Source organism: Silene latifolia, chromosome X (genome assembly GCF_048544455.1).
Source record: "Silene latifolia isolate original U9 population chromosome X, ASM4854445v1, whole genome shotgun sequence".
In the NCBI taxonomy this organism is placed as follows: domain Eukaryota; kingdom Viridiplantae; phylum Streptophyta; class Magnoliopsida; order Caryophyllales; family Caryophyllaceae; genus Silene; species Silene latifolia.
Window position 1 is genome coordinate 40,756,469 of NC_133537.1, and position 71,818 is coordinate 40,828,286.

Below are 71,818 nucleotides of genomic sequence, written 5' to 3' on the forward strand. Positions count from 1 at the left end.
ATTGCTGTAATAACGGGTGATGTTGTTATCTTCCTACATCAGTTGATTGTCCCCTAAAATGCTTATGCCTCTCATAATCTCATTGATGTCCTTGATGGCTTTTCTTCTCAGTATTAGAGGAATTTGTCAAATACGTTTGTACTTTGTACAACTTAACCTTTTGTTCTAAAACTTTCTTGTGGATTCCATGTACACTTAGCCAAATTGAACCGATCTAGTAAAGCTAGTCCGAGACACGAAATTGTATAATCCACAATCCAAATTGATCTAACTCAATCTGACTCAGATACGAACCAAACCAAACTGAACCTTGTTGAGAACATGATGTTGACCTAATCCAAAATAACATAAAAGTTTTCATTGTTTCAAACCTTCCTTAATTTAAAGGTTTTTTTGATAACTACTACCTTTATACTACACGGTTTTAAGAACTACTACCAAAATAATTTTCGTTTAAAAACTACTACCTGTAAGTTTGATTTTTTTTAAAAACACTACCAAATCTCATCCAAACCCAATAAAACACAATTTTAACCATTTATTTTTGAATTTCCATCTTAAGGTGTAAACTTTATCCCTTTAGCATTACCAATACTATCGTTTGCCAATCATTTTGGGGGAAAATCACTTCAAATTAGTTTCATCTAATTCACCTATCTAACGTAATTAAGGTAAAAAAGTTGCTTAAACTTCATCAAATTAACTAGTTTAAGGGATAAAATTAACAACTTAGGATGGAAATTCAAAAATAAATGGCTGAGATTGTGTTTTATTGAGTTTGGATGAGATTTGGTAGTGTTTTTAAAAAAATTCAAACTTATTGGTAGTAGTTTTTAAGCGAAAATTATTTTGGTAGTAGTTCTTAAAACATGGTAATACAAAGGTAGTAGTTATCAAAAAACCCTAATTTAAATGTTCTAAACCATTACTATTTAAGTGTTCCACTAGCCCAAAATTGACTCAACGCATACCCAAAAACGACCCGGTCCGAAGTAATTCAATCTGAGGTGAGCAAAACCTAGAACTGACAAACGAGGGAATCGAGTCGGGTGTGGGTTAAGTCATTTCACCTTTGCAAAAATTCGAGTTAGGTTTAGTTATTTTGGACTACGATAACTTTCGGGTGTGTTGTTATCAAGTTATTTAGGGATAATGGTCTTGATGGGGCATATTCTGCACCGCTGACCAAGTCAAGATATTGAGCAAGGTCAAAGATATCCACAGCAAGTCAACGACTTAGACAGCCTAGCCGTCGACCCGTCGGCCAGTCGGTCGCCACTGGTCTCGGCATGACAACCGCCGGTAAGGACACATACCGCGTACTCATATCCAAGACCCCTCGGTGAGTGAGTCACGGGGCCCGCCGGCCCGCCATAGGTCCCTCGGCCGAGGGGTAGATCAGTCTTTCCACCTGCTAGCCACTTGGCCACTTGGCCACTACGTGACAAAAGGTGAAAGCCTATAAATACTCCTCAACCTTCATTGAGGAAAGGATGGAACAAATACACAACTAAACCTAAATACACTATTCATCGGGTAATATCTTCCTTATCTCTCTACAATATACATTCAGCCAAGTAACAACTTATCCTTTAAGTTTACTGACTTGAGCGTCGGAGTGAGTACGCTTGGCACAAAGCCAAGCCCTCAGTTCGTTCATTGTTGCAGGAGAGGCCGAGAGGAACGATTAAGACCAAAGGTGAATCCAACTCAAGACATCATTCTACTAGCAACGGGTGGTAACTATACTTGCTCTGGAATTACACCCGGAACAATTGGCGCCGTCTGTGGGAATACGATACTAGAAGCTAGTCACATTCATTCCCAAACAAAAAAAAAAAAAAAACAACAAAAACCCACCCAAAAAGCTAAGATGTCAAAACAACAAGACGCAGTCGTGACCGACGAAACCGCATTCTACCACGATGATACTTTCAACAATTGCAGAGTCGTGCGGCCCTCCACCGCGGAGTAATCCAACCGGAGTTCGGGATGCCAATAATGCCGGACACGCCACGCCAGCCAACCAGAGTCACCATCATGGGACACGTGGTTGACATAGCAAAGCGAAAATGGTCTGGACCTAATTAGTAATACGCTTTGCTCACTGTCACGCCCGACAAGAGCGGCGGAAACCGCCCAGGAGACCGGGGCACAAAACGTGACTCGAGAAATTTGAACGAGCACTTTGGAGAAGCCGACCCAGCCAAGTCGCCGGGGGAGCCCAAAGTGGGCGTGGTAGACCTAAGTCCTTCCCGCACTCATGGGAGGACAGCGTCCCCGCAACACGAACGAGGCTTACCCCAAAGGAACCAGAGGAGTCCGACTCAGCAGAGTTGGAGAAGAAGTCCGAGTCGAAGAAGAAGTCCTTCCCGCTACGAGGAGAGGAGCCGGATTAGGAATGCGAGGAGCCGATCGCCGCGTGTCGTTCGACACATGGTCAGACAGCCCCTCAACGCCTACGTCCTAGAAGTCCAGGTGCCAACTAAGCTCAAGTTGCCACCCCTATCATACAAAGGAGATAGTGATCCAGCCGACCACGCTGAGGCTTTCGAGTCTTACATGTCGGTATGGGAGCAGCCCGATGAGGTGCAGTGCGAGTCTTCCCAACAACTTTGCATGGGATGGCTCAAAGTTGGTACAAAGGGCTTCCCGACGGCTCGGTATACTACTACGCCGACCTAAGAGACGCCTTTCTAGCCCAAAGACTCTTGCAACAAGAGAAGGGCCGTGGAGACATCGGACCTCTTAACTATCAAACAGGAGGGGGCGAGTCTCTACGAAGCTATGTGAAGAGGTTCGATGGAAAGGTCCAGCAGATTCGAGAAATTAATCCCGGCGGCGGCCTTCGCGGCGATGAAGGGCCTCCCAAGGAGAGACTTAAAAATGAGCTCATCAAGTGCGGAGGCCTGAGCTTGGATGCCGCCAGGAGGATGGCCGACCAGGCCATCAAGGTAGAAGACTATCACAAGACATGGGTAGGCCCCAGCGAGGCCGAGCCCTCCGAGAAGAAGAGCCACCGGGAGGACAACCCGGATGAAAGACGCCGTAGCAACAACGGGTCACGGTCCGATGAAAGACGCCGTGAGAATAATAGGTCACGGTCGGACAAATCGCCGGGAAACGAACTCGGCGGATGCGGGGAGCTCGGGAACGTATTACAAAAAACGGTACGATGATCACACCCCCCTAGTCGTATCGGCCGCCGAGGTCTTCGCGTTGAGCAAGAACGAGGGCCAGAAGTGGGAAAGACCCCCTAGGCCGAGGAGTGACGGTGACACGAGCCAGTACTGTGAGTACCACGGCCACACCGGTCACTTAACCAACGACTGCCGACATCTGAAGAATGCCATTGAGGAACTGATCCGAAAGGGGAGCCTCGGCAAATATGTTGCCGGGGGCCAAAAACCAGATGCCGGCGGGTCGCATAGCAAGTCCGTCTTTGAACGGATAGGAGTAATCCATGCTATCATCGAGGACAACGATAATGGTGGGTCCGCTCATGGGCACAAACGGCGCCTGAATGAACCGTGTCAGACTATCAACTTTGTGCCCAACACAGCCACCCCCGCTTCCAATATCCCCGATATGACCATTGGGAAGAAGGACTACGAGGGAGTCGTCGCTCTTCACAGCGACCCACTTACGGTCCATCTGGACATAGCCAACCACTTGGTGAAGAGGTGCCTGATTGACACAGGCGCCTACACAAACATTATGTACAGAGAATGCTTTCTCAGCCTCGGTCTGAGAGTCGAAGATTTGAGCCCCGCACCAACCCCATTTGTCTGACTTTTTCTGGGGTCGGCCTGGTACCCCTGGGGTCGGTCGGCTGCCGGTGAGGTTCGGCGAGGGCTGCGACCGGGAATATTATGTCCGAATTTATAGTTATCGACGGCACGTCCCGCCCACAACGTGCTCATAGGCCGGGTCACTTTGAGTGAAAGAAACCGACGCGTAATTTCCATCCGGGCCTTGACATTGATATACGTCTCGGACCGGGGGGAAGCACATAAGCTCGCCTCGAAGAACGAGAAGGAACCCGGCGTATGGGAGATACACACCAACGGCCCTTCCACGACGGATAGCTCGAAGGCCAGCATCGTTATTCTTAGCCCAAACGGAGACGTGTTCGAGCACGCCTTGAAGCTTACCTCCTTGACCTCAAACAACGAATCCAAGTACGAGGCAGTGATAACCGGAGTCAGGCTAGCCAGAACCGCCGGGCGGAGCATGTCGTGGTGAAAACAGATTCGCTCCTATTGACCAACCAGATCAAAGGAGAGCACAAGGCTCGGGACCATAGGACGACAAGGTATCTAGAGAGGGTGAGAGTCGTCGCTTCAAAATTAAAATCCTTCCGAGATACAAAGACACTCCTGTGTCCGAGAACGACCGAACCATCGCATGGTTGAAGGAGCAGAGACAGAGGAGGTGGAGATTGACCTGTGCGCACCGTGACCGTCGGTGTCATCCTAGAACCAAAATTCAGAGCCGAACTCCTGGACCTACTAAGGAAAAATAAGGACGTCTTCGCCTACTTAGCGGCCGAGATGCCAGGCGTGAGCCGGGAGGTAATTATTCACAAGCTGAACGTACTCCCCACCGCTCGCCCTGTCAAGCAAAGGATGAGGAACTCCTCAGTCGAGAAAGATGAGGCCATCAAAGCCGAGGTAGATAAACTACTTACGGCGGGCTTTATTATGCCTTGCACTTACCCTGAGTGGTTAGCCAATGTTGTGATGGTAAAGAAATCATCGGGGGCATGGAGAATGTGTGTAGACTTTACCCAACTTAATAAAGCATGCCCCAAAGATTGTTACCCTTTGCCTCGAATAGATAGCTTGATCGACGCCACGGCAGGATACACCATCCGAGCCCGCTAGACGCCTTCTCGGGGTATCACCAGGTATTCACGGTGAGGAAGACATGCCTAAATGCGCATTCATCACCGCTAACGGCACATACATGTACAAAATGATGTCGTTTGGTTTGAAAACGCGGCGCAACGTATACAAGGCTGGTGGACAAAGTGTTTCAAAATCAAAAAGGGCGAAACATTGAGGCCTACGTCGACGATGCTATTGTGAAAAGCAAGTCCGACAAGCGAGCACTGGCCGATTTACACGAAACATTTTGTTCACTAAGGAAATACAAGATGAAGCTCAACCCAATGAAATGCAACTTCGGTGTCGGGCGGGTAAATTCCTCGGTGTACTTGTCGGTGCCGGGGGCATTGATGCAAATCCAGACAAAATCCAAGCAATCCTAGACCTGCCGGAACCAAGGAATCGAAAAGAGGTTATGATGCTAACTAGGGAGAATGGCGGCTCTCGCCCGTTTCATCTCTCGGTCAGCCGACAAGAGCACCCCATTCTTCAAAGTGTTGAAGGGGAATAAAGACTTGGTGAGGAGAGGAACAGAGCACGGCTTTCGAGCAAATCGAAAGCTCACCTTCGAACTCTCCCAACTCTGTCGTGCCGACATTGGGGAGACGCTATACCTATACATAGCGATTACCTCGGCCACGGTCGGTCCGTGATCGTCGAGAAGAGGATAAGCAAAGCACCCAATCTACTTTGTCACCATACTGTTGTTACCGCCGAGAGAAATTACCCACTAATTGAAAAAGCGGCCTTCGCCGTCGTCGTTGCCACGAGGAAGTTAAAACCCTACTTCGACGCACACCCCGTGACGGTCCTAACCGATCAGCCATTAGAGAAAGCTTTGGAAAAATTCGAACAATCCGGCAAGCTCATCAAATGGGCGGTGGAACTCTCCGGCCGGCATTGAGACAAACCAAGGCCTTCGATAAAGGGGCAAGCACTTGCAGATTTCTTGGCCGAATGCACATATCAAGAAAAGCCAAACCCGGGCGTATGGGAGGTTTACACAAGCGGCTCCTCCACGACGAACAGCTCGGGAGCCGGCATCCTTATCATCAGCCCAAATGGGGACGAGTTTGAGTACGCCTTGAAATTCACCTTCTCGGCCTCGAACAACGAATCCGAATACGAGGCGGTGATAATCGGAGTCGAGCTAGCTAGGGCTCCGGAGCGAACACATTGTGTTGAAGACGGACTCACCTGTTGGTTACTAACCAAATCGGAGGGGAGTTTGAGGCTCGGGCGACGGAATGGTAAGGTACCTAGAGAGGGTAAAGGCCGACATAGCGAAATTGAAATCTTTCCAAATCCAATGCGTTCCCAGATCCGAGAACAACCGGACCGACGCTCTCTCCAAACTTGCCAGCTCAACCATCAAGAATGTCACCGAACCGTCTTTGGTATATATCGAGGAATGCGAAGAGCATCACCGAGACCGTCGGCATGGTGGGAAACATAGAGGCCGAGACAACGTGGATGACTCCGATAATGAAATACAAACTTACAGGTGAATTGCCGGAGGACCGCAATCCCTCGGCCAAAATAAAAAGGATCGCCGCGAGGTACTTGGTGTTCGAAGGGGAGGCGTACGGAAGATCCGTAATAAGACCACTCTTGAAGTGTGTCGGCCCGGTACCGACGAAAAAACCGATCTTGACAGAGATTCACGAAGGCATCTGTGGACACCACATGGGGGCAAGAACACTAGCCCACAAAGCTCTCCGCTGGCTACTTCGGCCCACCATGCTTCAAGATTCCGAACAAAGACCAAGAAGTGCACGAAGCGTCGGATGCATTACCCGGTGATACACGCACCCTCCGAGACCTACAACCGGTGCTTAGTCCCCTTCCTTTCGCACCGTGGGGGATGGACATGCTAGGGCCGTTCCCAACGGCCTCCGGAGGAAGGAAGTTCTTGATCGTCGCCGTTGATTACTTCACCAAATGGGTTGAAGGCTGTAGCGTACCAGCCGAAGACCACGGCGGCCGTCGAAAGGTAATGGGAAAATGTTATAACCCGCGGATTACCCCAAGTTATGGTATTTGACCACGGTAGGGAGTTTTGGAGCGACCGATAATGAACTCGGTTAGAAGAGCTTGACATCAAGTTTGCGTACTCCTCGTCCGCCACCCACAGAGCAAGGCGGCGGAGGCGGCCAACAAAACAATCCTAAACGGTTTGAAGAAGACAGTCGAAGACCTCAAGGGAAGGTGGGCCGATGAACTACCCGGTGTCTGTGGTCCCCGGACCACGGAGAAAGAAGCAACAGGTACACCCCCTTCCACTTAGTCTACGGTTCCGGCGATCCTACCAATTGAAGCGACGGTTCCAACATTCAGAACGGCTACCTTTAACCCAGTTGAAAACGAGGAAGGCCTGAGAGCTTCCTTAGACCTGGTCGAAGAAAGCCGAGATACAGCACGCCTCAACTTGGCAGTATATCAAAACCGGATGAAAAGAGCCTACAACCGAAGAGTCCACAAAAGGGACCTAAAAGTGGGAGACCTAGTCCTAAGAAAGTCGGCTGCCACCAACAAAGGAAATATTCATGGTAAGGGACGGCCAACCGGGAGGGTCCTACAAAGTGGTGGAAGAGATGAGGCCGGGCACATACGGGGGTGACGGACATGGAAGGTGTGCCTTTGATGAGCCATTGGAACACCGATAACTTAAGAAAATACTTTGTATAGCGGCGGAGGTGTCCAACCCCTTGTGGACACCCCAACGCACGTTCATGACAAGCAAATGAATCACCCAAGTTTTCCATCGAAGTGTTTGTCCTCTCCATAATTGCCACCAGGCGGTCACTAGAAGAATTGCTATCGAGCCATAACCCCGATTACCTCGGTCTTAGCCGAGAGCGACGGGGACACAATGACCGGTACGCTAGAAGAATTGCTATCGAGCCATAACCCCGATTACCTCGGTCTTAGCCGAGAGCGACGGGGACACAATGACCGGTACGCTAGAAGAATTGCTATCGAGCCATAACCCCGATTACCTCGGCCTTAGCCGAGAGCGACGGGACACAATGACCGTGCACGCTAGAAGAAATGCTTAAGACGTTACGGTTGAGATATGCATTCTAAGCGCTCGGCCATGCCGACGGTAAAAACGAAGGCACTCAATTAATAACGCAAGAAGATAAGTAAAGGATCGTGATCAAAGTCCCGGCCAAGCCGAGGACCGAACAGATAAAACTTTACTGAAAATAATTGCAAGAAGAGTACAGACGACGGCCGTCCCCACAAGGATAGCCTAAACTCTACCTACCAAAGCTTTACAAAAAGCAAGGAAACAAAAAAACAAAAGGTTACAGACTTGGGATTTGAAGCGCCAAAAGATGGCAGGGAGAGAAGGCTCAATAATTGGCCCCCGAACAGCTAAAGCTATCCGAGACGCCAGGTGAGTCTGGTGACGACCGCCCGTCTCCCTATGCTCTGTTCTTTGTCCTCCATCGCAGCAGCAGCAGCCTCGGTGGGCGGCTCGGAAGAGGGCTCGACATTCTCAAGTGCCTTTAGCGCGTCACCCTCCTTCACCTTGGCATCATAGGCCGCCTTGGCCTCGGCTATCTGAGCCGCCTTCGCCGCCTCCGCCTTCTCTGTAGCCGCTGCCTCCGCAGCATCAGCCATCTCGTCCAAAAGCTGCTCAAATTTATCCCACGGGAAAGAGCCCTCGGGGACGAGCTTTCTTATCGCCTCCCTGGTCGCCTCCTCGGCCTGGTCCCGGAATTGGGCGCACATTTTAGGGAGAAGATCATCTTGAAGCATTGCAATATCCTTCTCCTTTTGAGCGAGGGAGGCCTGCGCGTCCCTGAGCGCCTCCGCCTGGTTGTGGAACATATCCTTCCACTTTTCCCCCTTGGCAACCACGGCGTCATAACCATCCTTTTACCTGTCCCGCTCCCCCATCATCTTGGCAGTAGCGACGTCAGCTTCCTCAACCTTGGCCCTCTCGGCCGCTAGCAACCTCTCAATTTCTTCCACGCGCTTCTTGGCAGCAAAGAGATCCAGCTTAGCCTTCGCGGCTTCCCCCCTTGCGGCAGAGAGGTCAAGTTTAAGCTTTGCGATCAGTGGCGCAGCTTGGGCCATGGTTTTCTCCTGCTCCGTAATGTAGGAGCCGGCTTGTTGGGTCCACTTCGCCAGCCTCTTATACAGTTTCACACCCTCTGCCACAAGCTCGGAGGCAGAAATTTGCTGGGCTGAGGAGTCAACGACGACATTTCTGTCAACCGCCTTCTCAATAGCCTTCACAGGCTGCTTCCCCATTTGCCGTTCAGTGAGAGCGGCAGCCGCCGAAGGAGGATCTACAAAAAATTTACACAGAGCATCCATGTCACCATGCATTGACACATCGAGAAAGCCGGTCGTGCGGGATGTCCAACGAACCGACCAAATCCGAACCACAAGTTAGATCCGTACCGTCGGACCCTCTTCGTTCGAGGGCGGGCCGAGTCGATCTTCTCCCGCAACGGTGAAGCACGGCGGAGGCTCTTTTCTCTTCTTCGGAGGAGAAATGACCTTAGCAACGGTCACCGCCCCATCAGCGATTTCGATGACCTCCACAGCTCTGAACCACCGGGGTCGAAGAGGTAGGCCGGCCCGACGCCGCCGCCACTTGACGGACGCCGCTTTCTTTGTTCTCTTTGGCACGCCCCCGAGAACCCTTGCTTGGGCCGCCGCCGGATCGGCGACTTGACTCCTTATCCATGAGCTCGTTAGGAGCCGGTCTACGATCACTTTTTTTTTCAGCCGTAGGATCTTCGCTCAACGACCTTCCCGTCCTTATCAAGGCCTATCCTCTTCAAGGTACTCTCGGACAGATCCTGGCCAAACCGGTCTGCAAGAAACCAAACAAGAATTACATGAAAGAAATAAAGCATGGCTCTAAAAACAGGAGCATAACGTGCAAAGATGGGCCTCACACCGACCCCACTCACCCTGGCTGAGGGCCGGTATGAGGCCGATGTGGCAGAGCAGCTCATCCTGAAGAATAATCTGAGTCGGGGGCAGCCATCCCTTCTCAGCGTCAAACAGCTGCATCTCCCGCTTCTCATCCTCAGTAAGAGGGACCATCGAAGCATCCATCTTAACCTTACCCCGGGAGATACATTTATCGTATTCTTCCCGGTTCTCACACCGAAATTAAACAGGGTTCTGGAAAGACCGAGGCAAAGGGTAGTCCTCCGGCACTTGGACGTACACCCATCGCCGTTGCCAGTCTTTGCAAGAAGTAAGCTTGTTCACGGAGGCATAGCCTGGCTCCGTCTGCACGCTGTACCATCCCACTTTACCGGCGATCGACGGCCGAAGACTATGAAGTCGGCGGAACAAGTTGACTGAAGGAGTCTCCCCCTTAAAGAGACAGAGCCACACAAAGCCGACTACCGTCCTCATGGCCAACGGATGCAGTTGGGCCACGGCAACGTTCATAGCTTTGATAATGGCCGCGACGTGTTCATTCAAAGGAAACCGGAGCCCATATTCCAGGTGCCTGATGTACACGCCGGTGTGACCCGGTGGAGGGCAACAGACCGCCTGACCCTTCTTAGGGATAACAATCTTGTACCCCTCACCGAAGGAGAAATGGCCTCCGAAAAATGTTTCGCCGGAACAACTGGCGAACTTATGGGACCAAGCACGGTCAAGACCAGTCGTGCAGGGCTCGCCATGATCCGGGATAGACAGCCTCCTACCGTCAGAAGGAATCCCCTCATCCTCATCAGCGTCGTCATCCTCATCCTCCCGTCCCTCCAAAATTGGTGGATCGACTACGGGAGAAGGAGACCTAGGGCCCCCAAACCTTATCGGGATGGCATCTAGTATCCCCTCCCCATCAAGACGCGACGGGGAACCCCCCCGCCGCAGAAGTGCTAGTCCCGGCCTCAACAGAAGACATAATAGCAATAATTATTTAACAAAATAAGGAGTGAAGAAATTTGTTTGTTTACCTTGAAGAAAAACAATCGCCGGAGTAACAACTCTGACAAATCGAAGACAAAGAAGCCTTTGAAAGTTTAGAGAAGAAAATTTTGGAGAATGAAATTGGTGGCCAATTTCACAGGATAACTGCCCTATTTATAGGGAAAAGCCCATAAAGAAGGACCAATCGAATGACCCCATGAGGCGTCAACCAATCAAAGCATGCGGACACGTGTCGGGCATGCAATTACGGAATGTCAATCGTTGCAACAGTTAGACGTCAATCAATGCAATAAAGAACTAAGCGTCTTCAACACGCCTATTCATATCTCCTTGCCTATTCACCTTCCTCAACAAATTCCCAAGCATCACGTTTCTCCGCCGCCACATGGTCAACCAAGCTAAGTAGCGCGGCCGGGGCAATCAAAAACAACCGGCACACTCAATCTGGTCTCGGCCGGCGTCACTTTCTTTTCCACATCGGATGCCCTTTACACATCCATGTGGAGGGGGGATATGGTACGGCCTAAGAAAGACCAGGCCGAGGTAAAAGAAGCCGCCGCAGAAGAAGCCGATGCAGAAATTTTCCGCAAATTACTTACGCAGAATATACGCTCAAACGTACATCGGAGCTCATACCACGGCATAGACTACGCTGGGGGCAAATTGATGGGGCATATTCTGCACCGCTGACCAAGTCAAGATATTGAGCAAGGTCAAAGATATCCACAGCAAGTCAACGACTTAGACGACCTAGCCGTCTGACCCATCGGCCGGTCAGCCTGGGTCTCGGCATGACAACCGGCCAGCCGGGACACATACCCGCGTACTCATATCCAAGACCCCTCGGCGGTGAGTCAACAGGGCCCGCCGGCCTGCCATAGGTCCCTCGGCCGAGGGGTAGATCAGTCTTTCCACCTGCTAGCCACTTGGCCACTTGGCCACTACGTGACAAAAGGTGAAAGCCTATAAATACTCCTCAACCTTCATTGAGGAAAGGATGGAACAAATACACAACTAAACCTAAATACACTATTCATCGGGTAATATCTTCCTTATCTCTCTACAATATACATTCAGCCAAGTAACAACTTATCCTTTAAGTTTACTGACTTGAGCGTCGGAGTGAGTACGCTTGGCACAAAGCCAAGCCCTCAGTTCGTTCATTGTTGCAGGAGAGGCCGAGAGGAACGATTAAGACCAAAGGTGAATCCAACTCAAGACATCATTCTACTAGCAACGGGTGGTAACTATACTTGCTCTGGAATTACACCCGGAACAGGTCTATATGAGACAATAAACACACGGATCAGATCGAATAAGGTTGGATCAATTTGAGTTACGAGTCGGATTCGATTTGGTTGTTTGTGTGCGGGTTGGGTCATTTGGGTCGGGTATAAGGCTGGTCAACCATGCGGACCGGGCTCGGGCCGGGCAGATCGAAAGGGGGTGGGGGTCAGGTGAGCCCAGGCACAACTCGGATATGGGGTTGGATTGGGTCGAGCCTGGTAGAAGTGGACCTAAAACTGGCCCGAAGTAGGGTCAAGGGGCAGGCTGAAGGCGGGTGAGGGTAGGTGAATGCTAGACATGGGCACAACCCGAGCGTGTGTATGTGTGTGTGTGTGTGGGGGCGCCCAATGAAAAGTGGCCTGACTGGCGGACCGGTTACGGGTGAGCCGGCCCGACCCTTATCTCCGGTTCGTCTACCTCAAACACTCGGGTCGAATCGGATGAGGTTGGGTAGATTTGGGTTTGGGGTCAAATTCGGATTTTCTGTTTATATACATGTCAGATAAGTTTTCCCAGGTTGTCTACATCAACCCAAAATCACTTAACCACAACACATCAACTCACCTGAAATCCGAAATAACATAATCAACCCGACCTAAAACAAATGTGTAGCAGACTTGACATGACCAAACTATTAGTCTTTAATCATGTTCTAGTTACTATTTGCATGTTTGTCCTCTAGTTCCTTGAGTTCTTATCCCGTGTGTAACCCAATTGGATTAAAAAGAAAAATGAATTTATAGCCTAATCATTTCCATCTCCCAACTAACCCTAACTCATTAGCCAACAATTTATCAAAAGTGGAATTTAAGAGCGGAACTAGGCATCGGGGACCCATCGTTCCCTAGAAAGGAGACTATACTCACTAGTCATGACTATATGACTAATAGGAATAAATATAATAGTTGGGTCTTAACTATTATATTTATTCCTATTACGCCCCTTTTAATAGGAATAAATAGAAATTTGGGTCTCAACCATCACCTTAAGGTTTTGTTGAGATGGTTCATCTATCATGGTATCAGAGCCAGCGTGACCATAGGTCACGGGTTTGAATCCTGGCAACCTCAATAACTCCTCAATAACTCACGAAGTGGAATCTCAGCACATGATAACTCACGAAGTTTCAAGCCTATGGGCATTTGAGTGAGGGAGCATAATAGGAATAATTATAATAGTTGGGCCTCAACCATCACCTTAAGATTTTGGTTGAGATGGTTCATCTATCATGGTATCAGAGCCAGTGTGACCAAGATATCATGGTATGAGGGGGCTTAAGCACTAACCACTCTTCGAGCCCAATGGACACTTGAGTAATGGGGCATAATAGGAATAAACATAATAGTTGCGTCTCAACCATCACTTTAAGGTTTTGGTAAAGGTTTTGATTGATGGTAAGACAAGCATGTAAATAGTAACTAAAGATGATTAAAGACTAATGAAACAGTGATTGAATAAGAATTAAGTCTTAAGATGATAATTTTGATGACAAGTACCTAAAAGCTTCAAACTTTGAAGAATATAAACAAAATAAGAAACAAAAACAAGAAATAGAAATATGAATATGATTACCAACACAAGAGAATAGAAGGGAAATGATTAAGATTTGATAATAATAATAATAATACGTCATTATTGATTACAATGATGAAGATTGAATATTAAAATCAAAAGAAATGTTGTGTTTCTCTCTCTAAAACTCATATAACGAGGTATATCTTTCAAAATGAGGGTTTAAGGTATTTATATAGAGCCCAAAATGTAAGAAACTCGAGCGAATATAGCACATAACCTACCATGCAAAACTTAGACAAACGCGCGGTGGAGGCCACCTTGGCATGGCCAGTTTCGCACGGCTATGCTTTCTCTAAAGTAGAAATGCACGGTCAAACGAGGAAACGCGCGGTCAACTTCACTTTCACCCGGCGCCTTCAATTCCTTTTTGTTTTGAACTTTGCTAGGTTGTGAGTTGTGACGGGTCTTGGGTTATTCACTCGGCGCCTAGGCCTACCTGCAAACGCTATGTTGGTCTCGGTATGCCCCGGGACCGTTTATAAGCGCTCGGAAATACTACAAAATGCCAACATAGACCTGAGTGAAGTCCGTCTATGCAATTTAACACATCTTGAGCAATTAACATTCAAATGGCACGAAAAGTCGGGATAACTTAAGGGAATAGTTCACAAATAAAGGGTAATAATGGAGTTATCATGCACCCTAAACCCAAAAGGTATAACCCAAAGGTGATCCGAGACACGAAAATGCCCCAACCCGAAAAGACAAATTTAGATAAAATACTTTAAAATTAAGATCCGGAGTGACCTAGAAATAAGGATAGAGACTAAAAATTACTCTTGACTTCTTGAGGGTACTAAAAACTAGTGTAAATTAAGAAAACTCTCTTTTGAAAATTCTAACCTCCATCAATTATACGCGGGGCTTTCATCTATAATAAGTTGACAGTAAGCCCCAAAATTGTTTCATCTTTCAATCAATAGTATGACCCAACCCAAAGGGACTCGACCCAAGATGACTCGACTCAAAAGTGACCGGATAGACATGGACCCGGGAATGACTCGACTTGCAATGACCACCCAAACCCGGCCTCAATGACCCATTTACCCCCTGCTACATGACCAACACTAATTGACAAAAGTACCAGATGATAACAGAACACAAAGGACTAATCCCTGCAATACATGAAAGATGACGAACTATCATCAAGTCTTTAGGATAAGAAACTAACTAAACCAGCAACAAAAAAACAGACCTGAAAAAATGGCAATCTGCACTACCTTTACAACACCTCCAACATCCACCATTGTTAAGGCCAGTTCAAGCAGCACTCTTAAACACTCCAAACCCCATTGCCAAGCCTTCAAATCCTCTTTAAAACTCGAATCGAAAACCAAAACAGAAATGCAAAAGTCACTAAAATTGGGAATGATAGGAACACTAGCAGCCTCAATAGTAATGGGATTTTCTCCACTTGCAGATGCAACTAGAATTGAGTATTACGCGACGACGGCTGAACCCCCTTGTGAAATGAATGTAGTGCAATCTGGGTTAGGTTACTGTGACCTTGTTATTGGTTCTGGACCTCCTGCACCTTACAATGAGCTTATCAATGTCTCTGCTCCTTTTTTTTTTTTTTTCTCTTTTTTCTTTTCCTAATTTATTTTTTTGGTTGTTTTATTAATTGTGTTTTGTGTAACAGGTGCATTATACTGCAAGGTTTGCAGATGAAACTGTGTTTGATAGTAGTTATAAACGCGGTAGACCTCTCACTATGCGCATTGGCGTTGGTAAAGTATGTTCCGTTCTTTTACTAAGGCTTATCAGTTTTTAGTTGATCGGGTTTTGTAGTTAAATGATTTGTAGACGTAATTAACGCTTTAATAAAGGCGAATGATGGATGATACTTCAAGTGACAAGGTGAGGATTTTAAGGCCAAGGGCCTAGCATTGTAAGGTTCAAGGTTGACAAGTCTTGTAGTAGGCATTGGCGGAATCAGGAAATTACATTAAAACTAATCTCGTACTGGCAAACTTTTGATTAGAAATATTTGAGATTCGTGTGATCGGTAAGCTTATATTCCCATGATTTTCAGGTAATTAGGGGATTGGATCAAGGGATTTTCGGGGGTGACGGGGTGCCTCCAATGCAAGTTGGTATGCATTCAAAGACATCTTTCTAGTTGAAATATACCACCATTGGAGTTCTCGTGGTTTAAAATTTTGGATTAATGACCTTTGATGTCGGACTCGTTACACAGGTGGGAAACGTAAGCTCCGAATCCCTCCACTATTAGCATATGGACCTGAACCTGCTGGTTGCTTTTCAGGTAACTCTTACATTGCACTACTAAAACCCTTATTCATTTATGCAAATAGTGCATTACTGATTGCTGTGTGCAAATTTCGACGATTCATTTATGAGTCATCTGCTAACAACTTAATGTTCCAGCGTGATAATGCCGCGTATAGACTGATTGCTGTATGCAAATTTCGACGCATTCATTTATGCAAATAGTCATGGCCTCTCTTGGAGTCTAACAATACTACTGATTACTGACAGTTGCGCGTTTATTTGTGTAGGAGACTGCAATATACCAGCCAACGCCACTCTACTGTATGACATAAAATTTGAGGGCATTTACAGCGGAAATAGAAAGTAAAAAACAGATCTAGCTCATCACAATGTATAGATTTATAATCGTCCTCATCATTATAGCTAAACATGATGCGGGGTACTTTCTCCGCTACATGTAATTATGTAAATGAATGATCTTCATGCGAAGAACTCGGGTATACTTGAAAACACCCTGAGCTACTATATGAAGGAAACCACCTGAACTTGCATTCAGTCAGTTGGGTTTCAGAGAGACTAATCATATACGGAGTAGGAAATATACAGTGTAGTGAAATTGGTCGAGGACTTGCGAATTTTTTATCGCCATCTGTAGAAGAACTGAAGAAGATGGCAAGGTAATGTCAATTCAGGGCATTTATTTTTTATCTAGTTGTTTGCCGGAAACATTCAAATTCAGTCTTAAAGGACCACCCTCGCGATCACAATTTCACAATCTAGCTGGAATATTTTTGTGGCATGCAATTGCGAGATTTAGACGTACAGGCGTTGTTGTATTTCACCCAGCAATGCACTTTCCACAAGGGATTTCGTAAAAGACATGATTTATCGTTTTATTAGTATTTGATTTCGAATACTTGTAATCGCCACAACTAATATGAAACCTTGCGATGCTTACCAACAATTTTTTTCAATTTTGACATCATGTGTAATGAAGTCATTTCAAGCATGCATTATGTAAGAATATGACCTTCAGATTTTGCTCTCAAAGACTACCAAAGCGACTGTGGTCGAAACTTGCTAAAAATTGTCAGCATCGACTCGTAAGCGCACAGAACTTCTTCAGCCCGGTATTGCTGTGTCGAGATCTATTTTTGCCCATATGATAGTAATTTGATGCAAAATGTTCATCATCCAGGAAGCTAACATAATGAAGGAACAGTTCGGAACAATTATGATCAAAACGGTAGCCTTGAGATTATGCCGTCTTTGACCTTCTCGTGGGACTGAGATTTTGAGCAAGCAATGGAAGCATACATCTGAGCTTCATACATACATCAGTATCACAACATATCAAGTAGTATAAATCAGTTTGTCAGGATTGCTCAACATACAAGCTCGGTGATTATGCAATACAATTAATCATTGGTGTAAAGTGCTAGTATTGCAATACATAAGAAATTAAGAATATACGAGTGAGTCCTATACACACGTATACTATAAATAACTAAATAATGTGCATTATTATGCGACCAAAAATACAAATGTGATCATCGGAACTCTATACAGTTTCATGACATAATCCTATATAGAAAGGCAAAAGGTGCAAGGAATAGAAGCAAATAATTCACGCTTTGTTCCGAATTGTAACTCGATCTGAAATAAGTACACTACCAAAAAGTTAACCTTTGTCAATTATATACGTACCCAGAGATTCATCATTCAGCTTTGTTAGACCATTGAAATTCGATTTCTAAATTTCTGGAGGCACCACTCTTACTTTCAGGAACCAGCGTATACGTCCCATTAGCTGCTCCCAGCATCACGACTCGATCAATCTGGATAGTCACCTTACCAAATGAACTCTGCCAAATCAAAGAATGTTAAGAGATGAGAAATTTATTAAAAGAAAAACATATATGTGAACTTGGGTTGTGCAATCTATATCAGAAAGATAGCTCCTTATTACCTTTCCCACTTTGCTCTTATTCTTACAAGAAATTTGCAACTTCTGGCCTTTGGGAGGACTCTCAAAAGACCATGTAAAAATTTCATTCCACTCCGGATTAGGGCCAGTGGATACAACCTACAAAGACAAATATGCAAACAGCAAAGTGAAATTATCGAAGCAGTTAATGACAAAATAATGATCTATCTGTAGGCTGAGCATGCAGTTCAGATATTGTAAACCTGAGCCCCAAGGTAACGGGCTCTAGATAATTGCCTACTTGGATGATTGGTATATGGTTACATTTTTTAGACTCCCATTGACCCATTTCACTCTTTATCCTTTCCCTCCTTTCAGGACGATACACTTTGTTCTCAACGGTCCAGTGTCCACATCACCTGAAAATTTCCCTTAAACCCAATCTACTCTGTCCTACAAATTGCATTTTGACATACTCATTAGATTTGCGTTTTAAATTCCTCAGCAGAAATTCTAAAACAGTACCTTGTGAAACAACGAGCCGGTAGCTATTTAACAAGCCGGGATCTAATGGTTGGACACTTAGGCATGGAAAGAAAAGAAAAAAAAATCAACAAAAGGCACAGGCCGCTCAACCATCAGCGGCAACATCACTACTTCATTGCCTTAAAAGGATGGCAGTGTAAAAAGGTTGGATGAATGTAACATCCTAACCATGTGTGAATCAACACAGAGATTGTTCCCGGATGACCAAGAACAAAAATTGCGTCCAAAATGGTAGACATTAGCTGCATCATAATATCAGACGCAGAAAGTTAAAGTTAGTCATGTCGCGTTATTCTGTCATGTGACAGCCAAATAACAGTCGTTTGACTCCATGATATTCAGCAAACAGATATAGCAAAAAAAAAAAAAGTAGCAAACTTACCTTTGTTTGTTTGGGTGGAGTATTCCCTAATGTAAGCTTGCAATAGAGACTTGGGTTTCCTACTGATTGCCTCATATTGTTACCACGTTTAATTATAACAGTAAGAAACCCTGGCAAACACTGCAACAAAAACTCAGCCTTTTCTTGGAAACGAGGTGGACCCGAGTTGATCAAATATTGCAGCAAAGGAATTGCATCAGAAGCAGCTGATGATTGAGCACGAGATACTTCGGCAGGGCACGCAGACCAATATTGTCTCAAAAGGAACAGAGCATCTAAGGCAGCTTCCTGAGTTCCTTCTGACCCTTTTTTGAGAGAGGTCACAAGATGGGGTATACTTAGAGTAGTGGGATCAGATGCTCTTAAACGTGGGAAGTTGCCAAACAATGCGTTTAGGGACTTCAAGTACTCCTCGTTTACAGTTCCACTCGCCCACAAATCCTTTTCTATTGCAGCTGCAGGACAAATAAACTTATTGCTACTGAAACTTATATTTTGCATGGATTATAAACAAAAAAAAAGAGAAGAAAAACCTACTGTAAAATAATTGCTCGGGGTGGGGGGTGATTTTGTTCTATACACCTGTATTACGGGTCCACTAAGCAACTCGAACAGCCCAAACCCAAATTTTATTTACTTAATTCTGAGACCTGGAAGACCCAACACAACGACTAAGATGGACCAATAAGCAGTTGCGTAACCTGGAATCCGTGGAATAGTTTGGGAGTAAATTTTAACTGGGAGACAATTACTAGGGATGTTAATTACTTGGGTAATGAGTTCCTAGATAATAGGTTTGGCATATAAGGATAATGATTACTAAGGTAATCTTTTACTCAATTAATCATTACCCTTTCATGAGGGTAATAGATTACGGGGGTCAATAATTACTCTGATACCAAACATAGAAAAAACACAACATATTACTCTCGTGTTCATTTCCCCCCTTTTACCCTCAATCCAAGCAAGCCCTAAATTTTAAAAATTCCTGAATTCTGCTTAATCCCAGTTTCCTCGAATGCATGAGTTTCTATCCTTTTCATCATCTGTATCTCCAGACTAGCGTCAAAATTACTATCACAGAAAAATAAACCGTGTGCTATCTTAGATGACTACCAGCTAGCTATACACTATGTTTAGCAAAGCTTTTCGAAACAATTAAACTCATGACAGGCCAGTCCTACTAAACATACCACTACAAAAACTAACTTGGTAAAGGTTGAAGGCTACTGCTGTGGGAAGTGAGGGGCACGACCATGGTACTAAATCTCGGTTTGAGACTTGATCTTGGGATCATTTGTTGCAGCCTAAATCTCGATCATGGTGCCTTAAATGCGGCCAACACGAGTTCAAAATGCGGTTGTGGCACCCTTAATAACTCGATCGTTTCAGTCAACACCAGATTTAATACCATGGATTTAGATTTTAGACAACATAACAAGTACATAAAACCAAATGTACAAAAAAAAAAAAAGAACTCACCAGTTATAGCCCTCACAGTTTCACTTGAAGCATACTCTTGGATTGTATTGTTGGAAAATAAAAGCTTAACAAACATTGCTGCCTGAATCGAAGTTTCTTGATCGCTGGAACCAATCAGATCAAGTAAAACCTGAACTCCGCCAGCTTCAGCAACTGCTCTTTTGTTTGATCGGCTGCATGACACAAGATTCTGTAGAGCACAAATAGCCACAACTTTCATTTCCTCAGTGGGTTGGTCTTCCAGCAAATTCACCAAGGCCCGACAAGCTGAAACGGCATCAGCAGACCGAGCAAGAGCCTCATTCTGGAATAGATCACCCAAGGCAAGAGTCGCCAGTAACCTCGCTTGCTGACCTTGTGTTTGTGGGTCCAGAAGGTACTGAGACAATGGTAAGATAGCAGCCTTACAAGCTTTATATTCCCTGATTTTTCCATTATTTAATAACACTTCCAGCAATCTAGCTGAAGTATCCTCACATTGATGACATCTAAGGAGCTCCAAGAGAGCCTCAATTGCACCACTTTCAGCCATTGCTTCAGCACTGGTTGAATCATCACTTTCTAACACTAGAAGTGCATTCAATGCTCCAATTACGGTACTTTCGGAACCAGAATGGAGCAATCTTACTAGAACAGCAATGGGAACTTCCAAATAAAACTCAGAACTGAATTGCAGAATACAAGACAAAACAAATGCAGCAGATTCCCATAAAGCATGAGGAAGTGAAGGATCAGCTAGCAGTATCACCTTGGATAGCTCGATAACGCCACCCTCTTTTGCGATTTCATTCGGCCATATATGTGCAATGCTAAGAAGAGCTTTTATAGCTCTTTGCTGCAAAATGTGAATGCCTGATCCAAGAGCTCTTACAAGTGGACCAACCACTTGTTGAGTCAATGGATCCCTTTGCAGGTGTTCCTCTACCAACATATGGGATAACAGCTCAGCAGCCAGCTGTTGTACAGCTGGAACGTGAGAGTCTAGCAAAGGTATTAAAGGTTCAACAACAAGGTGAGAGGTTAAGGTATAGTCAGCACGGCACTGTGGGAGCTCTAAAATATTAACAAGAACCTGTAAGGCACTATGCTGTCCATCTGGTTCAAAGTCCGATCGTGATAGTATCAAGAATAGAGGCTCAACTACTTTGCCTGCTGATAAGCTTTTGGCAATAGTAGCATTATTTGTCAATATTCTAAGCAATTCTGCAAAAGTCGCAGAAAGAAATTCCGGCGCCTCAGGGAGTATATCAAGTATACTCTCAATTAACCCAGCTTTCACCATTTCCATCTTGCATGACGGTCTGTCTTTACCCAACTTCACCAAAGCTCGTGAGACAGCCTCATGGAGCAAGTAGTTCCTGCTGTAGAGTAGGCCTACTAGAGGAACAACAGCACCATGAGCAGAAACTAGTTCAGCCAACTGTTCATCATCCAAAAGTTTGTCCAGAGCACGGACAACAGAATGCTGAGCAGGGGTAAAATCAGAAACAAGAAGAGACACCAGTGGCTCAACACATCGAGCTGCAGCCAAAGTAGACCTAATCCTTGTATTAGAAAAAAGAACAGAACAGAGCTCAGCAGCATCTCCCTTAAGCTCCAGGGAACAATTTGATGAAAGGATCTTGCAAAGGACATCTACAGCATTCACTTCAACATCTTCTACGGCTACGGCTTTTGAAGGATTCTCACATAACAGCCTAACTAGTGCTGCAATTGCCGCATGCTGTTCTCTCTCCAACCCAGAATTCAAAACTTCCACCAAAGGCTTCACAGCATGACGTGCAGTTTCACCATTCCTCACATGGTCCGCGGAAAATAAGTTCTCCAAAGCTTTGGCTGCACTGTACCTCGCTCCTCTTCCACCTAAGCGTAAAACAGCTATGAGCTGAGTCACTGCACCAAATGCTGATTCATGCCTGCATATTTCGTCAGTATCAAACAGAATTCCCAATAGATCAGTAGCTGCTGTCTCAGTTGCTTCTTGAGGACTAAGTGAAAGATATTTAGTCAACGCCTCAAGTGCCCCTGATTCTACCATCACCATTTTATTTGAGGGACAGTCTTTTGCAAGTTGAGTGAGAAGCCCAAGTGCCAGAAAAGGTGCCCTTGGGCGATCTGGAATTGGTTTGAGAAGATCAACAAGGGCAGGTATTGCTTTTCGAGAAGTAGCTCCAACTCTAATGTCGTCAACTCTAAACAATTTTTCAAGAGTCACTTGATCAGGATAACTAACCAAAGAAAACTCTTCTGACAATTTCAAGAGATCATAAATATCTTCATCAGCACAGCCAAGCAAAGCAATAAGTCCACCAGCAGCACCTGAGTTTCCAACAGATAAAAGAGTACCACGGCTACCATGACAGACTAGGCTGGCCAACCCTTGTGCGGCAAAATATCTGTTACCTGGTTCCTCAGACCTGAGCAAATTTGCAAGAATTGGAATGGATTGTATAGTTGCATGTGCACGTATTATATCTCTATCTTGGAACAAAACCGCCAGCAGTAAAGCATAACACCATATGCTGCTATTTACAGTTTCAGTCTGCAACAATCATATAGAGCATACATCAAGAACTTTCCTCATAAAGCATTTAATCATCTATCGAGCCCATCCAAAGACCATGCAAGCACACAGGATACAGATCCATGATATCAAAACTTAATAAGTTTCTTCGTTCATTCAATTTATATTGTCCCCCTTCGACTTTGATAGTCAACTGTGGGCCCCAAATTTCCCATAATATACAATAGTTAACAATTTGCAGGAACAGCCTCTTTGTGTTGCTAACACAAGGGTAAGGCTGCATACATATTTGAAGGGTAGAAACATACTACCCCTACTTCCTTTCCTTACCACCCGACTCCTCCCAACTAAGCAACCAACTGTCGGACAGAGCAGAAAACAGAATAAAACAGCAGATTCTTCAACAAGTACAAACCAAGCATCATACAAGATACCTGAGTGTATACGGTAATTTTCTCAGTAACAACTTCAATTGCTCCCGCTTCCATGATCGCAATTTTGCTTTTATCATCACAAGAAGCAAGTACACATAGTAGCCACACAACAATATCTGCACCACGCATGATCCTTGAACTCATACTTGCAGCGATTTTCTTTGCCTCGTCCTGGCCCCAAGGGACGCATATGCTAACTGCCCCATCCTCAATAGTATCCTCATCATCCAATGCAGATTGAAAGCCAGTGAGCAAATCCACCGAAGCCTGAATGAGATATGTGCACAAATTCGAGTCATTCAAATCTTCCACCAATCTGTGATGGCTGACCCTGGCTGCACAAGAGAGGAGCGCCATACCTCCAATCTTAACACTGATGTCCCTTGAGCTGACAACTCTCCTAGAAATAGAAGCAATACAACCAGAAGAACTACATATTGTTTCCCCTAGTACTAATAGCTTGTCATGGCAAAGCCTTGACAGTATTTCAATAGCTTTATCTTGCAATGATGGTGCTGCATCAGCGATGCATGAAACGATTGGAGTTATGTGAGTTGAAGATTCTGCTAGTACTCCCCATGCCGGTCTGATATTCCCACTAGGAGCTGCTGACCTTGACAAATATGCAAGCGCATCTAAGGCTTCAAATGTGGCAAGGGAGCCATCATTTGCCAACTCCAAGAAAGATACTAGAGCAAGAACAGTACCAGCACGGTTCAAGCAGTCACTCAAAGCATCATCAATAATGCATCGATTTAAAAGACGAGCAATTGTAGTAGCTGCATGACATTTGCCAGAGAAAGTGCCCTCGCGCAAAACCCTTGTAGCAGGCAAAATCACATCTTCAGGTGAAGCTCTTTCTGAAATTCTATCATCTAACAAAATGTTAGCTACAGCACATGTTGCCTGCTCGGCAACTTCAAGATCAGCAGAACTTGAAAGGAAATTTAAACGAGGAAATGTGTCCTTAGCGATGGGACCCACCTCAGGATTTCCTGTTACTGAGAGAAAAATAGCAGCAAGACAACAAGAGGCAGCTACTAAGATCTTTTCTGATTCAGAGCTCAGCAGCATCGTGACTGACCAGAGAGTCTTTACCGCAATGCTGCTCTCACGCAGGTCTTTTCTGAGTTGAAATATCGCAGCAAGAGTGGAGGCAGACTTAGCTTGGGTTTCTGCCTTCGTGGAGCTCAATAATTTAACAATTGTCTCAACTGCATCATTTGCAGCACTACCTTCCTGCAGAATATCTTTAAGGGGTACTACAGCTAACATACTTTTCAATGCATCGAGAACGTAGATTTTAGATTCTGGAAGTTCACTGGTTAGAAGCGCAGTGAGTTGACTGATGGTAGAAGTATCTGATTTGTGAATCAAATGGTTCAATGTTTTTGCTGCAATATCCTTCCCATTTGGGCTCCCGTTCTTTAGTAACCACAAGAGAGACGGAACAGCATCAGCACTTTCAACGCACGCTCGTATATCTTCACTATGATTACAAAGGTTCCCCAAAATTGTTGCCGAGTCTTCTTTGGCTTTTTGAGAGCCTGTCTCCAGAATTTGGACCAATGGAGGTATTCCACCAGCTGCTGTTATAGCCCATTTACTCTCATCATTCTCATTTGACAAAAGCGAAAGCAAGGCAACGGCACATTCCTGCTGCTGCTCTGATGACAATCCAAGAAGTGAAATTAGCAACTGAATACCATCACGCTCTTGAAGTGCATGCCACAGACTGCCTTCATCATTACAAGTTTTCAAAAGAGAATTTATCAGCTCATCTTGAACATCATTAGGAGCCATTGTGATTAAACCAACCAGCAAGCGCTTTGCATCTGCATTTGTAAGCTTCCTTGAAAGTATAGAATTTCCATACAAGCTAGCAAGTGCCTCTATGGTTCTCTCTTGGATGAGAAAAGGCAGTTGAGGCTTAAACTGCTTTATCAATGTCTGTTCGACAGTTTGAGGATCTGAAGCTTTTGCTGACTCAGCTTCCTGATCGTACGTCATAAGAGCTGAAGCGAGAGCCCCTAAAGTGTCAGCAACCTGAGAAGGTGATGTACAAGATTCGAGGCTTTTCCCCAGGCTTGAGATGACAGAAGACAACCCACCAGATATGTTTGCTAGAGCACACATTGCATTTTCTTGCAAATCTTGTGCATGCTCACCTTGCATAAATTCTTTTGATGGAGCAATTGTAGCATTTATCAAAGCCGGTATGCCATTACAGTTAGTTATCTCCTTCCTTGCATCTTTGCACTGGGCAGAAAGGGATTTAAGAGCTCCAGCAGCTTCTGCCCTGACAGCTGCTTCATTACCAGGCCCTAACAACTTCAGAAGCTGTTTCACCACCTCACCACTTAAGACAGTAGGGCAGATAGATGCATCCTCCATGATCATACAAGCAAGGAGATAGCATACATTTGCTTGAGTACAAGGCTCTCCAGATTTTAGCAATTTTACAAGAATACCCACCCCTCCAGCTTGCACAGTTGTTGGCCAAAACCCCTCCGTGCTTTTACAAAGATTCTTTAAAGATCCGGTTAGTAGTTCATCAACCATTTTCCCAGATTCAAGTCCTTTCTCCAGCAATCCCCACAACACTGGCCCAACCCCTTCAGTATAAAATATCTTCGAACCTATATGATCCCTAGCATCACCTTGGGAAACTGCATATAGTGTCTCTGCGGCAGCAATCTGACCATCAGATGAGCTGGACCTCAGTAGCCCAAGTAGAGGAGGAATGCAACCCCCAAGCAGAACTTTCACCCTGAGTTCATTTTCCTTACAAAGAGACCCTAAAACACGGGCAGCTTGTATTTTGATTAATTGTGACCCCGACCTCAAAAGAGAAACAAGCACAGGAACTGCCTGTGAGTGAGAGCCTACAGCACTCAAAGCATTTTCACGGGTCTCAATAAGTTCTTGCAACTGCCTCAGAGAATTCTCTTTCTCTTGAACTGAAATTGAATTCTGTCTCAACTTCTCAACGCATTGAGCGACATTTGCTAGTATCCCATCCGCATCCTCCATACTGGTTGTGCGGTCTCTGCACGGTACGGTAACAGTTTAGTTACGCAAAACTATACTTTTGAATCTTATCTTATTACATTAACCAAAGCTATTTAGAGCTCCCACAGTCCCACTTATGGACTCTCATAGGTTTTAATTTCTATGAGTAGTCTAGACTCTAGAACAACACCAACAATAAAAGCTTGTCTCTTAAGAAGACACTCATGAACAATAAACATGGACACAATTTTGACAAAAAGCTCGTGGTAGTGGATATCACAGCTACTGACAAGCTGAAGACAGTAGCAAAATGTCACTGTATAGTAATAGGGCAGAAAACAGCAAAAGAAAATGTATCAATAAGGGTTGCCGAAATAGTATTTGTTAATGCTTTCCAGCTCGAGTACTAACCTTGAACTCATTTTTGCAACAGACATTGGAATTGGAGGTTTGGGATCTTGGACTTTACCATTCATGTTTCTTTCCTACCGGAAATGAAAAGTGCCAAGAATCGTTATTTTCTAACAAGGTGATACGTACGTTGTAAACAAGAAAGACTAATATTAAAATCCAGACCTAAATTAGGGCTAAGTGATTGACAGTTGACACTACTAAGTGTAAATGATCAAATGAATATAAAAGTATGACCATCTTTAATACAGTACAAGATACAACATTCATTGCCTTTGCTTTCAAAATCATTTACCCACCATGTCGTTTGACATCAATATTCTTATTACTCCTAATCAAATAAATTGGCACATGCATGTGGTTCCTGTACCCTAATGCCGTTATTATAATGTAACAATTTCTTTACATTCATGCATTAGTTTGTTACCACTTACCACCAATGCCAGTTTGATACACACTATGTGCAGTTACCGTTAGGTTCATTGTAGGTCCTACTGGCGAGGAAGTTCTATTGCACATGATTTTTCACTTCCCATGAATTGGAAAGACATGTTTGGTTGAATATAGTAAAAGAAATTCAGGTAGAATTCACACTCAACTACGGGGTCTAGACAACAACTTCCTCTGTTTTGAAGGAATTAGAGTTCTTAGATAATTCTAAATCATGTTTGTGGTATCTAAACAACCCACCATAATTATTGTAATCCTCATGAGTAATAATCTATGTTCTTTTTTAAGAATAACTAAGCAATCTCTTACGAGTCTAAATTCTTTCCAACATTCTAAACTACATTCGATATTTTGTTGGCATGTAAAACAGAAGCAGCTAAATCTCAGGTTCACACATTAGCAGCCCGTCTTAGAGGCTTCAAAGTTGCATTTTTAAGACAACAATAATGCAAGCAGTGAACCACAGAACCCCTATACGAATTCTAAACATGGATTTAAGGTCTAGAACATACAATTCGTCTTTCACAAAACCCCAAAATGAGGCTAATGTATGCACACACAAGCCTGATCCATGTTATGTACCTTAGTTAATGATAGTTATGGTTGTAAGAAAATCATCGTAACCAAAAGCTTAAACTAATAATTGACGCCCAATCAATAGTTTATTTTTACCATACAACAACCTTACACAAGATCAACGGTTTTTCTTTCCAAAGCCGCGGTTACCAGAAACAAAAGACATGCATACATTCATAACAGAAACAATAAAATGAAATGAAATGAAATGTAGTGAAATAGAATGATGAAGCAGTACAAGATCACTCGGGGAATGGGCACTGCCATTGCCGTTGCTGCCGGGAAGCCTCCAAGCAGTTGCAGCCGCCAGCTTTATTATTAATTAAGCATATAATTAATCAAGTTGTAGATTATCATCGTCGATTCCGACACTCGGAATTTCTCCAATTAATGCTTAATAAGCATCAAAATTCAAAACCTCCTGTTCAGTCCATTTATCAAATTTATCAAATTAATAACCAAAGATTCATACTTTACCAAATTAACACAAAACCTAGTAAATATATATCATGATCTTCGTAATTGAACCGATATCAAGAAAGATATCGCACAATTCACAGAATCACAGTAAAAAAATAAATAAATACTAACAAGTTAAAATGAACTAAATTCTACTCCTAGTATTTATGAACAAAAATAAATACAAAAAAAAAGAGAAGCATTGGTAAAAATTGACCTTAGTAGAAAGGCAAGTGAGAGTGTGAGACGAAGGAGAGACGGAAGTGTATGGTTCAAGACTTGCAAGCATTCAACAATGAAGTATATCTTTCGGCATGCTGTTTAGGTCGTTCAGTCAATGTCATGGGTCATTGAGTCAAAGTCCACGGAGCTAAACAGACTAAAATAAACGATCGTTTAATTAGTTCAATACTCCCCTAATCGTGCGGTTAATAGTTATCAATTTCATTTTTTGAGTATACAATTAATAGTTATCTATTTCTATTTTTGACATATATTTGTTGGTCTCTCCAGGTGTGAGTGGGAAATGGGTGATTTGTGTAGTCCAACGGCATTCTCATATATTTTCGTAATCTTTATGTCAAAAGCAATAGATAACTATTGTTCGGAACAATGGGAGTAGTTAGGAATAGAATGGAATGAGAAATCATAGAAATACTGGTTTCAAATTTCATACCTTTAAAAACTTGTTTGGTTCATTTCAATAATAAACATGAAAGAATTGAGAGTTTGAAGCTAAGGGGGAAGGTAGGTATATGGTATTTCATGGGGTTGTAAATTGTAATGGAGAATTTATTCAATTTTAACCAATGAGATGTCTTATTCTTTATTTTATTAAGTTTATATTCTATTATTTGTGGAGAATTTATTCAACTCTAATATTCTTATTGGGTAGGGTGTACGATGACATGGTACACCCGGTGTATCCAAAAATATCTCTTAAAATTTATTTGATATCTAACTCTATTTCAAAATCCTTCAAAAAAAATCCTTTAACCACATTAGAAGGGAGCGAATCTATAACACTGGAGTCAACCAAACACACCCAAAAGAATTGAAGTGTTTGCATCATATCATTTTGGCTTGAATCTTTTAAGTATTTGTTTGTTATTCAAGTATTTGTTTGTTCTAATCAAATTATATTGTGCTGAGTCGTATTTAAATAAGGTCTTGCATTATTTTCAAATTATTTCATGTCGAGTTTTTTTCAAATAAGGTTATTCTCGTTGTTTGGGGTTCTCAGCTCATAACTTGAATGCTTTTGCTTCAGATTCGTTAAAAGTGTTTCAATTAGTAGACCATGTCATTTCAATTCACGTTATTTACATTTCAATTAGTTTAATACTGCCATAAACTTTTAGATCTGATAAACATAACCTGAGAAAAACCAATCCAACGTAGACGCATCCCCTTATACTAAAAGAATAAGAGATCTCCCAAATTTTCCCACCTAAATGAATTTGGGTATAAATACTCTCATTATATCATATTTGTAATTGATTATATCATATCTGCAATTGGGCTTTCATTAAATTATATCTACAATTGGTGTATACTAAACTTTACCTTTTCCACCGATTAATACAAAACATTAATAACAATAATTTTACAAATAAATTTCAAATTGAGTTAAATATCAGTTGTATAATTGCTATTTTCTTTAATATTCTTATCTAAAAAACCGCGCAGTCGCGCGGGATCTATACTAATTCTTACTGTTTCAATAAAAAAACAATCAAGTACTCCCTCCTATTTTGACTAATGTTCCCATTTCTCTAATATAGATAAGGCTTATTATAATGAAAGGGGAACATTAGGTTGAATAGGACTATAGGAGGGAGTACTCCTTAATACATGTAGGGGGCGTTTGTTTCGTACATGGGTATGAGTTTGGAATCAGGAATCATACCTGGGTGGTATGAGGTTGGAACTTGATTCCTCATACCACGCTTTTGTTTCATTTCTGACCTGTATGGGTTTAGAGTTCAATTAAAAGTTAAAATCAGTAAAATAAAATATTTTAATTCTAAAATTTTAGTATTATAAAATAATGAAAATAAAAATTTAATCAAATAAGTATATAGAAGATTTGATTTACATTATGCCATAATTTTTATTTCATGTTTTTGCTTATTTTAATTTCATTCCCATGGGTATCAATCTCATTACCCACCCCTCTCCTTGGGTATGAGAAACCCATACCTCATGGGTTTGAGGTATGGGTATGAAACCCTCACATAGGGTTGTTCACTCGGTGGTCCGGACCAAAGACCAGACTGAACCGGACCATTTGGTCCGGTCCACGGACCACCTATTTACTCTACTTTGGTCTTTGGTCTGATCCTGGACCAAACCAAATGGACCGCGGACCGGACCATGGACTGAACTTATATGAGAAAATAATCTTTTAAATTGTAATATTATTGATTGGTAGGCTTATCGCGTACCTATGTAAAGATAAATTTCCTAAACACAAGTAAATGTAGTAATAGGGGTCGAACCACAAGGAAACGGGAATTACGTTGTGAATTGCTATGGGTAGATTTTTATGAAGGTCGATTTCGTTTTTTGATTTGACTTGGTTGTTTGATTGACTAATAAAACTATGATGTGAATTATATGATTAAAAGGGAGTCTAAGGGGTTCGGGTCACACATGCAAAGGTAAACATATGATCATGATAAAGTTGGTACTAATAACATTGTCAATTGCTTAGGTTTAGAGACACCCACCTCACGATATTAGTGTCAACCATAGAACGGGTCCTAGAGAAACTCTCGTCCATGACTAGGTCGTCCTATTATACATGCTTAGTCTAATTCAATTCCGTGACTCTCGACTTATAGAATGAATGAACAAACTTAATCAATTGAATAAGGCCATCCGATCAAACGTCTAGGGTTCCTAGGGTTTGTCTAATTTTCTTAGGGTTTCTCCTCTTGCTCGGGGCTCTTTCTCACGATTTTTGATCGTGAGAGAGGTCTTTTTGCGTGTTTTCTTCGGTAGTTTTTGTTTTTCTATGCAGGTATAGAAGATGAGTTCTTTACGCGAGCCAAATTGAAAAGGGAAGGGGCCGATGTATAGCAGTGATGAATTGGAAAATACGGTTTTTGAATGGGAAGATGAGGGTGATTCGATTAAGGTAGTAGAATTCTTGTTGGGAAATTGTGGGCATCGAGGGCGTTAAAAGTCAAGGCGGCCATTGATACGATGATACGACTTTGGAATCCAATGAAACCGGTCTCTGGAAACGTTGTCGATGCTAAAGAGAAAACCTTCGTTTTTCGATTCGAAGGGGAACGAGATAAGGCGAGAGTACTCGAAGGGCAGCCGTGGCACTTTGAGAAGTTCGTCTGGTGTTTCAATGAACCCAATTGTTCAGGTAAGGTTATGGATGTACCTCTTTGTCACTTTCCTATTTAGGCTAGGGTTTATGATCTTCCTATTTCGGGGAGGTCGAGCCAGGCGAATGTTCGAAAATTAGGTGCGAGTTTGGGCACTTTTGTCGAGGCTGATATGAGCCAAAATTGTGATATTGATAGAGCCATCAGAATAAGAATAATTCATGACGTCCAAAAACCACTTAAAGCTTCCATACCTATTAAAATGAAAGAGGGTCGTGTGGTGCATTTCGATGTCAAATACGAGCGCTTACCAATTTTCTGCTACGGGTGTGGAGTTATGGGTCATGGTGAGAAGGACTGTGAGGATGGTCCGTATGAAGAGGATGAACTTCCGTTTGGGGAAGGACTAAGACGAAAGCTGACGGGAATGGGAAGGCTAGGAGGGATTTGAATGGGGTGTTTGATGACAAGAAACAACGAGAAGCTGAATTGGATATTTCACTGATGATCGAACGCCTTCAATCAATTGCTATTGATCTCAAAGCTAGGAAAGGCAAGGGGAGTAAGGAGGGGGGTGTGCAGGCAGGGGACAATGCTAGGTGTGAGCAGCCTTCTATCACACCGAATGTGGTGACTGTCGGAGAGGGGTCTGATGGGAATGCGGAGGAACGGGACCATTCTGTTGATAAGGGGATTAATGGGGAGGGAGGAACTTTGATGGGAGAGGGGCATATGGGAGAGAGGCATGTTGCGGTTTCTATGGAGATGGCGTCTGAAGATGAGGGTTTGCTTGAGGTACATGAAGTTGGGAGAAGTGGGCAGGTGTCAGGGGGAGGTAAAAAGAGGGAGTGGAAGAAACAGGCTAGGGTGGGGGGCCGAGATATGAATGTGATAGTTGTTGTGTTAAGTGGCGGGAAGAGGAACCGGGGAGATGAAAATAATCAGGAGAGTGACAAACGAATGAAGACTTCTTTTGACGGGGGCGTCATAATACCTGAGGCGGAGGTTGAGGGCACTCAACCCCGCCAGGCCCAATGAATCTCTTAAGTCTTAACTGTCGGGGCTTGGGCAACCCCGACACGGTAAGTGTCCTTCGTACCCTGATACAAAGGGAAGCCCCGGCCATGATTTTTATTTGCGAGACGAAACTTTGTGGTCGTAATATGAGACGGGTGAGGGAGAGGTTAGATGGCTATAATGGGATGGAGGTGGATTGTATGGGAAGATCGGGGGGTCTCGCTTTTTTATAGAAGAGGGGAGTGGACTGTACTTTTGTATCTGCCGCAGTTCATCATATGGATTTCCACATTAGAGATGGGGAAAAGGAGTGGAGGGTTACGGGCTTCTATAGGTGGCCAGCTGTTACTGACCGTCATCTGTCTTGGGATTTATTGCGGCTCTTACGTGGACAGTCAACGCTACCTTGGATCTGTGTGGGAGATTTTAATGAGCTTTTGTTTTCTACCGAGATGAAAGAAGGGAGTCGGGCTCAATGGCAAATGAACAATTTTCAGGCTGCGATAGATGATTGCGAGCTCAAGGATGTGCCATGGGAGGGGTATACTTTTACTTTTGATAACGGGCAAGCGGGCGTGGCGAATAGACAATGTCGTTTGGACCGTGCACTTTGTTCTGAAACGTGGCTAGATTTATACCCTTATGCGAAGCTACTTAATCGGGAATGGTCTGACCATGTACCGATTAAGCTTGCTTTTGATATAAGGGAGATTGGCGGTAAAACACAAAGCCGGTTTCGATTTGAACAAATTTGGGTTGGAGAGGAAGGATGTGAGGAAGAGATTATGAGAGGGGTGGAGCGGGGACATGGTGACCTTGTCAATTATTTGCGCAGCTGTGCTCGTGAACATCAAGCTTGAAAAAAGATTAATATAGGGAAGATCAATAGGGCGTTGGAGCTAAAACGAAAACAATTGGCTAGACTAAATGAGGGGGATCGATCGGTGGAAGCAGTGGCTAGACGGCGTAAGTTAATTGCTGAAATTGCTACCCTTTACAAGCAAGAAGAACAGTACTGGAGACAGCGGTCACGGGCACTATGGCTTCGTGAGGGTGACAGAAATACTAAATTTTTTCACTCTCGGGCTGGGGACAGGAAGATAAAGAATTATATAGGAGGGCTTGTTGATGATGAGGGGCGCGAGCACACGGGTGATGAGGTCGTGGCACGGGTGGCTAATGGGTACTTCCAGGTGCTGTTCTCTATGGCTAATCCTTCGGCATTTGATGACGTACTGGTTGGGTTAGAGAGGCGAGTGACAGGTCGAATGAATAGATTTTTGCAAATGGAATACAGTGAAGCTGAAGTTGTTGAAGCCCTTAATCAAATGCACCCTTTGAAAGCTCTGGGTCCGGATGGAATGAATGGCCTTTTCTTTCAGTCTTATTGGCAAATTATTGGCCCTAATGTTGTGAGCACAGTTCTTGGAATTTTACGGGGGGAGACATCTCCGGGTGAGTTAAATAAAACAAATATTGTCTTAATTCCCAAGAAGAAGGCGCCTGACAAGATCCGGGATTTTCGACCGATTAGCTTATGCAATGTAGCTTACAAATTGGTTTCTAAAGTATTAGCTAATCGACTGAAAATTTTTCTGGGGGAGATTATTTCTGAGAACCAAAGTGCCTTTACTCCTGGCCGGTTAATTTCTGATAATATTCTTATTGCTTTTGAATTATTCCATTTTATGAAGAATAGCAGACAGACTGAGGGACATATGGCGATTAAGCTCGATATGGCCAAAGCTTATGATAGGGTGGAGTGGGTTTTTTTGAGACGGGTTCTGGAGACCATGGGGTTTGACCGAGCTTGGATACGGCGAGTAATGGAGTGCGTTACTACAGTCACATTCTCGGTTCTTATCAATGGAACCCCGTCTGAGTAGTTTCGGCCTACTAGGGGTCTTTGCCAGGGAGACCCACTTTCTCCATATCTTTTCCTCTTGTGTGCGGAAGCGTTATCCAATCTAATACGACGAGCTGTTGAGAGTAATGCGTTACATGGGATACGACTTGCTAATTCGGCCCCGGTTGTTTCACATCTTCTTTTTGCAGACGATAGTATCTTTTTCACTCGAGCTACTGTTGAGGATGCTGAGGTTGTTAATAATATTTTGAGAAGATATGAGAATGCTTCGGGTCAGCTAGTAAGCCTGGATAAAACGACTGTCTCATTTAGCAAGGGAGTGAATAGGGGAAGGCGGGATGAGGTGGCTGCGGTTTTGGGTGTAGTTCAGGTTGAGAAACAAGCGCGGTATTTGGGCCTACCAACGGTGATTGGGCGATCGAAAAAAGTGATCACGGATATTATTCGTGGTAAGCTCTGCAAAAGACTTCAAGGATGGCGCGGGAAGACTTTGTCTAGGGCGGGTAAGGAGATTCTTATAAAGGTTGTGGCCAATTCACTCCCTACCTATGTGATGAGTGTTTTTAAAATTCCTGTTAACTTTTGCGATGAGCTGAGATTGATTGTTGCTCGCTTTTGGTGGGGTCACGATGAGGGGAAAAGAGGAATCTATTAGGTGGCGTGGAGTAAATTGACTCGGTCTAAGGGTGTGGGAGGAATGGGCTTCCGAGATTTCCGGCTCTTTAATCTCGCTTTGCTTGGCAAGCAGGCTTGGCGTCTTATCACTAATCCGACTAGTCTCTGGACTCGCATTATGAAGGCTAGGTATTTCCCAGAGGGCGAGTTTATGAATGCGACGCTTGGGTATAATCCTAGCTATACATGGCGCAACATACTTGAAGCTCGACCAGTCTTGGAGAAAGGTCTGAGGGGAAGAATTGGCGATGGTATGGACACTTATATTTGGAAGCACGCGTGGATTCTGAACTCTCATACGGGTCGGGTTATCTCTCCTTGTGGGCCGGGAAATGAAGGAATGCGGGTTGGGGAGCTTTTGTCACCGAATGGGATTGATTGGGACGAGGAGAAACTTAACTTCTTTTTCCTACCTTTTGAACGAGAACGGATTAAAAACATTCAGATTAGTCCTAACAGGCCAAGTGATATATGGTTTTGGGGCTTAGAGAAGGATGGTGTGTATACGGTACGCAGCGCATATAGAAGGTTAGCTGGTGATGAGGGTGATATGGCCACTAACTCGGATGAGGATAGGGGACGGCGGCTTTGGACTCGGCTCTAGAAATTTTCGGTTTGGCCTCGCGTTAAGCTCTTCTTTTGGCAATTGTGTAGTGAGGCACTAGCTACTAGAATGAACATCGCAGCACGAGTCGGAGGCGAGTACTCTTTTTGCCCTTTATGTAATTCTTTTTTAGAGTCAAGTCTTCATTTGTTTAGGGATTGTGGGGTGGCCAAATGGGTTTGGGATGGGCTTGGGGTGGATGGTCCGATGGACGGTTGTGCGAGCGATGTTAAGGAGTGGGTGGAAGCTTGTTGGAAGGACATAGGAGAGACGGAATGTGTGAAGATGATGGTAGGATGTTGGGCAACTTGGGAACATCGAAATAGGGTCATTTTTGACAATATTACGGTGGAACCTAATTTCATTGTCACTCGGGCGAAGGATGTTATACATGAAGGGGTTGGGGAGTGTGATGGCGAAGTGAAGGACAGGGGAAGAGCTGCTGGGTCACGGGTCAGAGGTGAGCAGGGAGAGGGGTGGAGGAAACCGCGAGATGGCTATGTTAAACTTAATGTTGATGCGAGTGTGAAGGAGGGAGAGGGAACTACGACGGGCGTTGTGTGTCGGGATGCAGGGGGTGAAGTGTTGTGGGGAATGTCGATTGGGAGGGAGCAACAATGGGAGGTGCATATTGCTGAAGCTTGCGCGGTTTTAGACGACTTAGAAGAAGCGGCGAGGCGTGGAATTCAATTCCTTGAAGTGGAGAGCGATTGTTTACAGGTCATTGAAGCTATTAAAGGAAAACAGACGGAAAGAAGTATGTTCTCTTTGCTGATCGAGGACATTCTTGCGTGTAGTTCTCAATTTAAGTCGGTCTATTGGTTACATGTATCCCGCTCTAACAGCTGTGTAGCTCATGCTTTAGCTCATTGTACTCCTCGTGTTTTGGGTCGTATTTTATGGGACGATGGTTTACCATTGTCTACAAACGCTGCTGTAAGGTTTGATCGTTTATCTAATTAGTTTTGCCTTCGGGCAGTTGCTTTCAAAAAAAAAAAAAAATTGAATAAGGCCTTAAACAAAGATTAAACGTTATGGCACAAGCATGTGATAGAAGCAATTTGAACAATATTATTATTAACCTATTTTATCATGTTATATACTCAATTTTGCATGGCTCCCCTAGCCCTTAGACCAAGAGATTTAGCTACTCATGTTAAGGTGTAAATTGTAAACTATATAAAGAGAAATGATAAACATGATTGAGTGATTTATATGAACTAAATGTTTTAACATGTAAAAGAAATTAAACTAAAGTAATCTAATTAGAGTGCTTAATTATAAACTAATATAAACTAAATAGATATGTAAAAATGTAAACTATATAGAAATACCTTAAGGAGATGAACTTGAATGGAAGAACAATATATATAACCAAATGCTTGAAAATGTATTAAGAACCAAATGTTTAAGAACTACAAGCTTAATTAATTTGTAAACTAATATGAAAACTATTGAGAGAAATTGTAATGCTTAAGGCTATGAAGGGTAAAATGAGACGTGAAGAAGAGATGCCTAAAGCCTTGGAATACCTCTCCTATTTATAGGAGAGGAAAAGAAAACGTAAGAAATCATGAGGCATTCAGCCCCGATCGGGGTTGGGTGGCCCCGATCGGGGTCGTGTGTTTCCGGGTATTTTCCACTTAATTCCCCACTTAATTGTTGAGGAATCCAAAGAGCGTGATTAATGACCCTTAATGCACCCGGGTAAATGCTTCATCTATCATCTTTAGAGCTCCCAAAAAGTATCCTAAGCATGTTGAAATCTTATGTTTTTCCACCTTGACTTGGACTTGAACATTGGGCTTTGACTTTTGCATTAGGCTTCAATTGTAATTCTCACTTCAATCCAACAAATCTTCGTGCAAACACCCATTCAAACACTTCCATGCTAGTCCAATATTAGGTCTTGTTTAGCTTAGTGGACTTAGTGTACAAAATGATAGGAAAAAGCCTCTAAATTCTTAGATTCCTACAAAAACACGTTAAGACAAGCAAATACACTAGAACAACAAATATTAGCTTATGACACTATGATAAGTGCTAAATAACAAATAAAATGGAGCTAATATAGGGGATGAAAGTATATAAAATATGCAATTATCAAACTCCCCCAAGCTAAACCCTTACTTGTCCCCAAGCAAGAAGCCAAATCCCATCAATTGCAATATCCCAAACAAGCTAAGCATAATGATTAAAAACCCGAAACAACATGGGCAAGGAATAAAGCTAAACATGGATGAGATTTACACGACGGCGTAGCATAGAAAACTTTGAAATGAACCTTTAAGCTCTTGCATGATCTTTTGACTTATGGACTCTCACGGGGCACTCAAACTCTTTTATATGTGAAAGGACAATTTTGTGAATGAACACTCAACTATCCTCAACTTATAACAATGTGCCCGCAATCTAATATGGTAAACGTGTCAAAACTAGCAAGCAAAGACAATCAAAAGTAAGCATGATAAAGAAGCCAAGTGGGTAGGAAGAAGGCAAATAAACATGGGCAAGAAGGGGGAACAAAAGAGTTATGGTAATGTGGAGCTAAGTCAAGCTAGCAACTACCAAAATGTAAGGATGCTCAATCCCAATTTTAACCCAATTTTCAATTCAAATTGTAAGAAAATTCTCGAAAATAATATGAATAATGCTTGAGAATTTTTCACATATTTTCTTCTTCTTCTTCTTCTTCTTCTTCTTCTTCTTCTTCTTCTTCTTCTTCTTCTTCTTCTTCTTCTTCTTCTTCTTCTTCTTCTTCTTCTTCTTCTTCTTCTCTTTTCAATGCATACTTCTTTTTTTTCATGCTTTTCTTATTCATTCATTTTCTTTCTTCATTTTTTTCTTCTTTTCTTTGTTTTTTCCCTTGAGCATTAAGACCAAGCTCACATGAATTCAAACGATAAACCATGTCCCAATGAGCACCCAAACATTATCCAACTAAGCTACTAGCTCAAAAAGGGTAGGCAATTTCAATGATGTAGCTAGGGATAAATTTTGTGATGGGGTCAAAAAAGCTAATATATCATGTGAATGGCTCCAAAATGCTACAACAAATGAATTCATGCTTACCAAGAGATGACATGAGAACCATACTTGTGCGTTTTGATGAAACACACATTATAAGGAGACACCTACACTCACCTAAGAGAGACCGGATATGGATGCATCAGTCAAAAGAGGCTCTACCTTACCAATTTGTAGCTTGCCACTAGTCAAGATCAAGCCTATTTGGTTCATTCTCCATCTCCCACCTACTATGTCAAGACATCCCCATGTAGCTAATATCCCATCATGAAAGAATAAATCATTAGCAACAAGCCATTATTAGGATAAGTGTAACCGCCATTTTTGTAATCTATTTTCGTAACCGTATTTTATTTACGATTATGATTTGATTTGAATGACTCGGAATTTATCTGTGAGCCATTTCTTTTCTTCCTTTGAATTCTTAAGTTCTCTTATATCTCGAATATTTCCTTGTCTTCGAGAATTATTGTTATTTCTAACTATTTCAGCTTCGTCTTATTTATTCATTTAATTCGTATTCTAATTCTACTCCGAGTTAATTCGTTGGACTTCGGAAATTATTTCTATTGAACCTTATTTTTATTCTTATTTATTTCTAATGTCATATATTTTAATTCTTATTTATGAGATTTAAACTTTTTATCTTTTAATTCACTGTTTTGATTTATTTAGTTAATTAAGTCCGTTCTTAGTTGATTTGTAGTCCAATTTTTCAAATGGACCGAGTTTTATTCAAATGATCATTTTAAGATCAAAATCCAAGTCTTTTCCGAGATATTTTAAAAGGTGTTTAACATCCTTTTATTTTTATTTGCTCACATAATATCTTATCATTCACATATCTATCCCTCATGAAAAAAAAATAGTGGAACGTAACCCTGCTTCTTCCTCCCCCGTTTTCTGCTTCCAAAAATAAAATTTACGTACGTGCTTGCCTTCTTGCTTCTTTATTTCCATTTTAAAAATTATTCTACGTACGTGCTTGCCTTCTTGCTTCTTTATTTGGATCGACCTTCTCTCCTCATCCGTTCATCCTATTCTAAGGATTTGTAGAGGAGATTTTGAAAGCCAACATATATGGATTCAGATTCGTAACAAGGTAACTACGACGTTACTCGGTATTACATCGATTTATTTGTTGTAGTTGTATGTATTATTGGATTTTTAATGTTTTATGATGATTTATTGATACATATGGTTTTTGAAACATTTAATTTCTGATCTTTTGATATCCATAATTTATTTTGACTAGGTATAATTTTATTTTGTCAATAGGGTATTTATTTTGGTTGATTTACAAGTTTTATTATCAAATCGATTATTATGAGATAAAGATAGGTTAAATTCGTTTTTATGATTTCCAGGAGGTTTAATTTTTTTTTCTGGGTTAAATGATAGATTTTAAAATACCATGAATTTTCGTTGTAATTATTTTGGAGTTTTAGTATTTATTTCGTAATTTAAAGTATTGACGCAGTTTCTGCGATTATAGCGATTCTGTTCGGTTTTAATTATGTTAAAAATACTAAATAAAATTTTAAATTCACAAGATTTTACTATGTGGCAGAGACATGGAGTATTAGGTTGTGTATAGATTTGTAGGTCTTCAATCATTATTTTCGATTTATGGTGTATTTTACAAGTTTGATGAAAACCATTGTTAAATCTGTCAAATATGTTCGTCTGTTTGTAAAAATCATATCACCTATTTTTATTTCGAATTTGCAAAAGTGTAAAGAATAGACTCTTGTTATTTTAAAGTGTAGAGTCTGCATAAAATTTTTCATAAGCTTTAAACTTACAGTTTGGTCAGAATAAATTATTTGTGAACAACTCGCCTGTAAAACGCGTTTCTGACTTCTCTCAAAGATTCATTTTTAAAAGATATTTTCTTTTGATACAGTAGCTAATCTTTTTCTAAAAGAATCTTTATAATGTTAACTTATGTTTAAAAGTATGCCTTGCCTTAAAATGGTTTCTAAAAGTGGATTTATGAACTGAAACATTATGGGTGACGTTTTCTGACAGTTCTTAGAAATGAATTTTTAGACCCCTGATACTTTCGTAATTTAAATTTGGTCAAAATGAAAGTTGTAGCTAAAAGCTACAAGAAACCATTAAAATTGGCCTTGCGTCATTTCGATTTTTCTGTAATTAATTATGAATTTTACAATACTACTGTTTAGTTTTATAAACTAATGTAGAACTCCGTCTCATTAAAGCCTAAGTAATAAGTCTTTACTAAATTACCTTAAGTCAGAGGACGGTCTTTAAAGTTTAATTACAGTGACTTATCTATTTTAAAATCCTTAAATAAATTTTATACTTTTGGAAGTAAAGTTTAAGTTTTTTGTTTTGAAGAAATAAAAGTGTAGTTCACTTACGAACCATGTGAATAATATACTATCCTTGGGATATTTTTAAGTTTGGAATAATTAAAGTAAGGGCAAAGAATAATAAACTAAGGCATACGGGTTCTTATACAGCTATATGATTGGGTACCCTTGTGGGAGGTACAGATTGTCGTAGAGTCATGTACATGTACTTAGAGTGAGACTACGCTTTGCGTGGTAAGACGAGTCCTGTTATAGTTTGTTGTCTAGTGAGTGGACTTGGAGTTGGTCACCTTTGCGTGACACTGGGTTCCCGAAACTAGTGTAAGATGCCGCGGTATCAAGGAGTATAGCCAAAGTTAAATATCTAGCATGCAACTAAATTATTTCCATTCTATCTTTCAAATATTTTGCTTTTAAGCATGCAGCACGTTGGTTAACGTGATTTGGTAATCATATTTTGTTACTTATGTTTTATAACATTTCAATTTACTTTGATATATTATTTGCATCTGTAACATTTATATCATGTGATATGGCTGGGAGAACGTCGAGTTACTCCTCACTGATTGTGGCTGTTATGTTTATAACATGACAGGTGTTAGCTTTGCTGGGGATTTCTGTGTGAGCTAGCGAGTAGTCTGCAGATCCTACTCTGTTTTCTGTTTTCTTTTATGGTTTTTAGTTTTGATACTTTTGAGGAATTTTATTTTCTCCCTTTTTATAAAAGTGGCAATTGTTTAGACTTGACCAATTGTTTTTATTTTATCCTTGAGAATTTTATACATTCTCAATTTATAACAGATAGAACTTTTATCTTTGTGTATTTAATCCCATTCGACAGTGTTTCCGCCACTGTTTTGCACTAGATTTTATAGGGGATTACAGTTGGTATCAGAGCATCACTGCTCTCGACGCTCACACATTGATCTTTAGGAAAATTCCTAATAAATGATTTGACTAAATAAATGATTTAGTGAGAGATGGGTAGAAATCAATAAGGACTCCGATGTTAGTCTATGTGTTCATGTAAAATCAATGACTAGCATTGAATCTATGTTTTATTTCTCCGATGAAGAAGATGAACGAAGGTGGACATGGACGTGGTGTTTTCCCGGACCAGAACGTGATCGCTATGGTGTTATTGAACCCACTCCACAACCTAGCTGACCGCGTGGAGAACTTGATGCCACAAGGAAGGGAGAATGGTAGTTCCAGCCCAGATTCAGTCTTGCTCAAGCTGCAGACCAGTTGGCCAAGAGTAGACTCAAGTTTCGCGATGGTGCAGTAGACCAAGAGATGATTACACTGTGGATCTGTTAGATGAAGCGACCCAAGACTCGTGTGTTTATTTCTCTACCAGAAGATGGAGCGACCTAGTGAGCCCTCTTGCAACTCTAGAGTCTTGAAATTCCTTCTCTGGTCTCAGACCTTGTTAGTCTATGATCATCGTTCTTCTTCCTTTACTTTTTCAGTCTTAGCTTCTTCCTATGTTCTTATTATAAATTTTCATCTCTTAATCTGATGAATTAATCCTTCTTGGTGATTCCTCCACCTTGGTATCTATTCTCTTGAGATTCACTGGTTAGACTGACCTTCCCTTGGTGAGCTTTGATGGAAGTTAAGTGTGTTTGAGGTTTAGTAAAGTCTTGTTACTTATGGTTTGAGGATAGTGAGTTTTACCTTTAATGCCTAATATTGTAAGAGATTTTATTCCATAAGGATTAACTTGAATGGTGGCTAAGTGGATTATGGATTTAGGTTTTTAGCTTAGATGTTGGCTTTGGATTACAAGCAGCTTGCATATTTTGGTCTAGATGTGATTAAGGTTTTTATAGTAACCATGTATTATTTTTGGTTGACCTAGATTAATCTCAGTTTTGATTCTTATGGATTTAGATTGTTGAGTTCTGATGTAAGGGTGTAACCTTGGAACTTTTGGTTGTGTGACTTAACTTTATTTGGGTTGTTTAGTGTTAACCTTGGAAATAAGGAGTGTCTTAGCTCAACTGCAGTTTGGATTGATTATATTGATTTGAAGAATTAAGAACTTGAAGTTGGGAATTATGTATACCTATCATATCTTAATGTCTTAACCTTAGTACTGGTATTTCTCGGAGGAATATTTTGGTCTGAATTACCTTAAAGGAAATTGTTGTTTGATGACCTTATATGATCGAAATTGTTGCTTGGTTGAGTTCTTAACCCCCTAGCTGTTGCAGTGTTATGATTGGAAATTTAATGAAATTCTAAAAGACTTTGATGGACTTCTAAGAGAGCTTTATCTTCTTTAGAATGTACTTGTGGATGTTAGAGGCCTTGTTGCTTTTAGTTAGAGGAATTCTCATCCGAGCTTTGTTAGACGATGTTTTCTATTTGTTGTTTCGAGGAGTCTTATGGATTTGATAACTTGAGGGATTTAGTTAGTCGGTTGGATGTTGAACTATTTGATGGATTCTTACCATATGCTATTCTGAGAGGTTGCGCAAGTATGTAAGGTTTTGGATGAATGTTGTCCCAATTGATAACTTTGGAGATATAGATTAGGAAGTTTGGCAGCTTTGAACTTGACAACTTAGTTGCATGGTGTTAATAACCTTGGTGTTGGTTTGATGGAAATAAAGAAAGTGTGAGTGTGGGATTTATCTGTATGCATCCCTTTAATTTAAGGATTATAACGAATCATAAAGTGATGAATACTAGTCATAAAATTAAATTGCATAAACAAAAACATAAAGGATTAAGAAATAACCTTCGGTCCTAGCAAAAACGGCCTAAGAACAATATCAAAGTTGATATTCGCCTATCAGTTGCACCCAAGCCGATATGAGAAATGCCCTTTGATTATGCTAGAATCGATCCAAAAATTAACTGATTAATTTTTAGGTTTTTTTGTGTTTTTCCTAGAGATGAGAGGCAAGAGTGAGATAGATAAAAATTAGGTTAAAAAATTTACTCCTATCTCTCCCTTTAACCGTGTATGAGAGAGAGATTAGGGTAGAATTTTTTTACTAATTACTCGGCCCATAATCCGAAATTAGGAGAGTTATTTCTCTTATTTTCGGTTATTCCAAAAATGTATAAAATGTGTAAATTGTCATCTAGTGAGGATCGAACCCATGACCTTTTGGTTTGAGTACCCTCACTATTACCACTATGACACATTCATCTTGTTGATATTAAATATAACCGATTACATTTAATTACGAATTAACATATTAATTCGTCCAAGCTAACATTACATACATTTAATTAAATATAACTTATTATATTCAATTTACAAATTGACAGTTAGTTCGTCTCAACTAATATTATTTAATCTTCAATAAATAATTGTCTCATCAACACATTGACTAACTGTTTAGTCATATAAGGCATCAATGTGATTATATTTCAATAACCACATCTCTCAAACACATCCTATAGGTGTGACCTTTAGGGACCAGTTGATTACCGCCATCTGTATAATAATAATGTCAAACTTTCTAGCAAGTCAACCGTTATTAGGTAATCGTTAGTCAACTGACTAAAATACGAAGTATACCCTTGTGAACCTGTAAGAGATTTACAAATGTTATCACACTAATTTTTGGAGGACACAAGATCCAACAAACTCCCACTTGTCCTCACAAGTGTATGTGCGATAACCGATTCTCATATCCTAAAATTTCTCCTACTCAATGTAAAACAATTTGCAAATCCGTATTCACAAAGGTCGTATTTTACAAGCGATCATTATCAAGAGTGGTTTCCCCGACTAGAGAGTAACTTAACTGATAAACGAATCAACATTCGAGCATGGCCATGCATTTCAGTTACTACTCCTCGAGTGGCCCCGAGAAATAACTATACCGATAAAGGTTGGATATTTTCCTCAACTCGAATCTGACGATGTAAGCACAAAGTATGAAATGACCCGAAAAAATCTACTTAGCCTCCGATTCAGATCGTGAGAAAGAAACCAAAGTCACCCAAAAGCGCCTTAATCTCAAGAGACAGTTGATAGTCAAAAGAATCGACTCTAGGAACACAATGGATGTCCTATCCACGACCTGGCACCGAATGTTTTTAAACATTTAGGACTCCATTACGTTGTCACAAAAAATTTGTCCTACGAGGTATCATTATAATCTCGCATTTGTGATCGATCAGTCAATAGTTTGACTTATGGCTCGTTAAACCCACCATTAATCGACTGCACAATATAATAGCGAGTTATCGGCTCTTGTAGGCGATTACGGACCAAAACAAAATATAATGTAATTGATTCACTTTGTGCCGTTCAAAGTTGTCAAGTACAATCCACATGAAAAACAAAATATTATTATAAAACGATGAAGTTATAAATAGTATATGAAAAAGATAATGTATCAAATCCATAATCGACTACTACAACTCAGGAACACGTTTAATTCCCATGGAAATAACGTGCCCTTCATGCTTATCAAAATTCAACGGTTTAGTGAGAGGGTCCGCGATGTTATCATCCGTCGCAATCTTGTCAATCACTATCTCTTCTTGCTCCACGTAATCACGGATCAGGTGAGCTTTCCGATATACATGTCTAGATTTGTTGCTAGACTTTGGCTCCTTAGCCTGGAAGATGGCACCTCTATTGTCACAATAGATGGTGATCGGGTCATTCGAACTAGGAACTATCGTAAGTCCTTGTAAGAATTGACGCATCCATATCGCTTCCTTAGCTGCTTCCGAAGCGGCATAGTACTCGGATTCAGTGGTAGAATATGCTACAACACTTTGTTTGGAACTCTTCCGGTGACCGATCGACACCATTAAGAGTGAATACGAACCCAGACTGAAATTTTGAATCATCTCGATCCGTTTGGAAGCTAGCATCTGCGTAACCGATTGTGCATAGCTTAGTATCACCTCCATAAGTCAATACCCTATCCTTAGTCCTCCGTAGGTACTTGAGGATATTTTTAACAGCTATCCAGTGTGTTTAACCTGGATTCTTTTGGTACCGACTCGTCATACTCAATGCATATGCCACGTCTGGACGTGTGCATATCATGGCATACATGATTGATCCTATTGTAGATGCATAAGGAACACGACTCATGCGATAAATCCCTTCAGGCGTCGTGGGTGACTGAGACTTGCTCAACTGCATCCCAGACGTCATTGGAAGGTTCCCCTTATTGGAGTTGGTCATGCTGAACTTCTCAAGAATCTTATCCAAATAAGACTCCTGACTAAGTGATAACGTCCGTCGTGGTCTATCTCGGTAGATACGAATTCCCAAAATGCGTTGTGCCTCACCCAGATCTTTCATCTGGAAATGGTTCTTCAACCATTCTTTAACCGAAGATAGGAGAGGAATGTCATTCCCAATCAGGAGTATGTTATCGACATACAATATCAAGAATACAATCTTGCTCCCACTCGACTTGATATATAAGCATGGTTCTTCGACCGATCGAGTGAAACCATACTCTTTTATCACCTGGTCGAAACGATGATTCCAACTCCGAGAAGCTTGCTTAAGTCCATAAATGGAGCGCTTAAGCTTGCATACTTTCTTAGGATGTTCAGGATCTATGAAACCTTCGGGTTGAACCATGTACAACTCTTCCTCCAAATAACCGTTTAAGAAGGCGGTTTTCACATCCATTTGCCAAATTTCATAATCATGAAAAGCGGCAATCGCTAAGATTATCCAAATGGAACGTAACATGACTACAGGTGCAAAAATCTCATCATAGTGAAATCCGTGCACTTGAGTGAAATCTTTTGCCACTAGTCGTGCCTTATAGGTATCTCGTTGCGCGTCTATAGAACGCTTTATTTTGTAAAGCCACTTGCACTGTAGAGGTTTTACCTTATTAGGTAAATCAACTAGATCCCATACGTCATTCTCATACATGGAGTCCATCTCGGATTGCATGGCTTCGAGCCATAGCTTTGAGTCGGAACAGGCCATAGCACCTTTATAGGTAGCGGGTTCATTACTCTCTAGGAGTAAAACGTCATTCTCCTCGACCATACCAATGTATCTGTCCGGAGGATGAGAGACTCTACCCGACCTCCTAGGTTCCTCAGGAATATTAACCGTATCATCAGTTGGAGGAACAACTTCCTCCATCCGTTCCTCGGTTGTTGGTTCTGGAATCTCCGACAGCTCGAAGGTTCTATTACTCGTCTTGTTCTCGAGAAATTCTTTCTCTAAGAACGTCGCACTAGCCGCAACAAAAACTCGATGTTCGGTAGGCGAATAGAAGTAATGACCAAATGTTCCTTTTGGATAACCTATAAAGTATGTCTTGATCGATCGCGGGCCGAGCTTATCCTCGTGTCTCCACTTGACATAAGCCTCGCAGCCCCAAACCCGAATAAAGGACAAGTTAGGGACCGTTCCCTTCCACATTTTATATGGAGTCTTGTCGGTGACTTTAGTCGGACTTGGTTAAGTATAAGAGCAGCTGACAAAAGAGCAAAACCCCATAATGAATCAGGCATTACCGTGTGACTCATCATGGATCGAACCATATCAAGTAAGGTTCGATTTCTCCGTTCGGATACACCATTTAATTGAGGTGTTCCAGGTGGAGTTAACTGTAGAACGATTCCACAGTCTTTAAGGTGTTGATCAAACTCATTTGAAAGATATTCGCCACCCCGATCTGAACGGAGTGCTTTAACCTTTCTACCCAGTTGGTTCTCAACCCTGTTCTGGTATTCCTTGAATTTCTCAAAGGAATCACTTTTATGCTTCATTAAGTAGACATATCCATATCTACTCAAATCGTCCGTGAAAGTGATAAAATATCTATAGCCATCTCTAGCGGTAATTGACATAGGTCCACAAACATCAGTATGTATGAGTCCTAATAGGTCACTAGCGCGCATTCCAACACCTTTGAAGGAAATTCGAGTCATTTTGCCAATGAGACATGATTCACACGTGTCATTTGTAGAAAAATCGAATGCGGGAATAGTCCCATTATCGACGAGTTTCTTTACGCGTTTCTCATTTATGTGTCCCATTTGACAATGCCATAGATAGGTTTGATCTTTTTCACCAACCTTTAATTTCTTATTATTCATGTGTATTACTTCCGTGGTTTGATCTAAGATGTAAATTCCATTCATGGAAACTGCTTTGCCATAAATCATTTCATTGAAAGAGAAAATACAGCTATTATCCTTTATTGAAAATGCAAAACCGTCTTTAGCAAGTACGGAAATAGAAATAATGTTCTTAGACAAACTGGGTACATAGTGATTATTTAAAAATAACTCAAAACCACTAGGGAGTTGGATTACATATGTTCCCTTCGAGACAAGAAAGAACTCGTGCTCCATTCGACTCACAGTCCACATCACCTTTTTCGAGAGGTATGATGTTCTTTAGGCCCTGCAAATGATTACACAGATGAGAACCACAATCAGTATCAAGTACCCAAGTTCCGAAACTTGCATGGTTAATCTCAATCATATGAATATAAGATGACATAGCAACAGGAACGACGCGGCCTGCTTTGATGTCCTCACGGTAGACGGGACAGTTCCTCCTCCAATGTCCAGTCTTGTGACAATGGTGGCACTCAATGTCACCGCCCTTGCTCTTTGCCTTGCCCTGTGAGCCACTAGTCTCACCGGGCCCACTCTTACCGTTTCTTTTCTTTTTAAACTTTGGCTTACCTACAGCTAGGTCGCCATGAGCCTTGCCCTTACCTTTACCCTTGTTGGAAATTGTGAGAACATCCTGCTTCATGCTCCCACTCAATTTCATATCCTTCTCGGTCTGTACGAGAAGGGAGTGTAGCTCATGAGGACTCTTTTTCAAGTCATTCATGTAGTAGTTCGCCCTGAAAAGGGCAAAACCATCATGAAGAGAATGAAGCATTCGGTCAATGACAATGCTCTCACTGATTTTGCAATCAAGAGCCTCCAGCTTCTCGACATTCTCAATCATGTGAAGAATGTGTGGGCTAACCGGTTGGCCCTTCTGGAGTTTCGCATCAAAGAAGCGACATGTATGCTCATATGTAACGATTCTCAGTGCTTTTGCGAACTCGTTAGTGAGCATGGTGAAAATCTTGTTCGCACCTTGGGCAATGAAGCGTCTCTGCAAATTGGTTTCCATTGCAAAGATGAGTACGTTCTTTATCGCACCCGCTTCCATAACGAAGTCACTATAAGCGAGTGACTCGTTGACTCCTGCATTGGGGCCTGGGTTTACCGGTATTGGCTCGATTAAGTATCCGAGTTTACCGTCGGCAATGACATTCCGTAGTCTTGCCTCCCGATCCCGCAAAGTTGGACCCGTCGTTTTTCAGACGTGTGAACTGATTCATTTGGTCCATGAATATTTTCAGCCAGGACTCGCGTCCAGGTGTGGCACTAGGCATTTGGATTGCGTTATTTCCAGACATTTTGTTGTAACAGTATTATCAAAATAAACGTGTTCTACACTGCGAGAAGAAGAATAAAAATAATAAGCATGTGCATCGTTTATATTTTTAAGTCTAATGAACTACTGTCATAACGCGAAGACTCAAAACATTTATACAATTGACCTCCCTTAAGAATTATATAAATGATCCCAAGACTCAATTCTCTGTAAATTGATAAGCTAACCTTTTGGCTAATTCTACTGTTAGAATTCTTGGTCGATAAATTTCTGTAAATTCTATCTTTAGTCCATCATAATCACGAGAAACTCTTCGGACTATGATGTTGAGGTAAACTAAGTCAACACAACTACTTACCCAACGTAGAATGGGTCATATTATGCCTACCGACGAAGAAGGGATTCATAGTTGTTTGCCCTTATAAAGACTAATCTCAATTTCCGTTTTAGAGGAAGATCCCATCAACTTTATTTTAATTCATTTTAAGTGAACTAAAATCTAGCATGCGAGAATGAATAAACTAAGGTGATGGCTTAAAAAAAATATGTGACATCTGCATGTCCATGAAAACTAACATACAATCTATATGAGTCAATTTTCATGCATTTTAGTAGTAAGTGGTTTGGTTTTAGGCGGAATATGATGCAAAAACTATCATGTGAATGAAAAGCAATAGGAATGAAAAACGTAAAAGCATTAATAAAGTCCTAGTGTGGCCTATCCTATCAAAATGAACATTAAATACAAGTTTGGAATCCATCCTTGGACCCGAGAAGCTTGTCTCGATGTTCCATCTTGATCCATGTAGCGGGAGTGAGCTCCAATCTCCATCTTCAGTCTTCTTCGAAAATTACAATAAATAAATTTACATAATAAACCTATTTATTACATTCTAATTTCAAAACCCAAAAACCAAAGAAAAATAAAGGAGATTCGAGATCTCATAATTACATAAAAAATCATGTTTCCTTCATTACGAAAACATAATTTGACTAAGGCCACACTAAGTATTACAAATTACAACCGATTGCAAAAAACAATACGTAAATAAATTCATTCAACGATTCATTCAACAAAATTAAAGTGCATCAACTAAAAATAAATTAAACATACATGACACAATTCCTTAATTATGTTGATTAATTTATCCAAACCACCTATTAAAATGATCAAATTAAGTGACAATTCCTCAATTAATCACATTAATTTCAATCTTAATTCATATTAAACTTGTAATATGAATTTAATCCATCAATATTTTAAACTGCTTTAAAATAATTAGGTATCTTCAAATTGTGAACCGTTTCACAACAATTAATCATACATTGTAAAGGTAATGTATAATTAATATTGGCCAAAACAAACAAAAAGAAAAACCTTTTTTTTTATAAGTCTCGGCTAAAACAAGGAAAAATAAAACAAGCCTTTTTTTTTCGGCAATAACAGCAAGAACCAAAAAAACAGCCCGTTTCATATATTGTACACGGTTTTATCTGTAAAAACCGAAATAAGACAATTTTTTTTTTTTTTTTTTTTTTTTTTTTTTTAAATCTGTCCTCTGTGAACAGTAACCACGTGAACAGTTACAGGAAAAAAATTTTCTTTTCTCGGATGCATTTCAAATCGGCATAAACAAAAACAGCCGCAAAAACTTTAATCGGTTTTTCAGGAAAAACCGAAAAGAAAAAAACAGAATTTTTTTTTTAATAATAATACTGTTCATCCGTGAACAGTAACAGAAACAGAAGGAAAAAAAATTCCACGGCTATAAAAATTATCAATTCGGCAAAACCGATTTGCATTTACATCTCGATTTAATAAATCGAAACATCTACAAATTATCATATTATTATCTTAACTGATTAAAAACAACAATATGAAAATCAAATGGAAATAAAACAACAACAAAAAAATGCAACAATCGGCTCAAAAACATCCAGCCGATTATATATTTTTTTTCGCAAACCCTAATGTTGTTTAACAAACAATTTTATGAAAATCATCAAAATTATAATTCGTGGCCTTGGCTCTGATACCACTTGTGGGATTTATCTGTATGTATCCCTTTAATTTAAGGATTATAACGAATCATAAAGTGATGAATACTAGTCATAAAATTAAATTGCATAAACAAAAACATAAAGGATTAAGAAATAACCTTCGGTCCTAGCAAAAACGGCCTAAGAACAATATCAAAGTTGATATTCGCCTATCAGTTGCACCCAAGACGATATGAGAAATGCCCTTTGATTATGCTAGAATCGATCCAAAAATTAACTGATTAATTTTTAGGTTTTTTTTGTGTTTTTCGTAGAGATGAGAGGCAAGAGTGAGATAGATAAAAATTAGGTTAAAAATTTTACTCCTATCTCTCCCTTTAACCGTGTATGAGAGAGAGATTAGGGTAGAATTTTTTTACTAATTACTCGGCCCATAATCCGAAATTAGGAGAGTTATTTCTCTTATTTTCGGTTATTCCAAAAATGTATAAAATGTGTAAATTGTCATCTAGTGAGGATCGAACCCATGACTTCTTGGTTTGAGTACCCTCACTATTACCACTATGACACATTCATCTTGTTGATATTAAATATAACCGATTACATTTAATTACGAATTAACATATTAATTCGTCCAACCTAACATTACATACATTTAATTAAATATAACTTATTATATTCAATTTACGAATTGACAGTTAATTCGTCTCAACTAATATTATTTAATCTTCATTAAATAATTGTCTCATCAACACATTGACTAACTGTTTAGTCATATAAGGCATCAATGTGATTATATTTCTATAACCACATCTCTCAAACACAGCCTATAGGTGTGACCTTTAGGGACCAGTTGATTACCGCCATCTGTATGATAATAACGTCAAACTTTCTAGCAAGCCAACCGTTATTAGGTAATCGTTAATTAACTGATTAAAATAGGAAGTATACCCTTGTGAACCTGTAAGAGATTTACAAATGTTATCACACTAATTTGTGGAGGACACAAGCTCCAACAGTGAGTTCTATAGAGGAGTTGTACTAAGAATCTCGAGATCATTAACCTCTTGTATAATCCTTGAGAGAGCTTTGTATAGCTCTTGAATCTCTCTTTCGCTCTTCCTCTCTAGAGCATCTGTTTTCGCTGTTATTTCTTTGATTCACGCTTAAAGTTTGAAAATTTTTGTTGTTAACATTTTTTTCCCTTGAGTGTTCCCATTACAAGAGTTTTGACTTATGTAAGATTTTAACCATCTCGGAAATTTTAACTTCTTGAAATTTTTGTTTCTAAGTTTTAAAGGTCACTTTTGATTTACTCTTAGCTAGCATCTAAATTTTTTTTTTCTTATCTTGAAATGTTTTTAAAACTCGTTTAAAAATATTTCGGAATTGTTTCGAATAATGTTGTTTGGATGCTTCTAAAACTTTCAAAAGTTATGTTGTATATACAAATTTGATTTTTCATTAACCTTTTTCTTTGAGTAATTCCATTTTACACAAAATATTTTGACTTTTATAAAAATATTTTGATTATCTTGAAAATTTTGAATTATGACTAGCTTCAAAGTTTTGAACTTCTCTTTCTCTTTTAGTTTGGGTTATCACTTAAATTTGGTTTTGTTTTGAAATGACTTGAAATTCGTTTGAAAATACTTCCGAATTTTGTTTTTCAAATACTTTGATGCCTTGAGAAACTTTCAAAAGTGGTGTTGTATTTTCAAAATTTGATTTGTCCAAAAGTTTTTTGGAAAATTGGCACATTTAGTTTTGAATTTCGACATTGGTGGATGCTAAGACTTGTCGTTAAAGACGTCTAATGACCGGTTCAGTACTTGCTGATGCATGGTTGTAAGATTTGATTTTTCCAATGTTTACTTACCCTTATCTTGGACGACATAATCCTAGTTCGCGACAGTATTTTCTCGTTCCATGAGATGAGACAAGCGATTTTTAATAGTTCAATTTTGAAAACTGGTTTAAAAATTGTTTGACCTCAACGATGATTTTTCGAATTTAAGTGTAAACTGAAATTATTTTAAAAAAAAAAATCTTGTTCTTTAAATTTTGTTTTCTACCTTTAAGTTTCGAGGACGAAACTTTTTCTTAGTGGGGGAGGTTGTAACACCCGCCATTTTTGTAATCTATTTTCGTAATCGTTTTTGATTTACGATTATGATTTGATTTGAATGAATCGGAATTTATCTGTGAGCCATTTCTTTTCTTCCTTTGAATTCTTAAGTTCTCTTATATCTCGAATATTTCCTTGTCTTCGAGAATTATTGTTATTTCTAACTATTTCAGCTTCGTCTTATTTATTTATTCATTTAATTCGTATTCTAATTCTACTCCGAGTTAATTCGTTGGACTTCGGAAATTATTTCTATTGAACCCTATTTTTATTCTTATTCATTTCTAATCTCATATATTTTAATTCTTATTTATGAGATTTAAACTTTTTATCTTTTAATTCACGGTTTTGATTTATTTAGTTAATTAAATCCGTTCTTAGTTGATTTGCAGTCCAATTTTTCAAATGGACCGAGTTTTATTCAAATGATCATTTTAAGATCAAAACCCAAGCCTTTTCCGAGATATTTTAAAAGGTGTTTAACATCCTTTTATTTTTATTTACTCACATAATATCTTATCATTCACATATCTATCGCTCATGGAGATGGAGATGTTATCACATGGAATGAACCCCTAATCCGATCCATTTTTACGACTGATAGTGCCACACGTATTCTGGCTATTCCTATTGGACGACCACGAAGGAAGGATGAGCTCTACTGGATACATAATAGGGATGGGGATTATAGTGTTAAAAGTGGATATGGCGTACTTTTTAAGGAATTTATGGAACAAAAGGGATCGGGGAAGGATAAATCGAGGATTAATAATGACGAGCAACTTTTTTGTAAGAGGAAATTATGGAATCTACCAGGACCACAAGTTTAGAAAATTCTAGTGTGGCGTATCATTACTGATACATTATCGGTGGGTAAAAGTTTTGAGCGCCGCAATATTGCCATTGATCCAAGTTGTAAGTGTGGACATAGCCACCCACACGCCGGGCCGATCCGCGGACGTATAGCGGTCTTTTTGAAAGCCACGCTCGGCGGCGTAAAAATGCTTTCGACCGGATCGTTTTAGATCGGTCGGTTTCGTCTCGGTAAGGGTCTCGAAACGATTAGAGATGTTCGGAGTCGCCACCAAGCATTTTTGGGATGCCTGGAACCCGTTCGAATTCCACTTTATACCTCGGTCAAATCGAAGCACAGAGCAGCGTTTGACATAGGTACTAAAGATAAGGAAATCGTCCCTCTTTAGCATCCTAACTCTAGAATGACTCTCGTACGCCCTGGATAAGGTCGTCCACTATCCAAAGTTTCTGAGTAAGAGGTGAAGGTACGTATTGGGAAGCCCTTTAATCAGACACCCAATCCCACCCGCGTTTAGCGGCCTCTACTGATCGATCTTGGTTGGTTGAATGCAAAAGTTGATAAAACGGTTTAAATGCATGAATGCGCATCCAATGATTTAAACATAACATATGAGAGCTTTCTAAGTCGGTTGATTTAATCCAAGTATCAAGTATAAGATGTTGAGTCGGATTAAAGGTTGATTTGCATGCAAGACGGAAATTAAACATCCATTTACCGTATTAGGTTTAGGGTGCATAACGTGATCCATTTGTCTTAGTAAGGCATTTTGCAAATATGGTTTGACAGTCATCGATCCGTCCTATATCGGGTTAACCGGAGTCGGGATCGTCCTAGACTAATCTTTGGAAGGGAACATGCCCACTGCAGGACGGCTATATGAGGCGCGAGCCGCCGGCGGTGTAAAGGGCCTCCCTCTGGTTTTGAAAATCAGAAATGGAGAGCCTGTTTAGGCGCGGGTTAGCCCACGGTTTATGTACCGTGTTCTGACCTTTTAGAAAACGTTATAAAACGTGTTGGAAATGGGTATTTGAACCCGGTTTGATTTGAAAGGGTCGTTTAGACCGTATTTGTTGATTTGAAGAACTAGACTCGAATAATCATCATTATTTGATAATATTCGGTGTCGGGTTCGGTTTGACAAACTTGACATGAATAGTTTTGAAAATAATTATGGACTAATTGTTTTAAGTCCATTTGAATGTTATTAGTCGTACTCATCATCGTACCCGGGTTAAAATCCGGCATGGTATGTAGAACCAAGGATGACTTTGTGTTGGTGACTAATATGTTTGTTTGAAAATGTGAAGAAATGAAATAAAAGGCTTTAAAAAATACCTTCTAAATGTCATTAACCAAATATTATCACCAAAACACGGATTTAACCGTCATGGTATGAAGAATCAAGGGTGAAAAATGCTTTATGGTTAAAACATGTGAAATAAAACAACAAAGGTTCGAAAATACTTGAAATGGTGAAAACCGATTACAAATATGAAAAATGGATTAAGGGAAATGAAGAGAACAAACACGGTTGATTTAAGTCCGAATACCCCATTTAGGCGCGAGCTAGTTGGCGACCTAAGGGGCTTCTGCCTCAGACCAAAAATCAGTTTTGGCTCGTTTATTCCATGTTTTGGTTCATGTTATGCATGTTTTAGCATGTTAGAGTCATGAAACAAATAAAAACATAATAAAAGAGGATTTTTACACCCTCATACTTACATGTTTGGTTATGGCGAGTGACCGACGTAAGTGTAACAACTCGTTTGATCGGAAAAAACTCGGTTTAAAACCGTTTTGGTAAGTAAAAGAGTGTTTTAAAAGTTTAGTGATGGTGTAGTGGTCGAAGTGGTCGGTCAAGTGATTTAATGCACGATGACGGTACCAAACAATGTGTAAGGCTCGTGTTTTTGATCGGTAGGTCGTAAATACGCGTCGGGTTGTGACTTAAGAAGTCGAGTCGAGAATTTTAAGGGAGAGAAGAGAGGGCGGACACTCGCGTAAGTCTCAAATGGGTGGCATTCGAGGGGTATTTATAGAAGAATGAGTGGTTGTGTGAGTTTTGAGCGACGTGGCCACCTGGGCTGCTCAAAGAGGCACGAGCCATGTCGCGGGTCTTCGAGTTGTGTTGTCACTTTCACAACAAACGCAATCATGATTTGTTCTATCCTAGGTTTTGTAGTCACATGTTTGGTACTTGACCATTCATGAATCCGGGAAAACTTAAGGTAGAAGGTTTGAAATGTTTGTTTTTGGTGGTTGACTCGGTTTGACTCGTTGTTGGAGTCGGGATTTGAATTTTTGAGTCGATTTTTGGTCCAGTGCCGATTTTGACTCTAGTTAGTGTCATTGCGACCCCGTCGCCGTGCATTAAACACTCCAGGTATTTTTGAAATGTTTTGAGATGTTTTATTTTCGAAATCGTTTTAAGTTTTCCGACGTAAAGTTGTACACAAACTGTCGATCAAACGCCGCGATTCCAAAACATGTTGTAGTCCGATAATCATCGGGTCTTTGTTGGATTCTCATCAGATACTGGGTATCTACAGAGCCCCCACTTTGACTGAGACTTAGACAGGGCGAAAGTCAAAGTAGAGCCCCCAAGTCAATAGAAGATTACAACCTGGAGACCCAAGCGACGTCGAGGCGGCTCGAAAAGATTCGGGCTAAGGACCTGCCGTCGGGAAGGGCGACGCCAAGGTGACTCGAGGGTACGAGTCAAGAACCTGTCGTCGGGAACAGTTTAGAGTCTGTCGACTATTCGTGTGGGTCGTTTAGAGTCCGTTAGACTACGTACAAAGGCTCGCCAGCCATAAGAAGGAGTCATACCTGAGGCATCTTCGGATATGTCCTTGCACGTTTGCGGACAAAGGCTCGCCAGCCATGATAAGGAAATATACCCGAGGCATCTTCGGGATGTGTCCTTGAAAGGTTGCGGACAAAGGCTCGCCAGCCGTGATAAGGAAATGTACCCGAGGCATCTTCGGGATGTGTCCTTGAAAGGTCGCGGACAAAGGCTCGCCAGCCATGGTAAGGAAATGTACCCGAGGTATTTTCGGGATGTGTCCTTGAACTCTTGCGGACAAAGGCTAGCCAGCCGAATGGTACGGTCGGTTAATGGACCATGGGAGTAGCCGCGTCGAATGGGCTTGTTTTGAAAGTAGCGAACTCGTGATGTCGCTGGGGAAATAGTGAGTATGGATTCTCACTATCACTGTTTTTGGAATGAGCGGGTTCCGCGAGGAAGCCCCCTGCTGGTATTTGAAAGAATAGTGAATTTGGCATCTTCACCATTCGTCGTTCTTCTTTGAACTTGAAGTGGCGGTTTTGATCGCCGTTTGTTTGAATTTTGAAGGAAAATAGCAAATTTTAAATCTGCTATTGCGTTTGAAATGACGGTTTATATGCCGCCGTTGATATTTGAAAGAAATAGTGAATTTGGAACCTTCACTATTGATTGAAGTGACGGTTTATGTGCCGCCGTTGACATTTGATGGAAATAGTGAATTTGGAATCTTCACTATTGATTGAAGTGACGGTTTATGTGCCGCCGTTGACATGTGTGGTGAAAATAGTGGAATTCAATTTCCAACTATTATCTTGAAAATGGCGGTTTTAATTGCCGTCGCTTAAAATTTGGAGAAATAGCGGTTTTTGAATTTTCGCCATTATTTTTGAAATTTTGAAGGAAAATGGTGAATTTTGATTTCACCATTATTTTTGAAATTGGTGGTTTTGATCGCCGCTTGCTTGAAAATTCTCGAAAATAGTGAATTTAAATTTTCACTATTCGATTGGAGGGACGGTTCATGTGCCGTCGTTTAAAGCTTTCGAAAATAGTGAATTTGAATTTTCACTATTTGTTTTTGAGAAAAATGACGACCTTTAATATCGTCAAATGAAAGTTTGAAGTTTGTCACGGGAAATTGTGCTAAAGCCCAAAAATCCGAAAAGAGCAAGGGGAGGCTGCTTTAGGCGCGAGCCACCTGGCGAACCAAAGGGGCTTCCCTATTTTTCTGTAAAAGACGCGAGGTCAGGCCGCATATCATTCATAACCTCGTCTTCCTTCTCTTCGACAAAACAAAGCCAAATCCGCCATTGTTGGACCTTCTAGCTTGTTCGACTTCTTGCCTTCATCAACAATATCATCTCAAGGTAAGTATTTCCTCTTGAATCCATTCAAACTTGTTGATCTTTAGCTTGATTGAATTAGGGCGAATTTTGCCCTAAAAATCGAATTGGGCGTTTTTGATTGAGCACATTTCGAGTGAAATTGATGCTTGCATTAGGTTAGAAACCTGTTTAGGAGTATATGGGTGCTTTTAGTTTGCATTTTGGTCCCCGTTCCCGCCCCCTATGCTCGAAAAACGTGAGTGAGGCGAGAAACCGTCTCATTTTACAATGCCAAGTTTATTTGCTTGGGTAGTGGGTAGACCTGGCAAACAGATCGGGTCGTGTCGGGTTCGTGTTCGTGTCACATGTAAACGGGTCACAATCCCTCCAACCCAAACCCGACCCAATTAAGTCTCGTGTCGTGTCCGTGTCGACCCACCTACGTAAATGGGTCATAAGGCCTCAACCCTAACCCGTTAATTTCGTGTCGGGTTCGTGTCGTGTTTTCGTGTCACGTCCATATTTTGAAAGTTTAAGTATATTTATGTGATGCAGGATCAAGAAAAATTAGGATTAATTTAGTAAACAGGTCATTCGTGTCGGGTTCGTGTTTAGAGAGGTCAACCCTAACCCAACCCAATTAAATATCGTGTTGTGTTCGTGTCGACCCACTTACATAAATGGGTCATTAAGTCTCAACCCAAACCCGTTAATTTCGTGTCGGGTTCATGTCGTGTTTTCGTGTCATGTCATTGTTTGCCACCTCTAGTAGTGGGTCCCACTAGGTTGCATTGTAGTGGGGAAAACCCGTATTTGCCATTTAAGGACCTTCGTTGGATGTTTGTGGGCAAAATTGGATTTTTGCCTTTTGCGACGGTCTTACGTCTGACCAAATAAGCGCCTGTTTGGGCTTGAATTGAGTCAGTTTGCCTTGAATTGGACCTTATTGGTAATTTAGGTCACCTTGAGGCGTGATAAAATCACGTTTGCCTTTTCGCGGTCGTTTTGAAATTTTGACCGGTTTGGGCCCAAATTAGCGTATGAATTACCTTTTTGAACCGTAGAAAAATCCCCATTGTGTCGGGTATGTATTTTGGGTTGTAGGCGGACCTTGTATGGGTCTTGAAATACCATTTTTGTGATTTTGACTCGTCTTTTGCTTGAAAGGATGGGCGAGTCGTTTTTGTGTTTTTTTTTGTGAATGGTTTGGTTGGATTTCGGGCGGGATTGCCCTTCTTTTGCATTGCAGGTTATGTTTTTTTTGTTTTTGGATTTATCCATTTCATGCCGCCGTAATGCCGAAATTCCGGCTGACGTTTTCTGTTTGTTGCCCTTTTTCGATCGCAGGGTATCGTTTGAGACCTATGGGGTCCGTCGTTGAGGCTTTGGAGGAGGAAGTCGATCCTGGAGGGGCTGTAGCGGCCGAGGAGGCTGCCGTATTCGAGGCGGTGGTGGAGGATGCTTCCGTAGAGGAGGAGGCGGGCGATATGGCCGGCTTGTCCTTTTCGTTGTGGCTCATAGACGGGGGTGGTGATGAGTGGGGTTCGATGATCAGTGGTGCATCGCATCATGGTTCTTGGCCTCCTCATCATCCAAAGTCTGCAAGGCACTGTCTTCTTTTTTGTTATGGAGGAGGAACGCTGGGTTATCGTCATGGTAATTTCCTCTGCTTTCGCTGTTGCTCCTCTGTTTCCCATGTTGCTCCCTTTCTTTTCTGATCGGAAGGGTAGGGAGTGCTTAGTTCGGTAGGTGGTGGATAGCCCCCAGTTCGTTGTCTTAGGCCAGTGTCTGTATGATAGACGTTTGTTTTAGGCCAGTGTCTGTATGATAGACGTTTGTTTTAGGCCAGTGTTTGTATGATAGAAGTTTGTCGATGTATTTTGCGTAAGGCGGTTTGTATATATGTGTTTTTGGACTGTGGTTTATTTTGTAATTTTTGGCTTTTTTTGTGTGGTGTTTCGGAGGAGCGCTGTCGGCTGTCGATTCTCCTTTTAATGTTTGCACCAGTTCTTGCATCGTTAGTGTAGAAAACAGGCGACAGATAGCATATACGCATAAACGTAAACACGTAGAAGCATTTGATTGAAAACCAAAATTAACCAAGATGACTTGAAGTTAAAATTGAAATTTTGAAATGAATTTTGAAAATTCCGTGACAAATCGTCACGTTCGGAATTCAAAAGGAATTGATTTGAAAATTTGAGCAATTAACTCGTGTCGTGAATTAAATTGCGTCGAAATTATCGAAGTTGACTCGAAAAATTCAAACTCAAACCGTCAGGAAAGAATTTTAGAAAAGGATTTTTGCGAGTATATTTGATTTTTGAGGTCAAGACTAGAATTTGTGAGTGCTTGAATTTTTGAGGAAAATTGACGTCGTGTTATCAATTCTCGATTTCGATTTTTGATGGAAAATTGCGAAAAAGCAAAAAAATTTCGGAATTTCGACTGACATGGAAACGATCTATCACGAATCGGGGCGACTAGCCCTTCCCCCCTTTAAAAAAAGAAAGAAAAATCCGTATGTTTAAAGCTGCGTCATGGAAACCGTGTCGGATTTCGTAAAATGCGAAAACAAGGAAATGTGAGTGTGAGGAAACACAAAATGTTCCGGATCATCCCGAAGAGGCGCGAGCTTCCTGGCGGGAGGTTTGAGGTGTCAGGAGAAAGCACAAGTTGAAAGAGACAAGTCAACAGCGGGAATCTTGGAGAAGGTCCAAAGAGGCGCGAGCAGCCTGGCGATGGAAGCCGGCTCTCCTCTTTTTCTGAAAAATGCGCTGATCATTTTGTATAAATAGGGACGTTTGCGCTTCATTGTTTCATCATCCGAAACACAAAAACATCTTTACAAAACCTCTTCTTCTTCCACAAAAATATTTCATGGATGCTTTTGAGAACGCATTGCGACAATGGTGCCGGGATTTGTCGCCTCCCGAAAAGCATCAACTCGTTAGCATGGGAGTTGGTCAATTGTTGGTGCTTCGTCAAGTCAAGGTGCAACGTTCGTTTCTTGAAGCATGTTCTCGGTTTTGGGACTCGAAACACCATGTTTTCGTTTTCCCGAAAGGTGAGCTTTATCCTCTTGCCGAAGAAGTTGGAGCCATTGGTGGGTGGCCGGGTTGTGTTCCGGTGCTTCCTCCGACTCGGTTGTGCTACAAGGAGAAATTCCGTTCCATGTTGGGCTTGTCAACAAGCCAAATCAACTTTATTCTTGCTCCACATGGTGTGGATATGTTGGGTCTTATCAACATCTTTTCAAACCGATTGGATGCTAATGTCTCGGAGGTGGCTAGGAGAAGGGCTCTTGCATTTTGCCTTGTCCATGTGTACCTCTTTGTTGATGTCTTGAAGAAGGAGGGGCCGAGATGCCATGGTATCATGACCCTTATCCATGTGATTGAGCAAATGGAGCATGGTAGAGATCCATCATGGTTGGTGCTTGGGGACATTATCCAAGCTTTGGACAAGGAAGGCTCTTGTGGAGAAGCTCCCTCTTTCGGATCCCCAAGGATCCTCCAAGTGTGGCTATTGGAGAGGCTAAGGTATGTAGAGCCTCCGGTTAATCCTTCTTCTTACTCCTTCTGTCACCTCACTATGAGGAAGAAGTTGTACCCGGATAGTTTCGCTTCCACCGAGGCCTATTGGGCCGCAAGATTGGCGGAGGAGGGTGGTCCTCATATCCGTTGGGTGATGCCGTGGTGGCACTTGAGGTCCTTCACGGGGTTGCCCACTTCGGGTGCTAGTCCTCGTTCTTTGATGGTGGTGGGTTTGAAGGTTGTTTCCTTCATTTATCCCGAAAGGCTCATGAGGCAAATGGGGCGTCAACAAAAGGTGCCCGCTCAAGATACTCTTGTCCAAGAGAATGTTTTCCGGAACTCCGAGCTTGTGGAGGTCTTTGAAAGATGGTGGGCCACTCGGCCGCTTTGGGAGGTACCAAACCCCGTTGCCACGACATGGGTGACTCCCGCTTATGTCAAGTGGTCACGAGCTCCGTCCTTGGAAGAGAGATCCAAATTTCTTAAGGACGAGGTTGTCGACTTGAAGTACCGAGAGGTTAGCAAGGCCAACCGTGCCTTCTTTGAGGAGTATGTTGATGGAGCTACCCCCTGATGTGATGAGACCACCGAAGAGGAGGAGTTCAGGTCCCAAGAATATGGTGGGCCGTGCATTGGCTCTTTTTGGGTCGAACATGGAGTCTTGTGCTAGACCGGAGGCCGTCGTCATCTTAGATCCGTTTAGGATCCATTCCGAGGAAGAAGTCCATGCTAGACGGGCCAACAAGAAGAACAAGGGGAAGATGTACCCCGGAGGAAAAGGCAAGGGTAGAATGGAAGAGTGAAGACCTCCATTACCCACTTTATTATTATGTTGTATTATTGTTGTAGGTTTTTATTATGTTGTACTAGCTAGTTATTGTGTGTGTTGTGCTAGTTTTACTATGTGAGGTGTGTTAGTTGACACCTTAGCTTTGACAAGTTGTAGACTCGTCGAGCTTTATTTGTTGTTGGAATTGTAATCCCTCCCATTATTAATTAAATAAGAGGATTGCTCGTGTCGAAAATTGTGAACGCTTGTTTCTTCCATCCATTTGGTAAAGGCAATTCGATTTGAATCGTCCTAAACAATTTCACTTGGGAAAGTGGTATTTTGTGGAAAGGGAGAAAGGCTCATTTTGTATTTTTGTGGAAAAAGGGAATGGTTTTCCCTTTCTCTTTTTTGATGGGGATGTTTTTTTGTGTGTGGGTAATATTTTTTTTATTGTGGGAATGGTTGTATCTTTCTTGTGTAAGAAAGGACTGCCTACGTATTCACCGGTAGAGGTGAAATCAAACCATGATCGTAGTTCTAAATGTTTTGTGAATTTGATTGGGTTTTGTGGTTGTATCCCTCGGGCATAAGAGGGACTGCCTACGTATTCACCTGAAGAGGTGAAATCAAACCATGCTCGTAGTTCAGGGTGTTTGTTGTTTTAGTGCAAATGGACGTTGCCTTTGACGGATCAAAGGACATTCGAAACGGGCAAAGTGCCGCAGCTTAGACTCGATAAAACATGCAATTTCAAATCAGAACACGTTGAGGAACTTGACTTGAAAAGGGTTGAGGTCGTTGCTAGTTGTAAAACTAGGCTAGGTCGTTGGTTGCTAGGGTTCAAGGGTAGTACTTCTTGAGTTGGTATAGGTTGGTCGGGTTTGTAAAGTCCTCCCCATCTAGGTCGCTCAGTGTCACTGCGCCCCCCGAAAGTATTTTCTTAACCAGGTATGGCCCGGCCCAATTGGATTTGAATTTTCCCCTCAGATCGACGGGTAATGGTGCTCGAACTGACTTGAGGACCAAGTCACCCTCCTAGATGTTTTTGGGTTTAACCTTCTTGTTGAATGCTCGTTGTATACGTCGTTGATATAGCTGGACGTTGTGCAAGGCGTTGAGTCGCCGTTCGTCTAGAAGAGTGAGTTGTTCGTACCTTCGACGGGTCCATTCCGCCTCAGGGACTTGACTTTCCAGTAGGATGCGTAGAGATGGGACCTCTAACTCTACTGGCTGAACCACCTCCATACCGTATGCTAGGTAGAAGGGTGTGGCGCCCGTTGGTGTTCGAATGGAGGTTCGGTATCCCCAGAGTGCGAATGGGAGTTTGCTCGGCCAATCGCGGTAGTTGTCTTGCATTTTCTTGATGATGGTGACAAGAGTTTTGTTCGTTGCCTCCACCGCTCCGTTGGTTTGGGGGCGATAGGGGGATGATCGATGTCGCTTGATTTTGTACTTGTCCAGCAAAGCTTGAGTTTCCGCCCGGAAGTGAGAGCCTTGATCGCTGATGATTTCATGGGGTACCCCATATCGGCAGATGATGTTGTTTTGAATGAACTTGGCCACTTGTTTAGCTCCGGGTTTAATGGGTATCCGGTGCTCTGCAATTTCTCTGTCAATCCCAGGCATGTCTTTGTAAGACCAAGCGAACACGTCCTTGTATTCGTGGAGGAGGTCAATGAACTGTTGTCTTTCCGAGGGGTCCAGGGTTGTCCCTATCCTAAGTTCTTGAGGTGTATTGTCGGTTTCTACGTTAATAGGTTCGGTTTCCTCAATGATGGGGGTTCTGGTTTCCCGTTTGTCAAGTTCTTTGGCTAAGTGAGGTGGTGATATGTTCATTTTATATATGATTTTACCCCTCATTTTAGCTCGGTTTTTATTGATTATCATACTTTAATTAGTATATTTTTGAGCTAATTTTGTGTTCTAGGTGTATTGTTGTGTTCGTTACGGTTTTGTAGGAATCTAAGCATTTAGAGGCTTTTTCCTATGATTTTGTACACCAAGTTCACTAAGCTAAACAAGGCCAAATATTGGACTAAGTGTGTGAAGATTTCTTGGGTTTTGCATGAAGATTAGTGGATTGAAGTAAGGAATTAAACATGAAGCCAAATGCAAAGTCAAGCCCAAAATGAAGGTCCACATCAAGGTTGCAAGCATTGGATGCCAATAGAGCTTAGGATGCTAGGAATTTAGAACATTAACCGGGTGATTAATCGCATATTTAATCACCAACATTGGATACCTTAGCAATTAAGAGGAGATTTAAGGCGATAAACCGAGGATTAAGTGACCCCGATCGGGGCCGCCCAACCCCGATCGGGGTTGCATGCCTGATGACTCTTACGTTTTTTCCTTCCTCTCCTATAAATAGGAGAGGCAATCCTAGGTTTTGGGGCATCCCATTTTACGTCCAAGTTTACTACATTAAGCCTCAAGCATTATAAGTTTTCTCTCATTAGTTTTCATTTCAAGTTCAAGTTGTTTAAGCATTCCTTAGTTAATCATTCAACACTTTGTATTTCAAGAGATTTTCAAGCATTTGATATTCAATCTTTTGGTTATTAGTTGTTTGTTCTTCCATGCAAGTCTTCCTTTATAAGGTATTTCTTATTACAAGTTTACAATTTACATCATTGCTTTAGTTATCACATAGTTATCATAATCAAGTATTTCATATTTACCTTAGCTTTATTCTTTTCGTATGTTACATCACCTAATTAGTATAATTCATTTAACCATGTTCAACATTACTTACAATTTAGTTTGCATTTTACAATTAAGTATGAGTAGCTAAATTCTCTAGTCTAAAGGCTAGGGGAGCCATGCAAAATCAAACATATAATATGATTAAATAAAGTTCATAATAATATTGATCAATTGCTTCCATCACACGCTTGCTTTGTTATGCTTAATCTTTATTTATCGGCCGTAGTCGTAGATTAAAACTTGTTTATTCGTTCTAAAGTCGAGAGGCACGGAATTGAATTAGACTAAGCATGTATGGTAGGACGACCTAGTCATGGACGAGAGTTTTTCTAGGACCCGGTCTATGGTTGATACTAATGCCGTAAGGTGGGTATCTTTAAGCCTAAGTAATTGACAAGATTATTAGTACCAAGTTTATCATGTTCATATGTTTACCTTTGCATGAGTGACCCGACCCCTTTAGACTATCTTTTATCATATTATTTACATTGCAATTTTCATTAATCAACAAACCAAACAAATCAAACCCAAAACGTAATCGACCTTGATAAAAATCCACCCATAGCAATTCACGACGTAATTCCCGTTTCCTTGTGTTCGACCCCTATTACTACATTAACTTGTGTCTAGGGAAATTATTTTTGCATAGGTACACGATAAGCCTATCAAATTTTGGCGCCGTTGCCGGGGAAACGGTTTTATTGCTTTTTGAATTGTCGATTTTTATCTTGTTTTCCTTTGTCTTGGGGAACACTTGTTCCTTGAGACCGTTACTTATCACTTCTCTAGAAATTGTTGTCTTATGCCCAGGTCTTCACGCAAGGGAGAATTGCTTTCACCGGATTCCGATCCCGAGAAAACCTTTAGGAGAAGACGACTTTTTTGGAAGGAAGTGAAAGAAGCCACCTCACCCGTACAAGTTGAAAGTGCTAGAAAGTCTTACTTAGACGATCTAGAGATTCTTGAAGAGGAGGAGGTTTCAAGTTCATCATCTCCACCACCATCACCATCTACTACCAAAAAGATGGTGAAACTTTCCGATCACTCAAAGCCCACCGCGGCCATGCTTCCGGCCGGAATCACAACCACTCAAATCACCGCGCCGGACTTCGAGATCAAACCGGCTTTCATTAGCCTTGTGGAGAGAAAGCAATTTGGAGGAAGTCCTTTGGAGGATCCCAATTTGCATGTGCAAAACTTTTGTGACTATTGCTCCATGATCCGTCAAACGGGCGTCACCCAAGCCCAAATAAGGGAAATACTTTTCCCTTTCTCTTTGAAGGACAAGGCCAAGCTTTGGATCAATAGTCTTGACCGCACCGCCATGGGAATCACCAATTGGGAGACATTGGCTCTTGCTTTTTACCAAAAGTTTTTTCCACCGGAGAAAACTCAAACTTTGAGGAGCCAAATCACCGGATTCCGTCAACAAGCTCTTGAGAGCTTATATGAGGCTTGGGAGAGGTACAAAGAGCTTCAAAGACAATGCCCACATCATGGGCTAGATGATTGGTTTCTTGCAATAACATTCTACAATGGATGTTGTGCCGAGTCCCGAAGGATTCTTGATTCCGCCAACAATGGGCGGTTTGATCAAATTGACACCGACCTTGCTCATGCCACGATCGAATCTATGGCGGTCCATGATGCCCAATATGTCAATTCCCGAGTTGTGCCATCTAAAGGTAAAGAAGAATCCTCTAACAATTCTGTTTTGCTAGCTCAAATTGCTTTGCTCCAACAACAATTGGCGGAGAGGGATGCTAGAGATTCCATTCAACAAGTCAATGCCATGTCTTCAACGAGCCAAATCGTTGTGTGTGAAGGTTGCGGAGGTGCGGGTCACTATGCCGCTCATTGCCAAGCTCCCATTGAAGAGGTAAATGCCTTCTTAGCTTTAAGACAAAATGCACAAAATGCTTATCCACCGGGTACATTCTCCAACACATATAACCCAAATTCAAGATTTCACCCGAATATGTCTTATAGAAGCAACAATGTGCTAAATCCTCAACCACAACCCCCACCACAACAAAATGCCTATATCCCTCAACAACAAAAATATATCCCTCCACCGGGGTATCAAAATCAACAAAGGCCCCCACAAAACAATTTCCAACAAACTCAACCTCCACAACAAAATGCCCAACAAAATAACCAAGAGGGAGGTAAGCTTGAGGGCTTGATAATCCGTATGCAAAAGGAATTGTTGGCTCAAATTCAAAAGAATGAGCAAGCTCAAAATGCCGCGATCAAAATGTTGGAGCAACAAATGGCTCAATTGGCTTCATCTAGCTCTTCAAGGAAATCGGGTCAACTACCCCCTCAAGGTGAGCAACCACATGCTACCCTTAATGCTATTTCCTTAAGAAGTGGAACAAAATATGATGGGCCATCCATGCCCAAAGATGATGAGGAGGTACTTGTTGAGTTAGAGGTCTCTAACAATAATAAGGCAATTGAAGAAATTCCAAAGAAAGTGGATGACCCACTTGTTGTTGTTGAGAAAGTCAAGGAAGTGGAGGATGCTCCTCCAAAGAAAGATATTGAAGCAAAGATTCCGGAAAAAGTCAAGGTGCCATTTCCTCATAGATTGGCAAAGCATCAAAAGAATTCCCAATTCGGTAAATTCATGGAAGTTGTGAAGAATCTACAGGTAACCGTTCCTTTTACCGAATTAATCACTCAAATTCCATCTTACACTAAGTTCATGAAAGACATTTTAACTAAGAAGAGGACTTTTGATGAGGTTGAAACAATAGCTCTCACCGCCGAGGTGAGTGCTCTTTTGCAAAACAAGTCCCCTCCTAAGTTAAAAGATCCCGGTAGCTTTTCTATTCCATGCACAATTGGCACCTACCAAATTGATAAAGCTTTATGCGATTTAGGTGCTAGTGTGAGTGTAATACCTTACTCTATTTGTGCTAAGCTTAATATGGGAGTCTTAAAATGCACTAGTGTCACATTGCAAATGGCGGACCGTTCTATAAAACGCCCTTTGGGAGTTTTGGAGGATGTTCCCGTTAAGGTTGGTAAGTTTTTCATTCCGGTTGATTTTATTGTTCTTGACATGGCCGAAGATGCCCAAATCCCAATCATTTTGGGAAGACCATTTTTACACACCGCGGGTGCGTTAATTGATGTCAAGAACGGTAAAATTACATTGGAAGTGGGTGACGATAAGGTCACATATAATTTGAATAGTGCCATGAAGAGTCCTATGATAGAAGAGTCTTGTTATTCTATTGACATTTTGGATGTTGTTGACATTGTTATAGAAGACTCTACACCTCGATCTTTGTCTAAAGATCCCTTGGAGGCACTCTTGCTTTTAGAATCATTTGCAGGTGATGATGAGATTGGAAATGAGGAGATTGATGCTTTGGAACAAGAATTGGATGGAGAGGAGCTATCGTTGGAGGAGAGCTCGCACTTTATAGGCTTGGTTGCTACACCACAAGATGTTGAGGTACAAAAACCCGAGCTTAAGCCCCTTCCTTCCAATTTGAGGTATGCTTTTCTTGATAATGAGGGGATGTGTCCGGTAATCGTTAGTGCTAAATTAGATGAGAGTCAATTGGCTAAATTGCTTCATGTCTTGAGGTCTCACAAGAAAGCCATTGGTTATAAACTTGACGATTTAAAAGGCATAAGTCCCGAATTTTGCATGCACCGAATCAATCTTGAGGAAGATCATAAACCATGTGTCCAAGGTCAAAGACGACTAAATCCTAACATGCAAGAAGTGGTCAAAAAGGAAGTGCTTAAATTGTTAGATGCGGGAATTATCTATGCGATTTCCGATTCTAAATGGGTGAGTCCGGTCCAAGTGGTTCCTAAGAAAGGAGGAACCACCGTAGTCAAAAATGATAAAAATGAGTTAATTCCAACTAGAATTGTGACGGGTTGGAGAATGTGCATTGACTATAGGAGGCTAAATCTAGCCACCAAGAAAGACCACTACCCATTACCTTTTATTGACCAAATGTTGGAAAGGTTGGCATGTCACAAATACTTTTGCTACCTAGATGGCTATTCCGGGTTCTTTCAAATACCCATTCACCCGGATGACCAAGAGAAGACCACGTTTACATGTCCCTATGGTACATTTGCTTACCGTAGAATGCCTTTTGGTCTTTGTAATGCCCCCGCCACCTTCCAACGTTGCATGATAAGCATCTTTTCCGACTACATTGAGTCTATCATGGAGGTGTTTATGGATGACTTTAGTGTTTATGGTTCTTCTTTTGATGCTTGTTTGACTAACTTGTCCAAAGTTTTGAAGCGTTGTGAAGAAGTTGATTTGGTGTTGAATTGGGAAAAGTGCCACTTCATGGTGAATGAAGGAGTGGTGCTTGGTCATATTGTTTCGGAGAGAGGAATTGAAGTGGACCGTGCTAAGGTCCAAGTTATTGAGCAACTACCCCCACCGGTAAATGTGAAAAGTGTAAGGAGTTTCCTAGGCCATGCGGGTTTCTGCCGCCGTTTTATCAAAGATTTTTCTAAGATTGCCAAACCCCTTACGGAGCTTCTTTTAAAAGATGCTCCCTTTGTGTTTACTAACGATTGTCTTGAGTCTTTTAATAGGATCAAGAAGGCTTTGATTTCCGCACCTATCATCCAATCACCGGATTGGAACTTGCCATTCGAGCTCATGTGTGATGCAAGTGACTATGCGGTAGGTGCCGTGCTAGGACAAAGAAAGGACAAGGTTCTCCATGCTATCTACTACGCTAGCAAAACCTTGGATGCGGCTCAAATCAATTATGCCACCACGGAGAAAGAGCTACTTGCCATTGTCTATGCTTTAGACAAATTCCGCTCTTACTTGATTGGTTCCAAAGTCATTGTTCATACCGATCATGCCGCATTGAAGCATCTCCTAGCCAAACAAGAAGCTAAGCCAAGGTTGATAAGATGGATCTTGCTTTTGCAAGAATTTGATCTTGAGATTAAAGACAAGAAGGGGGCCGAAAATGTTGTTGCCGATCACTTATCCCGTTTGAGGTTCAAAGATGGAGGTATTGAATTACCTATTGATGATTCCTTCGCCGACGATGTTCTAATGATGTTGGAAGCCAATACTCCTTGGTATGCCGACATAGCCAACTACCTAGTTGGAAGAGAATTGCCACCCAACCTTTCATATCAACAAAGGAAGAAGTTCTTACATGATGCCAAGTTCTTCCTATGGGATGATCACACTTGTTCAAACATTGCTCCGATGGGCTATTCCGGAGATGTGTCCCACAATGGGATGTGAAAGGGGTGCTAGAAGGATGCCATTCTTCTCCTTATGGTGGTCATCATGGACCATCCAAGACCGTTGCAAAGGTGTTGCAATCCGGCTTCTATTGGCCAACCATGTTCCAAGATGCCAAAAATTTCGTGATGGCTTGTGATGCTTGCCAAAGGACGGGTTCCATATCAAGAAGACACGAGATGCCTCTCAATGGAATTTTGGAAGTAGAGGTATTCGATGTTTGGGGCATAGATTATCAAGGACCGTTTCCTTCCTCAAAAGGGAATCGGTATATTTTGGTTGCCGTTGATTATGTCTCTAAATGGGTAGAGGCAATTGCTACTCCTACCAATGATGCTACTTAACGTGATTAAATTGTTCAAGAAGATCATATTCCGAGGTTCGGTGTTCCAAGAGCAATCATTAGTGATCGTGGTACTCATTTCGGTGAGAAACAACTTGATGCTTTGTTGGAAAAATATGGAGTCTACCATAGAAGAGGCTTGGCTTATCATCCACAAACTAGTGGCCAAGTAGAGGTTTCCAACCGCGAGATCAAGTCCATACTTGAGAAAGTTGTTGCCAAATCACGAAAGGATTGGAGTATGAAGCTCGATGATACCTTATGGGCCTACCGCACCGCGTTTAAGACACCTATTGGTACCTCACCATATAGGTTGGTCTATGGAAAGGCGTGCCATCTTCCCGTTGAGATGGAACAAAAGGCTTTTTGGGCAATTAAGGAGCTTAACATGGACCCGAAATTGAGTGGAGAGAAGCGGTTGTTGCAACTCAATGAGCTCGATGAATTCCGTTTGCAAGCTTATGAGAGCTCCCGTCTCTACAAGGAGAGAACAAAGAGATGGCATGATAAAAAGATCTTAAACAAGGAATTTCAAATTGGTGATAAGGTCTTGCTCTTCAATTCCCGATACAAGCTATTTCCGGGAAAGTTACGATCACGGTGGTCCGGTCCATATACCGTCACAAATGTCAACAAGTTCGGTTCCGTTGAAGTGATGACCACCAAGGGCGAAAAATTCAAGGCAAACGGTCATCGTTTGAAGCTCTACCATGAGAATGTGATCGTTGGTGTGATAGAGGAAGTGACCGTTCAACCTCTACCAAAGAAAGCTTAAAACCGA

General features: G+C 41.5%; 4 protein-coding genes and 1 non-coding gene across 7 annotated transcripts in view; 3 read left to right on the forward strand and 2 right to left on the reverse strand.

The window, feature by feature from the left end:
- LOC141623256 (naringenin,2-oxoglutarate 3-dioxygenase-like) overlaps positions 1–110 on the forward strand; it is a 2,202-nt gene extending 2,092 nt beyond the window's left edge. The window contains exon 3 of the mRNA XM_074439343.1: positions 1–110. This exon is cut by the window's left edge and continues 492 nt beyond it. The gene's annotated coding sequence lies outside the window, so the exon portion shown is untranslated.
- Positions 111–14,768: 14,658 nt separating this feature from the next.
- Positions 14,769–16,463, forward strand: LOC141623257 (photosynthetic NDH subunit of lumenal location 4, chloroplastic-like). The gene is made up of 5 exons (XM_074439344.1): positions 14,769–15,227; positions 15,316–15,408; positions 15,709–15,769; positions 15,874–15,942; positions 16,196–16,463. The coding sequence occupies exons 1-5, from the start codon at positions 14,877–14,879 to the stop codon at positions 16,273–16,275; spliced, it is 654 nt and encodes a 217-aa protein (XP_074295445.1). The 5' UTR covers positions 14,769–14,876; the 3' UTR covers positions 16,276–16,463.
- Positions 16,464–17,313: 850 nt separating this feature from the next.
- Positions 17,314–28,463, reverse strand: LOC141623258 (protein CELLULOSE SYNTHASE INTERACTIVE 1-like). Of its 3 annotated transcripts, XM_074439346.1 has the most exons (8): positions 28,329–28,463; positions 27,891–28,073; positions 26,627–26,700; positions 23,204–26,252; positions 20,246–22,787; positions 18,764–19,218; positions 17,878–17,994; positions 17,314–17,773 (listed from the first exon to the last, which is right to left on the reverse strand). In XM_074439346.1, exons 3-8 carry the CDS (start codon positions 26,689–26,691, stop codon positions 17,627–17,629), a joined length of 6,375 nt encoding a protein of 2,124 aa, XP_074295447.1. In that variant the 5' UTR covers positions 26,692–26,700; positions 27,891–28,073; positions 28,329–28,463; the 3' UTR covers positions 17,314–17,626. The 3 variants fall into 3 exon arrangements, with proteins under 3 accessions (XP_074295447.1, XP_074295448.1, XP_074295446.1); XM_074439347.1 differs by lacking the exon at positions 26,627–26,700; XM_074439345.1 differs by lacking the exon at positions 28,329–28,463 and having other exon boundaries at positions 26,627–26,695; positions 27,891–28,032.
- Positions 28,464–35,036: 6,573 nt separating this feature from the next.
- Positions 35,037–36,581, forward strand: LOC141617235 (uncharacterized). The gene is made up of 2 exons (XM_074434420.1): positions 35,037–35,542; positions 35,774–36,581. Exons 1-2 carry the CDS (start codon positions 35,037–35,039, stop codon positions 36,579–36,581), a joined length of 1,314 nt encoding a protein of 437 aa, XP_074290521.1.
- Positions 36,582–66,827: 30,246 nt separating this feature from the next.
- On the reverse strand, positions 66,828–66,934 carry LOC141624676 (small nucleolar RNA R71). Its single transcript, XR_012534482.1, has one exon. It is a non-coding gene; the product is annotated as a small nucleolar RNA R71 (small nucleolar RNA).
- Between the last annotated feature and the right edge of the window lie 4,884 nt (positions 66,935–71,818).

Bases quoted from the DNA above. Each gene is read 5' to 3' on its own strand.
- LOC141623257 (XM_074439344.1), top strand. From the start codon at position 14,877: ATGGCAATCTGCACTACCTTTACAACACCTCCAACATCCACCATTGTT. The intron at 15,228-15,315 runs GTCTCTGCTCCT...TTTGTGTAACAG, and splicing joins CTTACAATGAGCTTATCAAT to GTGCATTATACTGCAAGGTT. The intron at 15,770-15,873 runs GTATGCATTCAA...CTCGTTACACAG, and splicing joins GGTGCCTCCAATGCAAGTTG to GTGGGAAACGTAAGCTCCGA.
- LOC141623258 (XM_074439345.1), bottom strand. From the start codon at position 27,919: ATGGCAGTGCCCATTCCCCGAGTGATCTT. The intron at 26,253-26,626 runs GTTAGTACTCGA...CGTACCGTGCAG, and splicing joins GTTGCAAAAATGAGTTCAAG to AGACCGCACAACCAGTATGG. The intron at 17,774-17,877 runs GTAATAAGGAGC...TTGATTTGGCAG, and splicing joins ATAAGAGCAAAGTGGGAAAG to AGTTCATTTGGTAAGGTGAC.
- LOC141617235 (XM_074434420.1), top strand. From the start codon at position 35,037: ATGGGCTTCCGAGATTTCCGGCTCTTTAATCTCGCTTTGCTTGGCAAG. The intron at 35,543-35,773 runs GTTAGCTGGTGA...TCATTTGTTTAG, and splicing joins GTACGCAGCGCATATAGAAG to GGATTGTGGGGTGGCCAAAT.